This window comes from Asparagus officinalis, chromosome 4, assembly GCF_001876935.1.
Source record: "Asparagus officinalis chromosome 4, Aspof.V1, whole genome shotgun sequence".
NCBI lineage: Eukaryota > Viridiplantae > Streptophyta > Magnoliopsida > Asparagales > Asparagaceae > Asparagus > Asparagus officinalis.
The window spans coordinates 71,114,225-71,172,440 of NC_033797.1; the positions used below are offsets into that span (position 1 = coordinate 71,114,225).

A 58,216-nucleotide genomic window follows, 5' to 3' on the forward strand; every position below is an offset into this window, starting at 1 on the left:
GCCGACCCGCACGGACGTGGTGTTTTTTGGCGTTTTTGCTGAGTCTTTTGGTGTTTTTCCGATTTTTCGGGACTTGTATTCTCCACCGTTTTACATAATTGATCGCCTTGTTGACTTGTACGCTTCGTTGCGGGACTGATCATCAAACGCGTGTTGGTTGACGTGCGCGTATTGATCGATGCGCACGAACCGATTGATGCACGCGTGTTGATCGACATGCGTTGGTTGACGTGCGTGTGTTGATCGATGCGCACGATGACCGACGCGCACGAGTTGATTGACGCAAGTGAGCTACTTGGCGTTTGCCGTTGTGGTGGTTCGTTGTCGTGTCATCAACGGTTCGCCAGTTCGTTTCATGCGCTTTTCGGTGTCGGACAATCCTCTTCGACTCGGATAATAACATTCATCGCCTTCTCTTGGTCTTGAGCTGTATTCGGGGACCTATAGGTAATTTTTGTTCTAACAGGCGGGTAGTCGTTGTTGCTAGCAGTACCGTGGTCACTCTTGGTGCGATTAGATAACGTGGGCCACTTTGGTGCTTACCTAGCCGCGGTCACTTTGCTGGGCTACAGTTGCAGCGTGGTCGCTGTTGGTGCATATAGTAACCGGGGGGGGGGGGGGGGGGATTCTTGGTGCTAGCAGTAACCACGCACCATTTTTGCTACGTACCGTGGGGTCAACTTGGCTGTACAGTAATCGCGGGGCGGTAGCTTTGGCTGGCTACAGGTACGGCGAGGGTTGCTTGTTGCCACAGTAACCGCGGTCTCTTTGTGCTATAGTACGTGGGTTGGATACGCCCGACCCGCGCCGACGCGTTGTCGGGGGGTTCGTTCCCGTGAAAATGATCGAGACTACATATTCAGTATCATAGCAACAAAAATCCATGTCTTTTATGCATGGAAAATTTTATCCTGAAACTTAAGTAGGGATAAGTCAGCGCCTAACACGCGTTATCGGGTGGTTCGTTCCCGTGAAAATGACCGAGTCTACGTATTCAGTATCATAGCAACAAAAATCCATGCCTTTTATGCATGGGAAATTTTATCCCGAATCCTAAGCAGGGATAAGTCAATGCCTAATACAGGTTACCGGTTTAGTATTTCACCGATTGAAGAAGACATCAGAATCCATGTCTGGGGACTTTTATCCCTAATCCTAAGAAGGGATAAGTCAGCGCCTAACACGCGTTGTCGGGTGGTTCGTTCCCATGAAAACGATCGAGTCTACGTATTTAGTGTCGTAGCAACAAAAATCCATGCATTTTATGCATGGGGAATTTTATCCCAAAGCCTAAGTAGGGATAAGTCAGCGCCTAACACGCGTTGCCGGGTGGTTCGTTCCCGTGAAAACGATCGAGTCTACGTATTCAGTATCGTAGCAACAAAAATCCATGCCTTTTATGCATGGGCAATTTTATCCTGAATCCTGAGCAGACATAAGTCAACGCCTAATACGCGTTACCGGTTTAGTCTTTCACCGATTATAGAAGACACCAGAATCCAAGTCTGGGGATTTTTATCCCGAATTCTAAGAAGGGATAAGTCAGCGCCTAACACGCGTTGCCAGATAGTTTATTCCCATAAGAAAGATGGAGTCTATGTATTCGATATCGTAGCACTAAGAGAGTTAAATCTCCTAGCACAACGTCACATGCGGAACAGACTTAAATAATCCATATGTAAGCCCGATTCAAATGGTAATCGATAAAGACACGTCAAATCCGTTGAAGCCTGGGGATTTGCCAAAAATCCTAAGTCTACGTCTGATACACGTAGCTGTTTAGTCTTTTCACAAGAGAAAGACGAAGTCTACGTATTCAATAGCACTAAAAGAGTTAACTCTTTTAGTACAACGTTACGTGCGGAACGGACTTACACAATTCGCACGCTAGCCCGACTTAAACGGTAGTCGGTAAAGGCAGGATATCATTGGAAAACATGTGTCCTCAAGATGAATTTGGTTTATTCACACATGAAAAACAATAAAGAATTTTACCTTACTCAGTTTTAATGGGAACAACCAAATCAGAACAAGGCAGGATATCACTGACCTTCAATAGTGTGTTTCGAAGGTTCAAGATTTCTTCCTGGAAGTGCTCTGAATGAGAGGTCTAGGCACGAAAACCATACAAAACAATTGATGCTCTTAGTGAATGATAAGAAGCACATTCTAGAACAATAAAAGGTCACCAAGATATATAGCATATTTTCCTCCCCATAAGTACATTTCCATCCATTCCTCCCCAAACCCTTTTGCTTGACATCTAAAAATGAAATTCCAATCCAACACATCACATGTCTTTGCATAATCAAGTTTCCAATAAGATCCTTTCTTATTTCTTATTTTGATGATAATTAATCATTAATGATCTCTTGGGCTGTAATCGCACCATTAAAAAGCAGTCTATTCTTAATGAATCATGTTTGCACAGGGTTCATACTCATTTTATTTTACAAGTAGAAATCGGCATTGGGACTGTTTTATTTTAATAAAAATGTTCATTTGACAACATTTTCAACCTTAGTCTCAGGAAATTCAACTTTCTAACAAAGTTTCATATTGCTGAATTATACTTAGGAGCTGGATTCCACCAATTCTGCACACAGAGTTCAAAAACCTTAGATTGAAGCTAATTTTTTTTCAAACCTAAAACTCATTTTAAACTTTTAAGTCTTCTTTGACCTCCTAGCACACAGGAACATGATCTCATTAATATAAGGCTAGCATAAACCTTTTGACTAAACACATGAAATTTTTGTGCCCAATTCCAAATTATTTATAAAGGATCCTATCTAATCTAGCATGGAGGGGCATTCTGCTATCTCTTGATTTAAACTGCAGCTTAGATGTTCAAATTCTCAAAATCATAGCTACCAAATTCGAGCTTTCATTCGCAACCCAAAAAATTCACCAAAGAAAAGAAACATTACCTAGCTGATCCAGTTCAATAACTGCAACATAATCAAAGTCGGTTCTCATTATCCCATTCCCATCGACAACCCCGTACCTCACAGGTGGAGGAGGAGGAGGGCTCAGATCGGAGATGTTAAGAGGGTGTTTGTTTGCATGCAAGTGAAAGATGAAAGTGAGAAAGTTACTTTTATTTAACAATTAAGGTGTTTGTTTTCATGTAAGTGGTTATGAAAGTGAGATGTAAGAAAGTTGCCACATAAGATTTAATGCAATTTTGACTTCCCCTAAAAAAGTGGTGAAGTCACATAAAAGTGACAAAAAGGTAAGTAATTTAATTAAATGATTTTAATTATATTTTCTAATTAATCTTATTTTGCCACGTCATCTTCACATTGCACTTTCGATAATAATTTAATTTTTCAAACAAACATTGTATTTCACTTGCGTGCTGACATGGATGTAAAAGTCATTTGTAAAAAAAAAGTAACTTACATATTTTAAATTCACTTTCAGATTGCCAAACACCCCCTAAATGTGAGGTTAGCGTCGGAGGAGACGGCGATGGCCGCGGAGGAGGTAGTGGCAGGAGCAGAGGAGTTGAAGAAGACGAACTGATGGTATTCGCCGTCAGAAAAGTGCTTTCCGAGGTAGAAGGCGACAGCGGCGACCAAGAAGAGGACGGAGATGCAGAGGATCTGAGGAGTTCTGAGCAGATCGCCGTAATCGGCGATGAGCTTCATCGATGATCGATTGCTCGACCTGCTTCCAGTCGGCGAGGATGAGGGAGGAGAGGCGGTCGAGGCGGTTGAGGCCGGAGCGGCCAGAGCAAGCAAGGATAGGGGGTTTTGGGGAATTTTCTTCTCTTTTTCGCGAAAATAAATGGGGGAAATTTCCCTCCTATGTGCATTGGGAAAAGTACAATTTGTTGTAGTGATTAATTGCTGGGGATACATCTTACCCAATCAGTGCATCTTTAAATTGCGCTGGGGATACGTGTGGCAAGCAGGATCACCAATCCCTGTCCCGCTTTGGGTCTTTTACAATCAAACCCCCCTCCTCGATCTTGCGTCAACCGAATAGAATCCTCAGTATCTCATCTTCGAACTTCATTGCCCAGTATGATGATCAATTCACGTTTGATCCAAGAACCCAAGACTACCTTTTCTTTCAATGACTCGTTGCCATTACTAACGAAGATGATGATGAAGAAGAAGAAGAAGGATACGATATCCTTCCTCTATCGTAACGACGGCACCTTGAGAAGCAAAGGAAGGTCGGCAACAAAAGTAGATGGTAGTGGAAGAACGCGTTTGGCTCCTTCCAAAGTAACAAATCCTAGTTGTACCTCAACGGATCTTGACGAAGGAATTGGTATCATTAGATTCCTGAAAGGAAAGCATCTTTTTATCACTGGCGCAACTGGATTCTTCGCCAAAGGTGATTGGTTTCTTTTCATTATTAGCTAGTTTCATTTTGTGGTCTCATTTGGTTTCCTTTAACTGTTATTGTCTCCAGTTCTCATAGAGAAGATATTGAGGACAGTGCCCGAAGTTGGTAAGATACATCTCCTCATCAAAGCTAAGGACACGGATGCTGCAACGAATAGGCTAAAGACTGAGGTATGAAATAATCTTCAACAATAATTATTGGAGCTTGATACACTTGAATATTGGTTCTTTTATTATTCCTCTTTTTCCATGATTTTATCTAACTCTTCCATTTCAGATACTAGATGCCGAACTCTTCCGCTCCTTGCAAGAAATCCACGGAAAGAATTACGAGGACTTCATGTTAAGGAAGCTTATACCAGTTGTAGGGAATATCAAGGAAGCTCAAATGGGGATACAGGGAACACTAGCAAATGAGATTTCTGAAGGAGTGGATGTAATTGTGAACTCAGCAGCAAACACCACATTTGATGAGAGGTAAATACTCTTCCCATAACGATTGTTACCCGCCGAAATTAATTTACATTATGTTCCATGTTCCATCTGGGTGTGGAAAATATACGTATAGGTACGACGCAGCACTGGACATAAACACCATGGGGCCTTTTAGGGTGATGAGTTTTTCTAAGACGTGTAAAAGACTGAAGCTCTTTTTACATGTGTCTACAGGTGAGTACTGCACATGCATATAAATACATGTAAAAGTAACACCAAATGATTGTCATACTTCGTTGAGCGCTCGATCATACGCTTTATCTTATGACGACAGCATACGTGAACGGACGAAGGCGGGGCAGGGCACTGGAAAAGCCTTTCTGCATCGGAGACACCATCGCCCGAGAAGCTGTTTCTACGGATGTATCCATGCCGTATTTGGATATTGAAACGGAAATGAAGTTAGCTTTCGCTTCAGCCGGCCGTGTTACTTCTGATGCGTCTTTGATTAAGGAGATGAAAGATCTTGGTCTAGCAAGGTGCGTATAACTTATTTTAGGGCTAATTGCGCACGTGTGGATCCCCCGTAACATGGTGTTCTCAAACTTCATTACTATTGTAGTTTTATTTTGAAGGATAGACTTCCTGCATGAATTTTGTTTGATTCTTTTACCCTCAAATTTTTTTTTACCTATGCGCTTTTAGCCCGAGCTTTTTTTGGTTTTGTGTAACAGAGTCAAAAACTTTTATTCGTTGGGTCCATCTGCCAAAATGAAACTTGATGGATATAATTTCATGCATGAACATGATGCTACAGGGGCTCTCCGATAATAATTAACCCTTTATTATTTTATTTTATTAATTGTTATGTCGTCCTATTGAGAATAATCAATTTACGTCTCCATAATAAATTTCCCAATATGTACATGAAAATATTTAATTTAATAGGGCAAAATTGCATGGATGGCAAGATACATACGCGTTCACAAAAGCCATGGGGGAGATGATATTAAATAGCATGAGGGGAGATACCCCCGTCGTTATCGTCAGGCCCGGTGTCATTGAAAGCACCTTTAAAGAGCCTTTCTCTGGATGGATAGAAGGAAGTAGGTAAATCCATTATTAAAAAAAAAAAAAAAACTCTTATGATTTGGTTTTTGAAATTCACCGCTATCACTTATTTTCTTCCATGCGCACATGAGATACATGCACATATCGATGTTTGACATTTTTATTTCCTACTCTATTAAAGGATGATGGATCCACTCGTTCTCTACTATGGTAAAGGGAAGCTAGCCGGCTTTGTTGCTGATCCTAATGGTGTTCTTGATGTCGTAAGTTTAACTAACACTGATTCTTCGTAATTTCCCATTGTAGTTTCATCGGGTTAGAGATCTCTTTGGGTCAAAAGTTGATGTTTTCATTGCCTTGAATCTATTACAACTTTAATCGTTACAATAAACTCAAATGACTAAAAAAATTGATCTTTTTATAAGATCTCTTTTACAATGAAAATAAAAGATTACAACTCTTGTCAAACTACACACAGATCCTATTTATTAGTCTCTGTTTTGCGTGGGATCCTTGCCTGTGCCGGGGACATTGATATCCGTGGATCGTCGCGGATCAGATCTAGTTGACAGATTGAAAATCAAAGCTCTTACTTCACGAAGGAAGTATTCGCTGAAGTGGTAATCCTGACCAAGCGAGATTACGACTTTTCTCGGGATTTAAGACCAAGCTTAAATCCAGAGGAATATGGGGGAAAGGAGTTTCAGATCTCTCGAACTCACTTTTTGTTTATGGAGAAATTTCGCCAAGATCTGCTAAACCTCTAAAATTCGTTGGTTCGCTCTCAATTTTGACAGCACCTCGCCCTCTTGATCCCCCGATCCGAAGAAATGAGCACCCGAGCTCGTATTTATAGGCTTCGGTTGGGGGGTTTTTTGGATAAAAACGAGCGATTCCTCCTTATCTTCAGTTAATAACTGATTAACCATAGTATCAGATCAGTTGGAATGCCCAGGAACGAACAAATCTCGAGAGAATCCATGAAAATCAAAAAGAGTGTTTTTGGATCGAACCTGCGTCACCTGGTGGCTCGGAGCTGCCCAAGTCACCATTTGGTGGCTCAGCCCTAGGCCGAGCCATTGGCCCTGGTCGAGTTTATTTTGGTACGACTCGACCGCCAGCGGCTATTCTGGTTTTCCGGTTTTCTTGTTTTGTTGCGTTGTTTACGCATATTTTATCGTTTCGCTGACTAGTATGCTTGCTCGATTCGCTTCGTGTGTTTAGTGAACGCGCGAATCGCTTGACAGTGGTCGACGAGCGTGCAGGCCACTTGGTTTGTCGTTCCGGTGGTCGGTGAGCGTACAAGCTATTTGGCAGTGGTCAGTGAGTACGCGGGCCACTTAGAACTGACTGATGAGCGTGCAGGCCACTTAGAGGTGGCCGATGAACACGCGGGCCACTTGGTTTGCTATTTTGATGACTGATTAGCGTGCGGGCCACTTGGTGGTGGCCGGTGAGCACGCGGGCCACCTGGCATTGGCCGTTCTGGTACTTCGTCGCCACGTCATTAACGTTTCGCCGATTCGCTTCATGTGCTTGTCGGCGTCAGATGATCCTCTTTGACTCGGACAATCCCCTTCGACTTGGATAATGGTGTTCATCGTCTTCTGTTTGTCTCGAGCTATGTACGGACACCTACAGGTATTTTTAGATGCCTAAAGATACCCCCTCCAAAGTATTTTAGACTCATTCTTTTATAGAGGAGTCTAAAATGCTTAGGATATGATAGCCCCCACCTTCAGTCAGTGTCAAAGGACCTGTAGCTGGCTTTAATTCTTAACTTCTTCAGCCTTCAGTCTATTTAGTGTTTTGTTGAATAGATGAAGTTCTTCCGACGCTACGTTTATCGTCTAACCGTTGTTGAAATCTTGAACTGAAGTTGATGCGTAAGTTTATGAACTTAGCTCTTGTCATTGAGTTGACTTTGAACTGATTATCTTCGTCGAGAATTCATATATGAATGTGATTGAACTCCCTAGAATCATCCTCTAACCTGGAATCTTTCCTTAGCCTTATTTTGACGAAATCATCGACACGTTGACCGACATCGACCTTCACGTTGACCGGCATTAACCTTTGCTGTAATACCCTAACCGGCCTTAACATAGTTTATACTCCTACGTTTGCTGGAGTTTACACAGTTTAAGCTCTTAAGGCATTAGAGCATGGCGATCCTAAATATTAGGGCTACTGGACCAACTGTTAAAGCTGATTCATCTGTATATATGAATGTTGTCGGATCCTCAAGTCATGAGACCAACTAATAGATCTGGTACGTTATTGACTCTCATATTTATAGGATTTTTAGCAAACCCTCAGCCATCAACGGGTTCGATGAGCCTTTACCGACTACCGTTTGAGTCAGGCTAGCATGCAGATTGTTTAAGTCCGTTCCGCATGTAACGTTATGCTAAGAGAGTTAACTCCCTTAGTGCTATGATATTAAATACGTAGACTTCGTCTTTCTCACGGGAATAGACTACCCGACGACTTATGTTAGACGTACACTTAGGATTTTTGGCAAACCCTCAGCCTTCAACGGACTTGACGTGCCTTTACCGACTATCGTTCGAGTTGGACTAGTATGCAGATTGTTTAAGTCTGTTCTACATGTAACGTTATGCTAAGAGAGTTAACTCTCTTAGTGCTATGATATTGAATATGTAGACTTCATCTTTATTATGGGAATAGACTTTCCGGCAATACGTGTTAGGCGCTGACTCATCCTTACTTAGGATTCAGGATAAAAATCCCCAAACTCAGATTCTGGTGTCTTCTTCAATTGGTGAAAGATTAAACCGACAATGCGTGTTAGGCATGGGTTTATCTCTATTTAGGAGTCGAGATAAAGTTCTCCACGCGTGTAAGGCATGGATTTTGGCGTTATGAATAACAACCTGCCATAATATTGAATATGTGGGATTTTGTCCTTTTTACGGCAAAAGACTAACCGACAACGCATGTTAGGCATTGACTTATCCCTACTTATGCTTCGGGATAAAAGTCTCCAGACTTGGATTCTGGTGTCTTCTTCAATCAGTGAAAGACTAAACCGGCAATACGTGTTAGGCACTGACTTATCCATACTTAGGCTTCGGGATAAAATTCTCCGCACGTGTAAGGTACGGATTTTGGTGTTATTAATAACAACCTGCCACAACGTCAAATATGTAGGCTTTATTTCTCTTTACGATCAGGAACTAACTGGCAACGCGTGTTAGGCACTGACTTATCCCATCTTCGGCTTCGAGACAAATTCCAAAGACTTGGATTCTGGTAACTCTTTCAATCGGTGAAAGACTAAACCGGCAACCCATGTTAGGCGTTGACTTATCCTTACTTAGGATTCATGATAAAATTCCTCGCGCGTGTAAAGCAGGGATTTTAGGAGTTATACTGTTGAAATATTATGTCTTCTCTTGGGGCAAAGACGAACCTGATGCAGGAGAGGATGAATTTTATATTCTATCTTCCAAAGCTAAAGAAGAAGAATTTTATATTCTATCTCCAGTTGCCAACGGAAACTCAAAGTGGGATCTCCACTTCCAGAATCCGGGAAGGTGAAACTAAGAGTGAGATCTCCACTCCGAGAATCGAAAAGATTCGGATAATCCTAACCGTCGAAATGTTTGATTACCAAACTAAATGTGGGTTTCTCGTTTATCGAGAGTGAATTGTGGTTTTGGCTCTAACTGCAGGGGAAGACAGAGTCTGTAAGCAACTTTGTCAAGAGGTTCAGGAATCGATCGCTGCATACACGTGATCAAGTTTCTGAGGCCACTCTTATTGAGATGTGTCGGAACAATCTCTCCATCGACACCCTATCTAATATGGGCACAGTCGTAGCTCGCTCGTGGAAAGACTTAATCCGCCTGTTCGCGGGAAAAATCGTTGCTTTCTTCATTAATGATTCCATTGTACACTCTTGTAATAGTTTATCGATTACAAAGATCCGGTCTTTTTATAAGATCCGGTTACAACGAAAATCAAATTAAAAAGAAATGAAAATTACAACTTTGTTTCCTTGTTTGTCGAACGAATCACGATCTCCTGTTTTGCGGTCACTCGCTTGCGTGGGTTGTTTGCCTGCGCCGGAGTTGTTTGCCGTGGACCACCGCGAGATCTAGATCCGGTCAGATCTGAGCAGTACGACGGGTATTATTCCACGAAGGAAATAATAGCCGGGGAGGATTGATTCACCAAGGAAACAATCGTCCAAATCTCGGGATCTAAGACCAAGCTTAGATCCGGAGTATGTCTGCGTAGATCTGAGATCCGGTCCTCTCGAACACCTGCCTTTTTTGGCGTTGGCGATCGCTGAGCACCAGATCTGAAGGAGTGAGTCCCCGAAGTTCCAAAGCTCCAATCTTTTTTAAGTCTCGAGTCTCCAATCCAGCAGGGCTTCGCCTCTCTCCAAAATTTCCAACCTTTCAAAATGAAGAACCCCTTGGCCTATTTATAGGCTCTCGTCACTGTGCCCGTGCCCGTGTGCACGTGTGGCCAGAACTCAAGCCGTCGGCCACCTCAAGGTGGCTCGGCTCATGCCGAGCCACCCTGAGGTGGCTCGGCCACCCCAGGGGGTGGCTCGGCCTTGGCCGAGCCACCCTGAGGTGGCTCGGCCTCTTGATTCGATCGTGATCCATCCGAGTTCGCTCTTGTTTGGATGACTCGGTGATTCCCCGAAACCGTTGGTTGGATTCCGCATGCGAGTGGATGCATTCCGATACTTGAGTGCGATTTGTTGACTTCGTCGCCTCGTTAACCTGCTCCATCGCGTATAGCTTGGCTTCGGCGTTTGCGGGCTAAAGGTCTTGCTTGGATACGTCGCCCGATGGTCCTTTTGTTGAATCGGCGTTGTCGAGCTACTCAAGGGACCTATAGGCAATTTTATACGCCTACACCGCCAAGGAGAACAAGTCGAGAGCATGCTCGAGCGTATGGATGCTGAAGAGCCATGTGGATTTGAAGGAGATGATGACCAAAGAAATTTCACTTTGGTAGTGGAAACCACTTCCCCTCTTGATGCCTTCTAAGAATGAGAGGTCCACTTTCTGGATGATCAAACCTTCTCACAGTCCGGTGCATTCCAAATCTTCCACTTGGTCAAACCTTCCTACAGTTAGGACCAAAGCCAAACTCCCTCGTCGATCGTTTCTAATAAGACGGCGGGTCTCCTAAACTATCAAGTTAACTGTTACCTCTGATAGCCATTTCTCCATTAGTTTTGTTTAACTGGACGATGGATCTGGTAAGACTATCAAGTTAACCATTATCTCTGATAGTCTTCTTCAAATTTCCCCAGTCGATCCTCTCCAAAAGGACTATAGGACCACTCCCACTGTCATGTTAACAGTCACCTCTGACAAATCGACTTATCAGTCCTCTTCAATAGGATGGTAAGTCCACAGAGTTGCTCAAATCATAACAAACTCCCACTGTCATGTTAACACTACACCTCTGACAAAATTAACTTACCAATCATCTTCAATGGGATGGTAGATCCTCAAAGTCGTTCCGATCGCAACAATCTCTATCATGTTAACATCACACCTCTGACCAGAATCTACTTACCGACTCTCTTCAATGGAGCGGTAGGTCCAAAAAATCGCTCCAATCGCGACAATTCCTATCAGGTTAACGATCACCTCTGATAGCCGATACCGTCATTCCTACAAATGGCGTTGTCCGATCAGTCGTCACACTCATACGTCCCTGAATGACCTGATCCATTCTGAGCAATCTAATATCCTTAGAACAATCGATGGGTAGTAGCCTACCATGCGATGGCTCCTATAACAAGCAATCGTCACACTCACACGTCCCTGAACGATTTAGTTCCCCCAGCACCGTTTTTTTTCACAAAAGGCATTGTTGTTTGATAATGGCCTACCAAGCGGTGTGCCTTTATCCAAGTAGTGGTCTACCATGCGATGTGCCGCTATTTCGGGTTCGTCTTTGCCCCAAGAGAAGACAAATCAGGGTTCGTCTTTGCCCCAAGAGAAGACAAATTCGGGTTCTTCTTTGCCCCAAGAGAAGACCAATCACGGTTCGTCTTTGCCCCAAGAGAAGACAAGTTAGGGTTCGTCTTTGCTCCAAGAGAAGACAAATTAGGGTTCATCTTTGCCCTAAGAGAATACGAGCTTCTCCTCCAGACTCCAACATGTATATGAGTATAAACTGTTCCCTTCCTCCAACTGGTGCACGAGGTTAAACTGCACCCTTAAACTCCCACGAGTGCATGAGTCTAAACTAGTGCTCACAGACTCCAACGGGTATACTAGTATAAACTGTTCCCTTTCCTCCAACCACCGGTGCACGAGGTTAAACTGCCCCTTTAAACTCTCACGAGTACATGAGTCTAAACTGGTGCTCACAGACTCTAACGGGTATACGAGTATAAACTGTTTCCTTTTCTCCAACCGGTGCACGAGGTTAAACTGCCCCCCTTAAACTCCCATGAGTGCATGAGTCTAAACTGGTGCTCACAGACTCCAACGGGTATACGAGTATAAACTGTTCCCTTTCCTCCAACCGGTACACAAGGTTAAACTGCCCCCTTAAACTCCCACGAGTGCATGAGTCTAAACTGGTGCTCATAGACTCCAACGGGTATACGAGTATAAACTGTTCCCTTTTCTCCAACCGGTATACGAGGTTAAACTGCCCTTTTATACTCCCACTGGTGCAAGAGTCTAAACTGCCCTCTTAACCTCCAATTGGTACACGAGGAAAAACTGTTCCCTTTCCTCCAATCGGTGTACGAGGCTAAACTGCTTCTTTCCTCCAACTGGTGCATGAGGCTAAATTGCTCCCTTTCCTCTAACCGGTGCACGAGGTTAAACTGCCCCCTTAAACTCTCACGAGTGCATGAGTCTAAGCTGGTGCTCGTAGACTCCAATGGGTATACGAGTATAAACTATTCCCTTTCCTCCAACCGGTGCACGAGGTTAAACTGCCCCCTTATGCTCCTACTGGTGCAAGAGTCTAAACTGCCCCCTTAACCTCCAATTGGTACACAAGGCTAAATTGTTCACTTTCCTCCAATCGATGCACGAGGCTAAACTGTTCCTTTCCCCTAACTGGTGCATGAGGCTAAATTGCTCCCTAACCTCCAACCGGTGCACGAGGTGAAACTGCCCCTATCCTCCAACCGGTGTACGAGGCTAAACTGCTCCTTTCCTCCGACTGGTACACGAGGTTAAATTGCTCCCTACGTCCAAACGCCTCAAATGACTAAGGATAGAGGAGAAATCTTAGCATTGAGCCTAAGAGATGCTTCTCGACAACTTACCATGCTAAGGGCAAGAGCATGGCTAGTCCAACTCAAACGGCAGTTGGTAAAGACAAATGAAGTCCGTTGATAGCTGAGGGTTTGCTAAAATTCCTAATTCAATCTTGCCGAGTTCGATTGGAAGGTTCCTCGCTCCATCTGAGCAGTGATCACTTTACAGGTCTTCATATACAAAGTATTTCAGACTCCATCCGGCCTGATTCGGGTCTGAAAACTTTGGAAGGGGTTTTGTAGGTAATAAAAATTACCTTTATCCCTATCAGAGAAGTTCAGAACAAGACTGCTAAAACCTCATCCGAAAGAGCAAAAAAGGGAAAAACGCTGATATCTCTCAAACTATAAGGAATTTGGCGAAACGGAGGCGGCAAACCCCTTTTCGTGGTTTGGTTGGCTCCGTCTCGTTGAGATAGTCTATTTTCATATATAATTCGTTAAATTCCGACTTACGGGTTGAAAGTTATGGCCTATTCTTCAAAGCATGTTTAGTAGCTCGCCTAAAGGCTGAAGCTCGCCTGTAAAGGCTGAAGCTCGCCTGCAAAGAAGTCCGTCTGTAAGGATAGAGCTCGCCTAACAGCATTGAAGCTCGCCTGAATGAGATTCACCTGCACAGCTCGCCTGCACAGCTTCTCCTGCACAGCCTTGCCTGCACATTGAACCAAGCTCGCTTGAAGACTGCAACTCGCCTGCTTGACCCAGGCTCGCCTGAAGGCCTAGCTCGCCTGATAGCTCGAAGCTTGCCTATTTGTCCGATTCGCCGGCACGAAGGTTCGAGCTCACCTGAAGGCCAAGCTCGCCTGACAGCCTGCACCTCGCTTGCGCGGACTAAGCTCGCCTAACAACTAGAAACCCGCCAGCATTGTCAGCTGCCCACTTGGAGTATGGGAATAGTCACATCAGTGATCAAATCCCACAACCAGCTGGCCGGGTCAATGGTATGGGTATTTTTTGAAGATGCCTTGGCTGCAAGCTAACAGGAGCAATAATGATGTTGAAGCGAGCAAGGAGAGCAGCTTCGAACTTTAGGCGCTTGCGTCGATTGAAGTATTTCAGTATGAGTGCTTGTTCCCACTTAGAGTATGATAACAGTCATGTCAGTTGTCAAATCCTACGAATCAAGGGAGAAAGCATGGCGCTCCTCAGCTAGCAAGAATAGGGCAGCTGACAGGACCCCCTAAGTGGTCACATCCTACAGCTAGGGCGGCTGGCTCCCTCACCCCTACTAGTGGTCAAATCCCATAAATCAAGGGGTGACCCATGCCATCCCTTACCTATTTAAAGCCACTTTCAGCCAACATGAAAGAGGTTGATTAGCTGCTGCTTGCTTGGCTGGCTAATCTATTTAAAGCCACTTTCAGCCAACATGAAAGAGGTTGATTAGCTGCTGCTTGCTTGGCTGGCTAATCTTTCAAATGTTGAACCTTGGCTCATTTGCTAAAAGCTCCCTCATTTGAAGAGACTCGTCTGAACTCTCAGACTTGAGGCTCTTAGGCTCTTTACAAGCTCTTGCATGGTAGCTATCTCCAAGCGGTCAGTCGACAAGCCTAAGCCCCCGTTTGGCCTCGGGTATAGTCGAACTCGATCAGCACAAGCTTCTACTGCGTACTGAAGCTTGCCTGCAACTTTAATCGGATCGTCCAAGGGAAGCAGACTCGGTGCGAGAACCGAGCGAGGCGTCCTATCGCTACCAAAGTTCCCACGTTAAACAAGGAGGGTCTTCCCTCCGCTTCTGTTGTAATTTCGATTCATTAGTTTGTAATAAGCTATTCTTATCAATACAAACGAAATACCTGTTTCGGGAGATCAAAATTCATACCTACAAAGGTTTGGATGCTATTTTTAAGTGTAAAGCAAGCCTTAGTAGGATGAAGAACCCTCCTGTGGTACGCACAGTACTTTGGATCCAAAGTATTGTCAGCTTCCTCCTGATCTGCGATAGGTGGTAGCTTGATCTTATTATTTTCAAGGAGGGATTCGAAAATGGCTGGAATGTCTTCGTCCTTGAAGGAGTACTCTTTTTGGAGTCTTGGATCTTAAGTCTTTTGCTATCTTCGGGGTTGTTATTGTGACGTTTGATTAACGTCAACAACTACTGCATGTGCCTTCGCCTTACCACGGGAGATGAAGTTCGAGTTCGGAGGATTAGCCGTCGGTTGGCTCCTCTCGGCCTTCTTCCTTCTGAGGAAGCATTCGGCCCACTTTCTGTATATCTTCAACTCTTTTCATGTATTGAAGGGTGCTACTCCCATAACTTTCAACACGTCCAAAGAGAGGTTGTTATGACAAGTTTGGAGGATGAATTCCTCTATGATTGGATCTTAGCAGTTCATCATCTTATTCCAAAAGCGCTTGATGAAGTCGTTGATTGTCTCGTCGTCTTCTTGTTTCTCATCAAAGAGTGTCCTGATTGACACCTTTGCGTCATCATCAAAGAAGTGAGTGAGGAATAGGCTCTCCAGGTCTTCCTAGTTGTTGATACTTTCGGGTTTGACGGTAGTACTAATTGAAGGCAGGTCCACGAAGGATGCTAATGAATGACTACACCATCAGGGCTTCATTACCGGAGATCATGCCCAAGTAGAACTTGTAGTAGATCAGATGCTGAGTGGGTGAGCCCTTCCCGTCGAACGGCGTGAAGTTGATCAGGTTGAACTTCACCGGGTATAGGATCGAATCCCACTCGCTTGGGTAAGGACACAGAATATCGATCTTCTTCACCTCTCGAGCAGACATCAGAGCGTTTATTTTGCTCTCGAGACCCTTCATCTTCTCGTCCTCGTCTTTATCATGCTTTGGATGATTTCTAAGAGGAGCAACGTGGACACCCCCAGTATTGTCATCTTCGGTGGGACCACCTCCAGCGTCGTTACCTTTAGTAGGGCCACCTCTAATTTTTTGATCAACAGGAGGGTTATCTGCATCAAGGTGTTTGTCCATGTCTGAATCGTCACCTATCCGGTAAGCATTAGTGTGGCGACTAGATTCACCAATTGGATTAGACAATGCTCGAATCTATTGGCCATGCTGATCCCTCATCCGCAGCATAGCCATTTCTATTTCAAACTTAAAGTTCTCTTTTTTGCTTGGCTAGAGCATCCTCAACCATTTTGGCTACTTCTTTGGTGTTAATCATAAACACTTCACGGGATTATCCCGAACTGGATACCGTTTTGTCAGAAGCAACTGTAAAGTTAGCATCTGATACTTCATCATCCGAGGATAATCCCCTCTGCATTCTCTAATAATCCCTACGTCTAGTAGTCCTTGCGTGTAGCCGAGTTAGACGATGCGATATGAGAGGGTCATAACTAGAAGGTCGAGCTGACTTTCCTTTATCAGCCATGTTAATTATGACTTCTGGAAGTTTGTCACCTTGAACGGTCGATCGTTTCTTACGGAAATGCTTTGGCTTGGACTTAGTCATTCCGTTAGAGATCCTCTTAAATACCGAGACCCTCTGCGAAGTGGTCTTGGGGCAGTTACATGTTGATAATACTGCCCTGATTATCTTGGTACACAGATAATGAAAGTCCATCTTCCAGGAATCTCTCTTTCGAGATCTGTTCGTACCCCCAGCCAAATAGTATAACTCATCGGCATGATGACCGGAGAAATCTATCATGTATTGGCACGACTTTTCAGGTATAACGTCGTCATCTGACGAACACGTTTCCTTCTGAGGACTTGTTGTCTTGATGGTGTTCTCAAGAGTCACACATTTGGAGCCACGCTTTTGTGAGCACGGGACCTTAACGGGTTCTTGGATACTGACTTGCAGTCCGAGGCTATCAGTTACAGGAGTTTTTCCATTATAGAAAGGCTGTGATTTATCACGAGGGTGTGTGCGACCCCTAGCTCGAGTAGTTACTCAGGGTTCAGTCACCGGACCCAAGCGTTCTTTGATCGGAACTTTGTCTCGATCCTCATGCAAAGGACCAAGGTGATCTGCCATCCTCATCTTGAATCAGGACAAGTTCACGCCGCCGTGGGGCTCTACCGAAGGTGTGTGATTCATCGGGACAGAAACAGGGGCTGTCGGAGGCGAACCGAGTGCGAACCGAACCGAACCGGGTGCGAACCAAACCGAACCGGGTGCGAACCAGTACAAACCACCACTTGGTGGCTCAGCCTTGGCCGAGCCACCAATTGGTGGCTCGGTTTTGGCCAAGCCACCAGATGGTGGTTCATGCATTCCGGCAGTTCCGTGCGCTGTTTGACTTTTTATCTACGCCGTTTCAGACATTGGTTTTCAGACTTGATGTGGTTTAGGTGGCTTCTTGATCACCTCTTTTCGCTTCAACTTCTGCGCTTCTTGCATGAGAATCTGTGCGTGCGCAATCAAGGCGTTGTGCTTCTGAATGCGCTCCTCGAGGGTTGAGCAGGTTCATTTTACTTGGATCCATTCATTCGCTGTTGGTTTAGAGAAGAGGACATCTATTTGCTACTAGAGCACTCGGTGCCTTCTGAGTTTTAGATCCGCCTCATAGCAGATCCCGTCAAAAGGCTCCAAAGCCTTGGTGAATTGGTGCGCGAGGCGTTGGCGCTACATTTGGTAAGCTCTTTTCGATAAATTTGGCGCAGCTACAGCGGCTATCTTCTTGATTGAGGAGGAGTCCAAATCTACAGATCCGACTTCTTTGGAGGCCGGAGGGGCATTGTAAGGCGAGATGACAGCAGTAACAAGGGCCTTGATCTTCCCGCGCTTGCGAGGGACGGAGGATCTGGAGGAGGAGGGCGAAAAATACTCCTCGAACTTTAGTTGGTCGAATTCGTACTCGACTTCTTCGTAAACCGGGATCTGGATCCGTGGTTGCGGCACGACAACTTTGGCAGCGAAGCTGTTGGCTCCCACTGTGATCGTCAGCGTGTTTGGGTCAAAAGTTGATGTTTTCATTGCCTTGAATCTATTACAACTTTAATCGTTACAATAAACTCAAATGAATAAAAAAATTGATCTTTTTATAAGATCTCTTTTACAATGAAAATGAAAGATTACAACTCTTGTCAAACTACACACAGATCCTATTTATTAGTCTCTGTTTTGCATGGGATCTTTGCCTGTGCCAGGGACGTTGATATCCGTGGACCGTCGCGGATCAGATCCGGTTGACAGATTGAAAATCAAAGCTCCTACTTCACGAAGGAAGTATTCGCTGAAGTGGTAATCCCGACCCAGCGAGATTACGACTCTTGTCGGGATTTAAGACCAAGCTTAAATCCGAAGGAATATGGGGGAAGGGGTTTCAGATCTCTTGAACTCTCTTTTTGTTTATGGAGAAACTTCGCCAAGATCTGCTAACCCTCTAAAATTCATGGCTTCACTCTTAATTTTGACAACATCTCACCCTCTTGATCTCCCCGATCTGGAGAAATGAGCACTCGAGCTCGTATTTATAGGCTTCGGTTGGGGGTTTTTGAATAAAAATGAGGGATTCATCCTTATCTTAAGTTAATAACTGCTTAACCATAGTATCAGATCAGTTGGAATGCTCCGGAATGAACAAATCCCAAGAGAATCCGTGACAACCGAAAAAGAGTGTTTTTGGATGAAACCTACGCGCGAGCCACTGCCTGGTGGCTCAGCCCTGGCCGAGCCACTGGCCCTGGCCGAGTCCATTTTGGTACGAGCCGAGCCACTGGCCCTGGCCGAGTCCATTTTGGTACGACTCGGCCGCTAGAAGCTATTCTGGTTTTCCGGTTTTCTTATTTTGTTGCGTTGTTTACACGTATTTTGTCGTTTCGTTGACTGGTATGCTTGCTCGATTCACTTCATGTGTTTTGTGAACGTGCGAATCGCTTGACGGTTGCCGACGAGCGTGCAGGCTACTTGGTTTGTTGTTCCGGTGGCCGGTGAGCGTACGGGCCATTTGGCGGTGGCCACTGGCTGATGAGCGCGCGGGCCACTTAGAGGTGGCCGGTGAACACGCGGGTCACTTGGTTTACCATTTGTTGGCTGATTAGCATGCGGGCTCCTTGGTGGTTGCCGGTGAGCACGCGTGCCACCTGGCGTTGGCCGTTCTGGTCTTCTCTTTGTCTCGAGTTGTGTGCGGACACCTATAGGCATTTTTAGACGCCTACAAGTTCTATCACGCATAGGAGCTTGAGCCTATCATGTTTTCAGTTTGTCTCCTTTTTCGGACTGTGTCGAGCCGGGGAAGCTAGGCTAGGTTAGAACAGAGTTGTTTGGTTACTCTATACAAGGTTTCTATAGGTAAGGCAGATTAGAATATTAGATTTATGGAGCCTTTTAACGGGTAGGGTTGAAGGATATTGGTTATCTTGATTAATAAAGAAAGTTGGTACTTCTAGCAATATCTGTGATCTTCTCTGTTGCCTTCGGGTAACTAAAGTTCCAATAGTAGAAAACTGAGGATCCTAAACGGAAATTTCTGTCTAGAATACTTTGAAAATATTGAATTTAGAAACTTTGGTGATCCTAAAAACTCTTAGTATTGGTATAGGTTCCAGCTGACATGGTCGTGAATGCAACATTGGCAGCTATGGCTAAGCACGGGCAGAGCATTGATGCTGGGATACACACATACCATGTTGTTTCATCCTGTTCGAACCCACTTTTCTTCAAGGACCTTGCAAGGTCTATATACGAGCACTTCGATGCTTCTCCTTGTTCCGATTCCAAAGGGAGGCCTATAATAACCCAATCAATGAAGCTGTTCACAGATGTCGATAAATTTTCAACCTATATCTTGAGTGACATTGTTCAAAAGGGTGAAAAGTTACCTCAAAGAATGAAGAATATGCTCACGAAATATGCTGAGCAATTCAATTATTTAGCTACTTTATATGCGCCTTACACGCTTTATGGTGGAAGGTGAGTTTTCTGCACCTGCAAACTGATTAAGGAAATATCATTCTCTACTGTTTCAATATGCATTCAGACATTTGATAACAGGTATCTAAATCCGTTAGTAAGTTTCTTATGATTTTGTACCAGGTTTGATGACACAAATACGCAAAAGCTTATGCAAGAGATGTCCAAAGAGGAGATGCAGAGCTTTGATTTTGATGTGGGAGGCATTTCTTGGGCTGATTTCATTGCTAATGTCCATATCCCTGGATTAAGAAGATATGTTTTGAAGGAAATAGGAATAAATGTTTCTGATACTGAAAAAATAATTGTTTGAATGTTTGTCTTTCACAATTTCCAAGTCCCTTGTATTCAAACGAAGGGAAGAAGAAACTATCAGCTATGAATAAAAACATGTAATCAAGATGAATTATCTTTTTATCATATATGATAATATATGTCTTTGCCTTCTTGGATTATTCTCTATCTTACTTATATACAGCATATCCTGAATGAATGTATATGAAAAAAAGTTTATTTCCATCTTATTTCCTTGTAAAAGCATTTATACTCTTTCCTAAAAAAATTTCAACGTGGTTCCATTGAATTAGTTCTAATTTTTTCCAAGTGATTCATTTAAGTCAGGTCTCTGAAGATCTCGATGTGGATCCACTAATATGCCCCAGACATGAGCTCTCAACATGGAGAGGATCCGAAGCCTAATAAAATCTAGGGAAAATCATCTTTTAACCCAAAGTTTTACCCCCACTTATTTAAAAACCCATCCACTTTTCTAAACATTAATAAACCCATTGTACCCATATGACTTATTTTTAAACCTAATTCTATTATACCTCTCCATCTTTATACTGTATTTTACCCAAATTTGAAAAACCCAATACTACCCTTTCTCTCTTCTTCTCCCTTTCTCTCTTCTTCTGATCACCGCTAACAGCAGAGCATCAATGCGATAATGGCAGGAGAAAACGGCGGGCTGCTCTCCCACTTCACCAACTCCCAATTTGGTACTCATCTTCAATTACTCTCTCCTTCTCTCTCTCCTCCATTAATTTCCCCTCTCTTCTTGAGCAATCTCTCTCCTCCATTAATATTTATCCTCATAGATGACACTAATCCTACATCAATAGCTTGTTAACATTTTGAAAATTTTAGGTTTTCCAATACTGTATGTTTTCCAATACTATATGCTAACTTTTGAAATTTTGGGTTTTTTTGGCAATAGCTTGTTAAAGATGTATTGTTCTTATAAATTGATGGATTCTTATCAAGCTTATGCTTCATGAAATGGTATGTGCATAACAATTTTGCTCATATATATCTATGTTTTGATGACTAGGTTGATGCACAGAAGGTGTTTGATGGAATGACAAAATGGATGTAGTTATTTGGACCACAACGATTAGCGGTTATGCCATATTGCTATTGGTTGAGGAGGCAATAGAGGTGTTTGATGAAAAGTCTAAGAGAAGTTTGGTTTTGTGGGCCGCCATGATCTTAGCCCATCGGTATGCCTTCCTACGCCCTCCGGATGCACCTCACCATTTTCTATTGTCGTCAACACCTAACGTAAAGCACAGCTACCCCTCAATCAGAAACCATTCGTCAATGCACACTAACTTTCGAATCAAATACATGAGAGAATCCCCCACTATTGGCATTCGATCAGATCTTCGCATTGCTGTCACATTGCAACCCAAACGGCAAATCAACTACAGCCTGCAATATGATGTACCAAGTAGTATCCAATGTATCGTGTTGTATGAAATTTTCTATATTATGTATATATAGATGATTTGTGTGTATATTGTATCAAATGCACTATCCAATGTATCATGTTGTATCAAATTTATCAGTGTAACTAGTAGAAATGTATCTAGTAGAAATGTATACAACGTTTCGATAGTGGTGATTTTGGATTATTTCCATTCAATCTTCATGGATTATTTTCATTCAATGTTATGTGCTTGAGTTTAGTGGTTGATAGATATGAATATCTGTAATGAACTGATGCACTGATTGAACTGAAGAAATTTTGATGGTAGGTTGTGTTAACTACAGCCTATTGGGCAATATTATGTGTCGCGTGACCAATTATCCACCTCGACGAGGGGTACTCGCCCAATTTTTTAGCTTTTGATAAAGTATAGCACTTTATGGAAAAATATAGCAGCTTATTGATGAAGTATAGCACCTTATGGCAATAGTATAGCACCTTATCTATAAAATATAGCACCTTATGGTCGCTGGAAATTCAGCAACTTATTGTGATAAGCCAAATCAGTTTTTTTAGGGCAATGCAAACACTCGACAACCTACGTGACGTGTTTATTGACCAATCATCCACCGTGACGGGGGGTCCTCGTACAATTTTAAAGCTTCTGGGCAAAGTATAGCACCTTATAGGAAAGTATAGCACCTTTTGGCCAAAGTATAGCACTATATTGTAAAGTATAGCACTTTATTGGCAAAGTATAGCACCTTATTGGTAAAGTATAGCACCTTATGCTTTCTGGAAATTCTGCACCTTAAGTGTCTAAAATCAAATCAGTTTTTTCACCGCGATAAAACAATCATCCACCGCGACGGGGGGTCCTCGAGCAATTTTGAAGCTTCTGGGCAAAGTATAGCACCTTATGGGAAAGTATAACACCTTTTGGCAAAAGTATAGCACTATATGGCAAAGTATAGCACTTTATTGGCAAAGTATAACACCTTATTGACAAAGTATAGCACCTTATATTTTCTGGAAATTCTGCACCCTAAGTGTCTAAAATCAAATCAGTTTTTTTCGCCGCAACGAAACCACTCGACGACCTAGGTGACGTGTTTATTGACCAATCATCCACCGTGACGGGGGGGTCCTCGCGCAATTTTGAAGCTTCTGGGCAAAGTATAGCACCTTATGGGAAAGTATAACACCTTTTGGCCAAAGTATAGCACTATATTGTAAAGTATATCACTTTATTGGCAAAGTATAGCACCTTATTGGCAAAGTATAGCACCTTATTGGCAAAGTATAGCACCTTATGCTTTCTAGAAATTCTGCACCTTAAGTGTCTAAAATCAAATCAGTTTTTTTCGCCGCGACGAAACCTCTCGACGACCTACGTGACGTGTTTATTAACCAATCATCCACCGCGATGGGGGGTCCTCGAGCAATTTTGAAGCTTCTAGGCAAAGTATAGCACCTTATGGGAAAGTATAGCACCTTTTGGCCAAAGTATAGCACTATATGGCAAAGTATAGCACTTTATTGGTAAAGTATAGCACCTTATTGGCAAAGTATAGAACCTTATGCTTTCTGGAAATTCTGCACCTTAAGTGTCTAAAATCAAATCAGTTTTTTTCGCCGTGACGAAACCACTCGACGACCTAGATGACGTGTTTATTGACCAATCATCCACCGCGACAGGGGGTCCTCACGCAATTTTGAAGCTTCTGGGCAAAGTATAGCACCTTATGGGAAAGTATAACACCTTTTGACCAAAGTACGCAATTTTGAAGCTTCTGGGCAAAGTATAGCACCTTATGGGAAAGTATAACACCTTTTGACCAAAGTATAGCACTATATTGTAAAGTATAGCACTTTATTGGCAAAGTATAGCATCTTATTGGAAAAGTATAGCACCTTATGCTTTCTAAAAATTCTGCACCTTAAGTGTCTAAAATCAAATCAGTTTTTTTCACCGCGAAGAAACCTCTCGACGACCTACGTGACGTGTTTATTGACCAATCATCCACCGTCGCGGCAAAAAAACTGATTTGATTTTACACACTTAAGGTGCAGAATTTTCAGAAAGCATAAGGTGCTATACTTTGCCAATAAGGTGCTATACTTTGTCAATAGAGTGCTATACTTTGTCATATAGTGCTATACTTTGGCCAAAAGGTGCTATACTTTCTCATAAGGTGCTATACTTTGCCCAGAAGCTTCAAAATTGCTCGAGGATCCCCCGTCGTGGTGGATGATTGGTCAATAAACACGTCACGTAGGTCGTCGAGAGGTTTCATCACGGCGAAAAAAACTGATTTGATTTTAGACACTTAAGGTGCAGAATTTCCAGAAAAGCATAAGGTGCTATACTTTGCCAATAAGGTACTATACTTTGCCAATAAAGTGCTATACTTTATAATATAGTGCTATACTTTGGCCAAAAGGTGCTATACTTTCCCATAAGGTGCTATACTTTGCCCAGAAGCTTCAAAATTGCGCGAGGACCCCCCGTCGCGGTGGATGATTGGTCAATAAACACGTCACGTAGGTCGTCGAGAGGTTTCATCACGGCGAAAAAAACTGATTTGATTTTACACACTTAAGGTGCAGAATTTTCAGAAAGCATAAGGTGCTATACTTTGCCAATAAGGTGCTATACTTTGCCAATAAAGTGCTATACTTTGCCATATATTGCTATACTTTAGCCAAAAGGTGCTATACTTTCCCATAATGTGCTATACTTTGCCCAGAAGCTTCAAAATTACGCGAGGACCCCCGTCGCGGTGGATGATTGGTCAATAAACACGTCACGTAGGTCGTTGAGAGGTTTCGTCACGGCGAAAAAAAACTGATTTGATTTTAGACACTTAAGGTGCAGAATTTCCAGAAAGCATAAGGTGCTATACTTTACCAATAAGGTGCGATACTTTTCCAATAAAGTGCTATACTTTGCAATATAGTGCTATACTTTGGCCAAAAGGTGCTATACTTTCCCATAAGGTGCTATACTTTACCCAGAAGCTTCAAAATTGCGCGAGGACCCCCGGTCGCGGTGGATGATTGGTCAATAAACACGTCACGTAGGTCGTCGAGAGGTTTCGTCACGGCGAAAAAAACTGATTTGATTTTAGACAATTAAGGTGCAGAATTTTCAGAAAGCATAAGGTGCTATACTTTACCAATAAGGTGCTATACTTTGCCAATAAAGTGCTATACTTTGCCAATAAAGTGCTATACTTTATACTTTACCAATAAGGTGCTATACTTTGCCAATAAAGTGCTATACTTTGCCAATAAAGTGCTATACTTTCCAATATAGTGTTATACTTTGGCCAAAAGGTATTATACTTTCCCATAAGGTTCTATACTTTGCCCAGAAGCTTCAAAATTGCGCGAGGACCCCCCGTCACGGTGGATGATTGGTCAATAAACACGTCACCTAGGTCATCGAGTGGTTTCGTCGCGGCGAAAAAACTGATTTGATTTTAGACACTTAAGATGCAGAATTTCCAGAAAGCATAAGGTGTTATACTTTTCTAATAAGGTACTATACTTTGCCAATAAAGTGCTATATTTTACAATATAGTGCTATACTTTGGCTAAAAGGTGCTATACTTTCCCATAAGGTGCTATACTTTGCCCAGAAGCTTCAAAATTGCGCGAGGACCCCCCGTCGCGGTGGATGATTGGTCAATAAACACGTCACGTAGGTCGTCCAGTGTTTGCATTGCCCTAAAAAAACTGATTTGACTTATCACAATAAGTTGCTGAATTTTCAGCGACCATAAGGTGCTATATTTTATCGATAAGGTGCTATACTATTGCCATAAGGTGCTATACTTTGCCATAAGGTGCTATACTTTATCAATAAGCTGCTATACTTTCTCATAAAGTGCTATACTTTATCAAAAGCTAAAAAATTGGGCGAGTACCCCTCGTCGAGGTGGATAGTTGGTCACGCGACACATAATATTGCCCAATAGGCTGTAGTTACCACAACCTACCATCAAAATTTCTTCTGTTCAATCAGTGCATCAGTTCATTACAGATATTCATATCTATCAACCACTAAACTCAAGCACATAACATTGAATGAAAATAATCCATGAAGATTGAATGGAAATAATCCAAAATCACCACTATCGAAACGTTGTATACATTTCTACTAGATATATTTCTACTAGTTACACTGATAAATTTGATACAACATGATACATTGGATAGTGCATTTGATACAATATACACACAAATGATCTATATATACATAATATAGAAAATTCCATACAACACGATACATTGGATACTACTTGGTACATCATATTGCAGGCTATAGTTGATTTTCCGTTTGGTTTGCAATGTGACAGCAATGTGAAGATCTGATCGAATGCCAAGAGTGGGGGATTCTTTCATGTATTTGATTAGAAAGTTAGTGTGCATTGACGAATGGTTTCTGATTGAGGGGTAGCTGTGCGTTACGTTAGGTGTTGACGACAATAGAAAATGGTGAGGTGCATCCGGAGGGCGTAGGAAGGCATATCGATGGGCTAAGATCATGGCGGCCCACAAAACCAAACTTCTCTTAGACTTTTCATCAAACACCTCTATTGCCTCCTCAACCAATAGCAATATGACATAACCGCTAATCGTTATGGTCCAAATAACTACATCCATTTTGTCATTCCATCAAACACCTTCTATGCATCAACCTAGTCACCAAAACATAGATATATATGAGCAAAATTGTTATGCACATACCATTTCAAGAAGCATAAGCTTGATAAGAATCCATCAATTTATAAGAACAAGACATCTTTAACAAGCTATTGCCAAAAAAACCCAAAATTTCAAAAGTTAACATATAGTATTGGAAAACATACAGTATTGGAAAACCTAAAAATTTCAAAATGTTAACAAGCTATTGATGTAGGATTAGTGTCATCTATGAGGAGAAATATTAATGGAGGAGAGAGATTGCTCAAGAAGAGAGGGGAAATTAATGGAGGAGAGAGAGAAGGAGAGAGTAATTGAAGATGAGTACCAAATTGGGAGTTGGTGAAGTGGGAGAGTAGCCCGCCGTTTTCTCCTGCCATTATCGCATTGATGCTCTGCTGTTAGCGGTGATCAGAAGAAGAGAGAAAGGGAGAAGAAGAGAGAAAGGGTAGTATTGGGTTTTTCAAATTTGGATAAAATACAGTATAAAGATGGAGAGGTATAATAGACATTGGGTTTAAAAATAAGTCATATGGGTACAATGGGTTTATTAATGTTTAGAAAAGTGGATGGGTTTTTAAATAAGTGGGGGTAAAACTTTGGGTTAAAAGAGGATTTTCCATAAAATCTAATCCTCGAACTTAACTGGAGGCATCGAGACGACTATATGGTGGCATTATGTTCTTCGGGACACACAATAGCTACGTTATAGATTGATGGCACAAGGCCAATCATAATAGTAATGAAGAAATTTTCAAAAAAAGACTAAATCCAAACTTTTTAAAAAAAAATCGACCCACTCAATTTTTTATTATAGAAATCGACCCAGTTTCTGACCATGACAATATCGTGGCCAGAAATTAGGTCGATTTAAAAATAATCAACTTTCAAATTAGTCAGGGTTGGCAACCATGACTAATTAGAACTGTCCATCCCCACTTAGCAGATTAGGACACCTAAACAAGTCGGGGTTGGGAAACCCGACTAATCTGGTCGTGGTTCCCTACCCCAATCATTTGGATTGGCTTTCCATGCCCAACACAAATGGTCGGGGTTCCCAACCCCGACCATTTGAGAGAGCATGCGGTTGCCCAAGTCAAAATAGTCAGGGTTTCCAACCCCGATCATTTAACAGAGCCTCCCCAAATTCGAAGATGAGGAAGCGGCTAAGTGACCAAATAGTCGGGGTTGCTAACCCCGACTATTTGGTGTGGTCCCCTGACTATATATATGAACTGCACCCATTCTTGCCGCAAGCTGTTGATTTCTCTCTCTGACTCCGGTCTCTCTCGTTCTTTCGACCAAGAGGTTTTCCCAACCCCATTTTGTAGCCAAAATTCATCGTGGAAGTTTTCTTAAGATCTCTAGGGTAATTTCTCTTCATTCTCTCCTCTTTTAACATGTAAAAATCTTTGATTCTTCTCTTTTTTCAACATTCAAATGTAGGATTTTCATCAAAATATACTTTCTAGGGTTTAAAATTTAATATCAATCATTATCTTTGTGGTGGTTCGAATGCTTTGTGTGTTGATTGTTGTAATTGAAATTAAAATTTTAGGGCATAGAATGCTCATTTCTAGGGTTTAGGGTTTTTATTTTGGGGTTTAGGATTTTTGATCAAAATTATATGAGATTATTTGCGTCTAGAGTTTTCCTCTCTTATTCAATAGTCTGATAAAACTTTTTTTAATTTTTTGCATTTAAATGATATAATCTTATTTTGCATAGAATGAATAATATGATTTTTATTGCTTGCTATTATGGTGGGAAAATTAATTATGGAATGAATAATATGTCAATGTACGTCAAAGGGGTAATGACGCCGTTAATGATCTCAAAATCATATAGTTATCATGACTTGATCAAGGAATTACACCGAGTTATGAAAATTGACCCACGAGAGTACCGACTAAAAATAATATGTAATTGACCCATAACTTTTGATAGAACATCCGTAATTGAGATCTCAAACGATCATCATATGAGTATTATGTTTAATTTGAGCAAGTCACAACTAACGGTAGAATTGTTTATTAAAAAGTTTCCATGTAGCTCGTGCCAAATATTCAAACCTTCAGGAGAATTCTCATGCATATTAGATTTGGGAGTCGAGTCTAATAGTTTTCTTTCTTCTTTGAGTGAAATGGAACGGACTCAATTTCAATATCTAAGTGCACCTTCATTTGGGGGAACGTCAAATGTTATGAACAATAAAGTCTCTTATGAAAATATGAGGCCGTTAAGAGGGGCAGCGAATAAAGAGGATGAAAGAAGCAAAGACTATAAAGGTGAAGAGCAAGATAGTGCATTAATTGATAACATGTAATTTGTGACTAATGATGTTGAAGAGAATCTAGAATGGTCTGATGAGGCTTATGTTAATAATGAATATGTTGATTACGAAGAGACACCTCGCGACAAATTTGAAGATGATGAGTGGATTTGTTCTTCCACAATACAAGATATGTGCATTGGCCAAAATCCAACTTGTAGAAGAGAGGATGACTTCACTTTCAAAGTTGGAGATTTATTCCAGACTATGGATCAACCGGTTGATGCTATTTGTGATTACTCTATCAAAAAGAATAACAAATTCAAGCAAGTTAAAAGCAATCGCACAAGTTATGATACAATTTGTTTTATGAATACACAAAGAAAAGGTCAGGCCGAGGGAAATGAAGAGGATTACACATGTCCTTGGAAGTTATATGCATTTGCTAGAAAGGAACATAATTGGTATTTTAGGATCACAAAATACTACAGTGTTCACATATGTAGTAATCCGATATTAGAGCAAGATCATAGTTGTGCATCTTCCTCTTACATAGCACGGTTGATTATGCCAAAATTAAAAAAGAAGCTTGAACTAACTCCCGGAAATATAATTGATAGAGTGCTAGGTATGAAGTTCATTGAAATATCATATAGTAAATCATGGAATGCAAGGAGAATGGCGATGAAAAAAAACGGTGATTAAGAGAAGTCTTATGCGACACTTTCTCAATATCTTGATGAGATCAAAAGAAGTATTCTTAGATCTGAATACAAACTTATAATCAAATAGATCAATCCGTGAGTTCATCAATTCACCTCTGTATTTTGGGCATTTTGTCCTTCGATCGAGGGATTTAAATTTTGTCGGCCGGTTCATAGCATTGATGGCACACACTTATATGGTAAATATAATCGTGTATTGCTTATTGCTGCAGGAGTAGAGGCAAATGGTGGCTTATTTCCTTTGGCCTTCACGGTTGTGGAGGTCATGAACAATGAAAATTGGGAGTGATTTTTTTCTGTATTCAATTATATATTCTTAATGTGTTACCTTCTAGGAAAATTACTTTCATATCCGATAGGATGAAAGGTATTACTAAAGCTTTGTACATGAGATTTGGCTCTCATCACTATCACCGTTATTGCTTAAGGCACATTTGAGATAATTTTAAAAAGAGGCATGATTAGATACATTTACATAAACTTCTTTGGCAATCGAACTATATACCCGAAACATGCGTGTATGATCAGATACAAGATCAAATTAAGGCACCATGTCAAGCTACACATGACTGGATTGAGAGCAGTTTGGGAAGTGAATATGTCGACCGGTGGGCACTAAGTAAAGATGGAAGGAATCAATTTTGCATAATGAAAACTAATTGTTCTGAAAGCTTCAACGGTGTACTTAACACAGCACAGAAGTGATAACCTTAGAATCCACCAAGAGGTGTTCTATGAATCCACAAAGAATAATCTCTGAATCCATGAAGAAAATATTAAAAGAGAAATTTTATTGATAAAAAGTTATGTCTCTAGGGCTTACAATACTCTGCTTAAATATAAAATAAACAAGACTCCTACTATGACTCAAACTTTGTAAAAAAATAAAAATAAAAATAAAAATAAAAAATAGACATACCAAAACTCTTCCTAAAAGATTCCCTAGGATTAGGAAAGTAAATCAGTCAAATTTGGAATAAAACCGGATTTGCTTCTTAATCAAAATAGACTCCTAAAACATTACCTAAATTAGTAAAAAAACTAACACAAACACTGATATCTCTCAATCCAGAGGGAATTTGGCGACATAGACAAGAGCAAACTTAACAACTGTTTGAGAGATATGATGCGTTCTTGTTGCAAGTTATTTTTCTCGACAAGGTCCACGTTTGGGCTTGTGTCGGTCCCGCCTCTCCATAAATATGTTTGTAATGTGTTCTACATTAGTACTTAAGGGAGCTCGAGCAATGCCCATACAAGCATTGGTTGCAAGGATATTTTATAGACTCAATCACTATTTTGTCAAGTGGCGAGGGGATGGAGCAAAGTGGGTGACATTATTGACACCAAAAAATGAAAAGATTGTAGGGTCTTGTGTCGTGTAGACAAGATCAACAAAGATTGTTAGATTTGCTTTAGATGAATGGCATGCTACATTCAAACACGGACATAATTACACCGTCAATTTATGAGGGACACAATACGCATGCACTTGCAACATACCACAATCAATGTCGGGTGTAAAAATTGACTTCCCGTTTGAGGGATCGTTTGTATTTATGAGATTGGCTTATTACAAACTACAATCAATGTTTACGACAGAGGAGAAGGGAATGGCCCTTTTTGTTTAATATGGGTTCGTTGGCAGCGGTAGGATGCCTCCCTCGGTGCTCGCGCCGAGTTTGCTTCCCTTGGACGATCCGATCGAAGTTTCGATTGGAGCTCGAATGCCCGAGCTTGATGAGTATCAAGGCCGAATGCACCAAGATGGCTACATTGTAAGAGTTTGTAGAGCCAATGAGCCAAGAGTCTCCAAATCTAAGAGTTTAGATTGAGACTTTAAAAATGCCAAGGGCACTGTCCCAAAGAAGGTCCAGCTAGCCACTAAAAAGGTCAAGCCAAGGCCAAGCCAACAACGAGCCAGGAACAAGGTGGATCTCAAGTCCAAGATGATCTTGAGCTCTCTCAAATTTGCCCCTAAAGAGGTCCGATCCTAAGACCTCTTCTCCATGGCTGCTCATAGCCTTTTATAGAGAAGAATGAGAGTGTAATCACTCCCTTAAATCATGGGAACTGACCATTCTCATACTAGGTATGGCCATAAGGAGAATCATGACCAAATCCCTAAATCAAGGGAAGTGACTATTCCCATACCTCAAGTGGGCGGTCTTGGCAAGCTGGCACTTACAAACGAGCTAGCAAGTTCAGGGAGCTTGCAGGCGAGCTCATACATGGGTTGAATGCTCAGGCGAGCTTGACTCGTGCGGGCGAGTCAAGCATGTAGGCGAGTAGGCGAACATGTGAGCTGGCACTAGATGTGAGCCTTATAGGCGAGGCGGTACAGGCAAGCCTCATAGATGACACCATGCAGGCGAGCTTGGCCTTTAGGTGAGCCTGAATTATGCAGGGGAGCTTCAAGCTGTCGTGTGAGCTTGGCCTTCAGGCGAGCTTGGTAGGCGAGTCTGTGCAGGTGGACCAGCCTCATTCAGGCGAGCTTAAAGCTAAAAGCCTTCAAGAGAGCTTTCTCTTTAGGTGAGCTAAACTCCTTTGCAGGCGAGCTTGCTTTTCAGGCGAGCTCCAGAACATGCTACGAGGAACATGTCGTAACTTTTAAACCGTAAGTCGGAATTTAACGAATTATATATGAAAATCACCTATCTCGATGAGATGTAGCCAACCAAACCAACCCAAAGGGTTAGGTTCACCTCCGTTCATTTTGTTAAATTCCTTCCAGTTTGATAGATAATAGCGTTTTCCCTTTTTTTACTATTTCGGGTGAGGTTTTAGCAATATTGTTCTAAACTTCTCTAATAGGAATTAAATGTAATTTTTATTGCCTATAGAACCCCCTCCAAAGTTTTTAGACCTAAATCAGGCTGCATAGGGTCTGGAACACTTTGGATATGAAGACCTGTAAAGTGATCACCATGAAAACGGAGCGAGGTGCCTTCTAATCGAACTCGGCGAGATTGAATTACTCAGTCGCTGCTAACGATCGTCAATTAGGATTTTTAGCAAACCCTCAGCTATCAACGGACTTAATTTGTCTTTACTAACCACCGTTTGAGTTGGACTACCCATGCTCTTGTCCTTAGCATGGTAAGTTGTCGATGAGTTTCTCTTAGGCTTAATGCTAAGATTTCTCCTCTATCCTTAGCTATTTATAGCCTTTGGATGTAGGGAATAATTTAACCTCATATACCAGTTGGAGGAAAGGAGCAGTTTCAACTCGTGCACTGGTTAGAGGAAAGGGAGCAGTTTAGCCTCGTGTACCGGTTGGAGGAAAGGAAGTAGTTTAGCCTCGTGCACCAGTTGGAGAAAAAGAACAGTTTCACCTCGTGCACCAGTTGGAGGAAAGAGAACAATTTAGCCTCAAGCACCGGTTGGAGAAAAGGAGTAGTTTCACCTCGTGCACCGGTTAGAGGAAAAGGAGCAATTTAGCCTCTGCACCGGTTGGAGGAAAGGGAGCAGTTTAGCCTCATTCACCGATTGAAGAAAAGAAGGAGCTTTACTTTATGCACCGGTTGGAGGAGAGGGAGTAGTTTAGCCTCGTGCACCGGTTGGAGGATTTTACCCATTTTGGACATGATTAAACAGCCACAGTAGGGGGTTGTCGGGTTATCCTTAAGAATATTATATGTAGTATTCTCCACGAACTTCCCGTCAAAGGTAGAGAATAGTTTAGCCTCGTATACCAGTTAGAGGGTAGGAGCGGTTTAGCCTCATGCACCAGTGGGAGGTTGTCGGGTTATCCTTAAGAATATTCTCCATAAACTTCCCGTTAAAGGTAAGGAACAATTTAGCTTTGTATACCAATTGGAGTTTGCTGGGTTATCCTTAAGAATATTCTCTAGGAACTTCCCGTCAAAGGTAAGGAATAATTTTAGCCTCGTATACCAGTTGGAGGTTGTCGGGTTATACTTAAGAATATTCTCCAGGAACTTCTCGTCAAAGGTAAGGAAAAGTTTAGCCTCGTATACCAGTTGGAAGTTGCTAGGTTATCCTTAAGAATATTCTCCAGGAACTTTCCGTTAAAGGTAAGGAACAGTTTAGCCTCGTATACCAGTTAGAGGTTGTCACGTCCAGGAACTTTCCGTCAAAGGTAAGGAACAATTTAGCCTCGTATACCTATTGAAGGTTGTTAGGTTATCCTTAAGAATATTTTTTAGGAACTTCCCGTCAAAGGTAAGGAACAGTTTAGCCTAGTATACTAATTGGAGGTTGCCGGGTTATCCTTAAGAATATTCTCTAGGAACTTCCCGTCAAATGTAGAGAACAATTTAGCCTCATACACCAGTTGGAGATTTGGGAAATAGTTTATACTCATATACCCGTTGGAGTAAGGGAGCAGTTTAGCCTCGTGCACCAGTTGAAGGATACCGGGTTATCCTTAAAAATATTCTCTAGGAACTTCCCGTTAAAGGTAATGAATAATTTATACTCGTATACCCGTTGGAGTCTTGAGAAGAAGCTTGTCTTTTCTTAGGGTGAAGATGAACCCTGATTTGTCTTCTCTTGGGGTAAAGACTGTAAGCATCAAAAATTACTTATAGATCATCATACGTAGCTCAAGATGAAAAGAAGACGATAAACATCATCATCTGAGTTGTAGGGGATCATCCAAAGATAAAGATCAACTAAAGAATGTACAAGAAATGCATCACACGAGTTTCAAGCCACCAAACACGTCTCAGAAGTATAAGAGGAACTCATAGTTTTCGAGACAGTTACAACTGTCTAGGAAACTACAAGGAAGCTTACAGCTTCCGAGACACATACAACTGTCTTAGAAGCATGAAGAGCACATACAGTTTCCGAGACAGTTACAACTGTCTTGGAAGCTAAGATGAACTGAACGACGGTTTTCTCAAGATTTGTGCACTCTACGTGGTTGCATAAATGTCAGAGATCATGTGTGAATGTGGGGAGGACGTTACAAGAGAAAGTCACGCTCATAACTGCAGAAATCATGGCATTTAAAGGCGAGAAAAGTTGTTACAAAACGACTGAAGGAAGCATGCTTCCGAGACAGTTATAACTGTCTCGAAAATGGAAAGCCAACCATGTTTTCAAGATAGTTATAACTATCTCGGAAATAGAAATTCCCTGACTTGACTTCTTTTCAACTTTTATCTTCAGTTACGATTCCTAGGGGCTATAAATACTCCCCTATGACCATTACTGACGAGGACTGAGCATTTTGGAATAGAGTAAACAGAGAGTCTTGAGCAATTTGGGAAATTTAAAGTAAGAAATAGAGAGAGTCTTCATCATGTGCAAGCCTTTATCAGAGTTCTTATGATTCCTTGAGATCTAAGCTTTAACTTGATCTTAAGAAGAGTGTTTATCTTACATCGATAAGATATTCATTTCCTTTTCTTATTGTTAAATGAAGAAAGAATTCCCAAATAGCCTTCACAATTCAATCTGAATCTGTTATTTGGTGGTCCATGGGCTAACACACCCCCGACACAGGCAAAGATCCCATGCAAGCAGTGATCCAAAACGATCCTGCGTGTGTTTCTAAGGAGCATTATAATTTGATTTTTGTTGTAAAGAGTAGTTTACAAAGCACGAAGCTCACTCTTTTGTATTCATTATAATCGATAAACAGTTATAATGAATTCTGCAATAAAACTTGTTCCTGACGCAAACACACTAGCGACCACAGTAGGAGACAACGGTCTCGCTGCTTAGACCATCATGTCGCAGCCGATCAAGATACTGATTGAATCCACGATTGAATGCAAGTTCGACCAAGCAAAGTTTGAGGAATATCTATCGTCGTCATCCTCAAAGTCTTCCTCACCTCGCAAATACAGGAAGATTTCGTCTTCTAAGAAGGTTTTTAAGTTTTTGACTCCGTCGAATGCTACGGGTGAAGACTCTCGCCCGATTGTTGTTGAGAATTCTACTCCCAACACCTCTGCTCACAATAACTCTTCTCTAGTTAAAGAGTCATTGAATCAAAGCCCACCGGCATTGTCAAAAAGGGATCGTCAGAGATAACGTCAGCGCCATACTCGTCAAATAGCTAAGACCTTGGAACAAACCGACGGGGTTCGCTACTACGTGGATCTAGAGTCGAGGAAACATCAAGTGGTTTAGTCTCCTCAACAACAAACTACTCACATCTCTGCTAAACTTACGATGGAGGAATGTACTCTTGTCAAAAGGGCTCGTTCAAGCCTCAAAGAACGCATGCAAAAGCATCGTACAAATGTCACTCGTGCCCGTGCTCTCTTGCAACAAAGACAAGATGAAAACAAGGAAATGGTGTTTAAAGAATCACCATGAACCAGTCAAGTTTGGATTCCGAAATCTGAACTTGTGTAAAAATCAAATTGACGGGATGCATCCTTTAACCGAGACACTTGTAAGTGTCTCAGCCAAAAGAACTTCACCCGAGACACACATAAGTGTCTCAGCCAAAGGGATTGTGTTCGAGACACTTGTAAATGTCTCGAACAAAGGAGATGTATTCGAGACACACACAAGTATCTCGGCCAAAGGGAAGCTTCCAATGCCTCTCCTTCGACTCCATCGACATCCGTTCCTGGTCCATCTATTGTAACCACATCTGCTACGTCACTAGTGAAGCCATGGGTTAGCCCTGGCCTATCAAAATTCAAGATCACAATGGTGGATCGCCTCGGTCCTTTACCTGATGATCGAGGCAAAGCTCCAGTCAAAGAACGCTTGGGTCCGGCGAATGAACTCCGAGTAAATTCTTACGCTGAGGGTTGTAACTATCCTCCTATCAGGATGAAACAATCTCAGGAGGGAAAAACTAAGTTTTCCTCTCGTTTGGGGCCTATAAAGACTCCATGCCTGCAAGGGGTTGGATCTAAACATATAACCGTAGATCACTCAGAGGCGACGACAAGTCGTCCTGGGTATGTCAATAAGGTTCAAACACAAAAATAAAAGATAGGTTGCTCTAGTCATCATACTGACGAGCTGCACTATCAAACTAAGGGTGGAAACAAATCACGAAAAATGACTGTTCGAGAAACAAGTCCTCATTGTGTATGTGAGAGGCTTATTAAAGCAGTGTCATCTGAATGTAGTTGCTCTAAAGCTGTTCCGCCAAGAGTTTTTGTATTTCAGAGACTTTCCACTGAAACGTCAAAGTCCAAGCCGAGATGTTTTCGTAAAAAGCCTACTGTTCAAGAGGATGAATTTTCTAAAGTCACCATCAATATGACAGACAGAAGAAGATAACGTGCCACCGATTCTGATCCTGATTTCTCTCCAAGAGGAAGGGTTGGCCGAGATCTTTCTCAAAAGATGACACAACTACAATTAAGAGCCAACCGTCGCAGAATTTATAAGAGGATGCATGAAGGAACATATTCAGAAGATGAACTTTTATATACTAATTTTGCACTTGCTTCCGATGATACGATGTCTAGTGTAGGACAAGCTAGAGAATCATTCATAATTACGCCTGATCAGTTAGCCCAAATGCTGCAAGAAGCTTTGGCTAAGCAAAGAGAAGAGATCAAAGCTGAAATAAACACAGATATGTAGTTGACGATGTAATAGATGAGGGATTTGCAGGCTCAACAACATCTCTAACAGTCGGAATCAAGTCAAAAGGCTGAGTCTAGCAGGCATAATACTATACCTGTTTAGATAACTGAAGTTAATAGTGACCAAGAGGTGGATAAAACTATCTTTGCCGATCCTCCTCCTAATAAAGATAATTCTAAGGGTGGTCCAGCCAAGTCACGTATCCAACCTTCTCAAACTCACCCAAAGAAGAATACAAATGAAGACAAGAAAATGAAGGAGCTTGAAAACAAAGTTAATGCTTTGATGACGACTCAAGAAGTGAAGAAAATAGGTATTTCATACCCGTATCCAAAGGAGTGGGATTCAATTCCCAACCCCCTAAAATTTAGTCTGATTAACTTTACTCCTTTTGATGGTAAGGGTTTACCCACTCAACACTTGATTTATTTCAAGTGTCATTTGGGTGCAATCTCTGGAATCGAGGCTTTGATGGTCTGGTCATTTGTTAGGACCCTTCGTGGGGCCATCTTCGATTGGTACCATCATCTTAAGCCTGGAAGTATCAATAGTTGCGATGATTTGAAAGGTTTATTCCTTACTAATTTCTTCGACAACGACACCGATGTATCGATTGGTACTTTGTTGGATAAGAAACAGAAAGATGGGGAATCAGTTGATGTCTTCATCAAACGGTTCCGAAACAAAGCGGTGAATTGCCGAGATCCACTCACCGAAGAGTTTATCCCTCAGACATACCATAATAATCTTTCTTTGGATGTCCTAGAAGTCATGGGTGTTGTGCCTTCTAAGACTTGGAAAGAATTAAAAGTGTGGAGTGAACAGGCCGAACGCTTTCTCAAGAGAAAGAAGCATGAGAGGGGTCAGCCGCCAGCTGATCCTCAAAAGTAGAATTTTAATCCTTGAGGTAGAGGAAAAGCACCAGCGGCTGCTATTGATGCTCACCAGACATCACAACAACAACAACAACCACAACAATCACCTTTCCAGCTGCCGTACCAAACACAACAATCTCCAAGGTAGCCTAAGACTTCGGAACCTAGATTTTTGAAAGAATACTCTTTCAAGGACGATGAAGTACCGATTATCTTAAAGTATCTTTTGGACAACAACAAGATCAAACTTCCATCGGTCATGAATCAGGAAGAAGCAAAGAAGACTACATACCCTAAATATTATGCATATCACAGAAGGGTCCATCATCCTACCAAGGCATGTTATGTCTTAAAAGACAAAATACAAACCTTAATTGACGTTGGTATTGTGACCGTGAAGCCGAAAGAGAAGAAAGTAGGTGCGAATGCACTATCTATTAGATTCGGTTCAGTTCCTTTGTCATGGTTTCAACCCGAACCTGTGTCAAAGGTTCAAATGCAAATTGTCAACGATGACCCTCACGGACAACGTTAAAAGGGACTTGTGTCACATACAGCTCCAAATGGCAAAATCCTTTGGGTCCATCCCGATTTGTTTGAAGATGAACAATGGACAACGTCCTCATCCAAGAAGAAGTTGAAAAGCAAAGGAAAAGAAAAGTCCTGTTACGGAGCCTCTGCAATTCCTAAAGAAAATAATGAAGAAATTCCAACCTTACCGCTTTCTGAAGAGGAACATGAAGCCTTTGCTACCAGAAGTAGAAATGAATACCATTTCAACTATCTAAGTGCCTCTATACAACTAGCTGAGCATGGGGTGGTCTACCCCTAACAGTAACAAAAGTTACTATCTAGGGTAAAATACCCCCAACAGTAACAAAAGTTACTATCAGGGGTAAAATACCCCCAACAGTAACTTTTGTTACTGTTGGTGAGGATCTTAGGGATCAATGTAATAGATATAGCATTTAGAGATCCAAGAAGTTTACCAGATTTAAAAAACTCTTCAATGGCAAGATAAAGATCTTTATTTGTCAGATTCCTGGTTGCTTTGAAGAATGCAACAGTGTAGCCATTTAAACCTGGTGATTTCTCATTATCCATTAAAAATAATGCTTGTTTGATTTCATCTCTAGTGACTAGAACACTAAGATTATTAGCCTGAGCAGAAGATAGAATGAGACCATTTGATAAAACTTCAGCTTTGACCTCTGCAGTAGAACCATGATAGCCCAGTAGCCTCTTGAAATAAGCAGTGAATTCATCTATGATATCAGAAATATCAGTAATCCTTTCTCCATTATCAGAGTATATGGATAAGATCTTGTTTTGATTCCTTTTAGCCTTCATAACAGAGTGAAAAAATTGTGAGCATTTATCACCATGTATACCCCATCTGATACTTGCCTTTTGTCTGTAGAAAGAAGTTTCAAAATCAACCATTCTTGTGTAAGTATTCAGACATTTCTTCTCTTTTGCAATCAAACTAGAGTTGAAGGGGTCATTCATCAGCTGTCGTTGAATTTCAGTCAGTTCCCCCTTAGCTCTTATCACTTGTTCACTTATGTTTATAAAGTGACTTTTATTCAAATATTTTAAAACTGGCTTGAGATTTTTCAGCTTTGTAACCAGTTTATACATATAGAAACCACTGATGTCTATCTCCCACAAAGACTTAACAACTGTATTAAATTCGGGATGTTTGATCCACATATTGAAAATTTTGAATGGATTTTTTCCTTCACAAATTTCATCACCAATTGTTAACAAAGCTAGAGAATGATCAGATAAGCTTGGTACCAAGAAATCAACTTGACAGGAAGTATATTTAAGAATCCATTCCTCATTTATTAGGATCCTGTCTAATCTGCTCCAAATTCTAGCATTTGCCTCTTATTTATTACACCAGGAGAAAAACATCCAGTAGATTTAAGATGAAGCAACTGGCAAGAATTAATACACTTATGAAAATCTTCAGTATCTGATTCAGTAACCTGTGAACCACCCAGTTTTTCCTCATTGCTAATAATAGCATTAAAATGCCCACCTATAACCTAAGGACAATTTATATTTTTCTTAAACAATGAAAGCTCACGCCAGAGATCTTTTTTGCCTATTTGATCATTCAAAGCATAGACATTAGTAGGCAATACAGGAGAACTTGCCATCTTTAGAAGATATGGTGCATGTTATAAACTATTCAGAAGAAGATATGCATTGAACAATAAGGATATCACCATTCCAAAGAATCCATATTCTACCTTTGCTAGTTAGTTGAGCATTAGAGATCCTATCCCAGTCTTTTGTCATTTTCTTTGCTAGAACTTGCATCTTATTGATAGCTACTTTTGGTTCCAAAAGAGCTAAAAAGAAAAGCTTATAGTCATGGATTAACTGCTTTACTATCATTTGCTTAGAGGATTTATTCAATCCTCTAATATTCTAGATGGCTAAATGCATAATTATTGAATGGCCTTACCCCTGTCCACATTTGAGGGATCAAACAGAACAGGATGATTCAGCAAAGTAGCAAAACCATCAATATCCATGTTTGATCTTCTAGCTACATTATTCTTGGAAACACTCATAAATCCACTGGTATTAATAGAGGGAGATAGATTTGAATTTTGAAAATGAAAACCAGGACTTTGTTTTACATATCTAGCTTGACCAGAATTTCCCTGAGTATGTCTGTCATTCAGAATCACTGTTGGTGCATGTTTTCCTAATACATTCTTATCAGTCAGTGAGAAAGTCCCCCCTGGTTGGAAAATAGGCAAATGTGTATGATTTTTAGCTATATGCTTATCATTCAATGAATTAGCATCCTCTGAAATAGGTGTAGTATTTCTCAACTTCTCTTATGCATGTATTTCTGATTGAGAATTTCCAGGTATGACATTTGTTTCCTCCTGTGAAGAATTTCCTCCTCTAAGTTGCTGCTTAGGAACCCAGATTTTTTTAGCAGTAAGTCTTCTACATTGTTCAGTTTTATGCCCCCACTATATTGCAATTCACACACCATTTAGGCTTTAGCTCATAAAACACTTTTTGAGTGTAATTTTTGCCATCAGGCCCTTTTATAACTATTTGTCTGGGAGAGGTTCCTTCAAAGGCAAATCAACTTCAAGAACTCTAGCATAAGATAGCCTTTGTCTCATAGCAGTAAGTTTATTAGTAGTAATAGGTGTTAGATATAGGTGCCCTGCAAGCAATAATTATATATTGTAACTGGACCTATATGAATATAACATCCTTATTCAAAATGATAGTATGCTATTTTGGTCAGATATATCTGGTATTTTAATACAGATAAAGTCCTTAGAATGATACCAGACTATCAGATATTTCGGATATGATCGTAATGAAGAGATCTGATTTGTCGCTAACGTATATTCTAAAATGTTTCTAGTCGATGAAGTATTAAAATGGGACATCATCACTTTGGGAAGACTAGTGTATACTCTATTTCTCCTTTGGTAGGATGATGATTAATCTCTTGGATCATTGATGTGAGACATCAAGATATGGTATATAGGTGACTCATTAGTAAATGAGTTGACTTAACGACTCACTAAGAACATCTAGTTGGTAATTATACTTAACGATCAAATAGAAGTTCTCAAGTGATATAGTACATAGTAGTCTCTTGACCTGAGGCATAAGTGCAATATTTTATATGTCAGTATAGGTATACTAAAACTTTTACCTAACCACAGTTCTCATTGAGTTGTGCATAACGGTTCTTGTTGGGTGAATCCCGAGACATAAGTAGATATTAAGATGCCAAGATGAGATTCGTCTCTCCCAGTATAAGGGGTTGATGTCATAAGATTATTTGATATAACTATAATGAAGAAATCCTTGGCCGAGGTAAATAAGATAAACTGAGTGTCAATTTGATCTTATAGGTTATGAGTTTAATATCAACAAACACTAATCGAGCTATTAGGGTTTGACAGTTTTTCATACCCTAGGCTCAATAATTTGACATGGTTTGACAAAGAGACCGAACTGTACAATATTATTACTAAGTGGTCCTGATAAAATTGTGTTAGCATCTTGCAGATATTTATCATAACTTATACCCGGGTAGTCTTCATGTATAGCTAGCACCTCTATTGTACTTGTGGATATCATCCACTACTGAGTTCTTAAGTTGGGCCCTAGAGTGACACCAAGCGTGTACTTGAATCCTATGAAACACAATTTATAGAGTGATGCGTATGATTGATACACATATATGATTTTACCGGATACACATAAATGGTTATGTATATCGGTAAAATCAGAATGCTATGTGCTTAGGAAATGAATTCCAATATTTTTTCCATAATGTTAATTTTTAGTCAACTAGTTGAATTTTTAGTCAATAGTTAACTTTTGGTCAACTCATTGACTTTTTGGTCATATGATGACTTATTAATCAATGATTGGAAAATTACAAAATACCATATTTATGAAATATCGTATTGATGTGGTATTTTCATTTATGAAATACACACTTTATTATACCTTGATTAATAAGTCATGAGATGAGTCATTAATATGGTATAGTTTGGGAACATGGTTTTAACACATAGATTTGATTCTTCATGACTCTTTGCATGACTCATGAGATGAGTCATTGCATGACTCATGAAAGGAATCATTACATTTAGATGACTCATGACATGACTCATGAGATGAGTCATGACATATCTCACTCTATATATATGAGCTCTCTCTCTCTCTCTCTCTCTCTCTTATGAAAAGGTTAACGAAAAATTGGCTAAGTGGTTTTTTTTCATAAGAGAATAAAGAAGAGATATCTACCTCTTAATAAACTCTAGCAATCTTTGAGTAAGAGAAAGTAGTAGGACTTTAAAATACCCCGGGGTGGATATCTTGCATTGTGTCTCAAGAAGACTCTGATTTTATCAAGCTCACTTGAAGGCTTGGAGATCCACTACGAGGAGATTTACTACTACAAGGAGCAAGAGCTAGGGGTTGGTCGATCTTCCATCGAATCACGCTTTGAAAGTATGACTTTCTAACTCTTGTATGCTCTCTTTAATATAAGGATCATGTTATATTTAATTAGGATGGTCCTATTATGTATTTCATACTCTCTACATGCTTAGTATAATTATACATATAGTATTTCGCTGCATATTTTGCATGTAATAAGCACGAGATTTCCTTCAATAGGATTGCCAATGAGACTAGCAATTTTGCTAATACCTGAGGAGCTCCATAGATTCAGTTTTAAATTGGGAAATTGAACCCACATTGGGTAACTACAATCCTAAATTCTCTCTAGATCAGTATCAACCTTCCAGGGCTTCAAAATCAAAGGCCTAGAGCCAAAAAATGTGGCCATGCCTCTAAAACTTCTTTCATTTGCTTTTTGGCATGAAATTCAAAGAGGAACACTCCGGGTTTAATCAAGAAAACTTACGGAAAAGAGAATTTTCCCCAGATCTTATTAACATATGACTCCATGGATTTAAATTTAATGTTTTATCCAATAACATGTCCTATGAGAGCAAACTTCCAGAAATCCTCCCCGTCTTTCCATTCTTCTTCAGTAAATGACACATCATTAGCTTGAGAAAGAGGAACAAATTTGAGAGATAAGCCATTTCCATGCTTCATATTATCTAAAAATAGGCTAGCAAAGGATTTAACTCCTTCAAATCTATTCCCTTCCAAATTTCTCTTTTCACCTTGATTTATTTCAATAGAATCTTTATTTACTACTTCCTCAGGGTTAATATTGCAATCAACAACATTAACATTCTCCATTTGCTGAAGAGTTACTTCAACATTTTCCTCATCAAGAACAATCCTATTTGAATTATTCACATCCTCAACCTCATCCGACCATAGATTAGAGCTAGGAGATTTACCTAGATGTCGAGAATCCATCATACCAGCCTTCATCAGCGGCGAATCAGTTAAATGATTGGATCTAGCAAGGATCTCCTCCATAAGCATCTTCTTCTTTGCCCCCTTTGGACCAGTGCTCTCCATTTCCTGGCAGATCTGAGAAGTTATTGCTCCATTCAAATCAGCTCCATCCTCGGATAACGAAGTTGAAGCTTAAGGTGAATAGACAAAGATAGCGTCTCTTAGTTCATTGCTTTGAACTATGTTGTTGCCGATCTTCTTCTTCTTTGCCATTGAAATCTAGGCGGAGGAGCACATTAGCAGGGAGAGAATTGCCTGCTAAAATGCACCATTTAGACAGCCCCTATACGTTTGATTCTTTGCTTTTCTGACGTGAATGCTGTTAAGGGTAGTGGTAACAATTTAGATTCGTATTCTTCAGGTTACTCATTATCTGCACTACCGTCAGTTTATGTTGCCGACTCTATAAAGTGGATGTTAGATTCGGGTGCTTCATACCACATTTGCCCTAGGAGGGATTGGTTCTTCAGCTTTCAGGAGTTAGAAAGAGGGGATATCGTGCTCATGGGTAATGATCATGAATGCCCTATTAGTAGTATTGGTACCATTCAGATTAGGATGTGTGACGGGGTGATTCGAAAGTTGGATGAAGTGAGATTCGTTCCTCAGTTGAAGAACATCCTTTCTCTTAGAGTTTTGGAAGCAACAGGCTATAGGGTGACCTTAGAGGATGCATGTTTGAAGGTCACATTTGAGTTCATTATTGTGATGAAGGGCGTCAGGAGGAAGAATTTGTATTATTTGATTGAAAGTACGGTGATTGGTAAAGAGCTGACGAGTTCTTTAGATTTGGCTAGACTATGGCATTTGTTGAGGCTGGGGTATTTGATTGGTTGTGTCGTGTATGGTTTATTGAGGAGTGCTTTAACCTACAGATTAAAGTCCAGTGAGCACATTGGTATGAGCAAGAACACTGAGGTAGAGTTTGGTACTTCTATCCATCGATCGAGGGGTCTTTTAGGTAGTGTTCATTTAGGCATTTGGGGGCCGTCCAAGGAGGCATCATTGGGAGGTAATCAGTATTTGGTTTCCTTAGTTGGTGATTGTTCTAAGTATTGGTGGATTACAATCAAGTTCTGTTGGTTTGAAGTCTTAGAAGTCAACAACAGATGGAGGAAGTGATTGGCAGAAATGTAATCCGTCGTTCTAGTTTTAGTAGGGGTCCTTTATTGTGTTTGTGCCGAGCTCATGGTAGTTTGAGATCCCACATTGGAGAGGAAACATTAGGGCAACGAGATGAAATGATATTTTTGATTGGTCGTTCCTTTCTGGAGGAGGTTCAGCATTTGAAGTCGAGCATTGGTTTTGGTGTTTTGGCTTCGACATATTTGGGTCATCTTAGTCATAGGTTGTCAAATGCTGCATATGGAGATTTAGGATCTGGTGGAGCTGCTTCAGATTTTGGGTTGCGTCAGATGTTTGGTTACTTAGCATTTGGTTACATAGAGGATGTAAGATTTGATCCGATTGCACATTTAGAATTCAAAGGAGTGTTTGGTTATCAGTTATTGGCTTTTGATTTTATTCTGAGCATGTATGTCATACTTGACTCTCGGTAGGTGGAGAGTATTGATTAGATCATTGGGATATCGTAGCAGGTGGAGAGTGATGCTACTCCACGTTGGGTAGAGATTTCTCTACATACTCCAGATCATACTGCATCATTTAGGATTTCAACTGAGGTGACACAGTTTAGGGATCATTTAGATTTGGATGCAGATGATGAGTTGGTTTTGGATTCGAATGCAGCTGGTGGACATAGTTCGCATTTGGTTATGACCGTTAGTTCACCTCAGGTGGAGGTGTTTAGATTGTTTCACTTTGGGGCCATTTGGAGAGCTATCAGCCACATATTTGTTGATGATGTTGGAGAAGAGTTACAAAGTCTTCTAGTTGATTGAGGGCCTTTGGAGGCCATTGGGTGAACTACGTGAAGGCTCGATTTCCTGGGCAAGAGGATACGTAGGCAGTCATTTATGATGTAGCAGGTTTGGTGAGTTGATACCGATATTTAGAGTTTGTTCGCATTCTCATTTGGGTTCTCGACTTGTTATGGATTAAGTTCGTTGTCGGGGTTTTGTTCCACTTCATACTGGACGCAACAAATAAAATGTTTTATTCGATTGGTGTCGGCTTAGTTTTGGGAAAAATTCACCGAGGTGGAGAATTATGAAAACGGCGAAGGAATTTGAGAAAAACTTAGAAAATAAGCAAGACATGCTCTACCATACCCAGGTGTGGTGTCTGCTATACCCAAGTGGTAGAATCTGTCCCTGTTGATATGAGTGTGGTGTCTGCCATACCCAGGTATGACAGAATCAGCCTTGTTTTTAAGGGGTGTAGTGTCTGCCACCCCCGAGTGTGACAAACTCGTTTTTTAGAATCCCAATATGTTTGAGATTGTATTTTGTTATAAATAGAGACACGTTTTTAAAGTTACTTTGGTTTTGATTGGACTTTTATTAAGCATTAATTGGGGGATATTTTGAGCACAAAAAGAGATATTTTCTGAGCTATTAGTTAGGGTTTTATTTGGAGAGAAATAGAGATTTGTTGGTGAGATTAGTTGGTTATTTTGAGTAATTTATAATTTCAGTTTGTACTCTTCTTCTCTATTAGTGAAAACCCCATTCCCTTCTTGCCCCGTGGAGATAGGCAACTTGCTGAACCACATAAATTTTGTTTGTTTGTGTTTGTGTCATTATCTTGGATTATTTAGCCTTCTATCTCGATGTTTGGTTTGGTTCCTCGAAGCGAAACAATTTGGCCGCCATGTACAACAAAATATGGTGCGAAACCCATTTTCACACTTTTCATTTGTTTGGTTGATATATAAAAAATAAAAAAAATTGGTTGATTACATTTTTTGTTTGGTTGTTACTGAAGTTTGTAGGAAAAATGTATATGGTCACAATGACAACTTTACCTCTGACCAAAGATTAATTTATTTTTGATTGTTGTGGGTGCTAGTCTTTTCGAGGGGCGGCCGTTCGGTCGCCTATGATAGACGGACCAATTGGTCAAAAATGGGTTTGTGCCAACCAAAAGAGAAGTATTAAAATGACATGTTAAACCTGTAAATAACTTGATTCATCATAACTACCTGTTTGACATGGAAATTTATATGAAAACTGAAATAATGTGATTTCTCACAACCCACATGAACTACACACCTGAATTAGTAGAAAATTCATACAAAACTGTAAAAAACCTAACTCAGCATAACAACCCATATGATATGAGAAATCTAAAATTTAAACCTATAAATAATATGATTGCGTAGAAATTTCATGTTGTTCCCTTAAAACCTTAAAGCGTTCATAGCTCACTTTCTTAAAACAAACAATAACAACAACTTACTCAAATTGAATCCATGATTTTTAACAATCTTCATAGCCCACTTCTAAATATATGATTATTCAACTTTTTAAAAATAAATAACAAGAACAACTAAAGGAAGCTTCTTTGATTTCAGTGTTTGAGTCATAACAAGTCATATTTCTACATTGTTTCCATGATTTAGGTTCATAGACAACTATAGTAAACTTTTTTGATATCAGACCACAAGCAAGAAGAGCAAGAACCAAGAACTTTCTTGCCGCAATCAAAAGTAATAGTGAGAGCCAAGAATTTTTTACATCAAAATCCCCAAAATTTCATACCACAATCAAGAAAAACAATAAGAACAAAAAAATTACCTTAAAATTGCCAAAATTTGAGATAGCAAATAAGAAGAACAATAAGAAGAGGGACATGTGGGAATAAGAGGGAAGAGTAGGAAATTGCGCTAATGCTAGCTAACAATCTGATTTCCCCTAAAGTTTTATAGATCTGACAAAAGTACAAAAGGGATGGGGTTTACATCATTTCCACTCGATTTGAAAGGAAATCAGGAGAAGAAAATTGTTATAGGTCTTTTCCGCCTCTTCAAACCCTAGTTCCAACTACGAACCAAATGCAAACAAAGAAACGATGGGAAACAAAAAGTCCTATGTGGACACTGCAGCAGGATAGGGAAACTGTTTTCGGGGGTCTTTTAAGTGAACCAAACAACCCACTTAAGTTCATGGATAGGGAGGTAATCGAAAGCCTTCTGACCTACACTACTTGTTTCATAGTTAAAAATAGAATGCCCCATCGGACCATGGACAGTGTAGTATCTGGGCAAACATTCATCCTTTACATGGACCGAACGCTCCTCTCCATCGAGGAGGATTAGGAGGACAATTGGCCTTAACGGAAAGTCGATTTTGATATCTAGAAACCTCCTCTATGAGACTAGTGAACTGGGGTTTTCCATCATCTAGGACCTTCCTAATGTTGGGGGTTCGAAGCAATCAAATCGAACCCTTGCCCTTCAGGACCTTGTGTTTGAGAGTAGGAAAGTAGGAAAAATCATAGCAAATAAAATATAAAAACTTGTAGGAAAGTAAACAAGAAAGAACACACCAAATTTAACGAGGTTCGGCAATCATGCCTACGTCCTTGGGAGCCACACCATACAATTCTTTGATTAATATTGAATAAGATTACAATGCCCACAAATAGGATCTAATCTCTCTAAGATCTCTCTAAAGAATACTCTCAAAACCCTCTTTTTCTGATGTCTAATATCTTCTAAGACATTCCAAATATATAGAAAATCTAAAACCAAAAAATACTAGGAATTCTAAAAAAATAGATTAGGAATCCTAATAACCTATTACCAAAATAGAATAAGAATCATGTTACCAAAACAGATTAAAAATCTTGTTACCAAAACAGATTAGAAAACCTGCTATCCCATAATTTGTTTGATTCCATCTTTGAGTCTACATCCCCACTTGGAGACCAAAGTACAATAAACAAGCTCACCCGAATTCTCCCTTCTTCGTAAGCATCCTCCTACACAGAAATAATCCATTCTTCAATCATCATCAACCCGATGATCCCGCTGATCCTCCTGGTATGGCTCCTCCATCATCTCCTACACGTGAAGGCCAACTAAAGTTGCGCACAACTCCAGTTTATCAATGGTCACTGCTTTCGTCAACATATCCGTAGGATTTTGACTCCCCAAAATCTTCTCAAGATGTAACTTCTTGTCCTCAATTAGAAAGTGTATAAAATAGTATCGTACATTGATGTGCTTCGTTCTAGCATGATATACTGGATTATTAGCAAGATGTATAGCGTTCTTGAAAGCATCCTAATGCCACTAGAAAAGAACCCTAGAGAGGGTGAATAGGGTTTATGCTAATCTAATCCGATTTATGCCAAATTAAAAATTTATTAACAAATATCCTAGCAAATGAGATATGAACAATATATGTGTAAGGATATAAAAATTAACACAAGGGTAAAATAAATAATAAACAAACAAGAGTGATAGTGCGCAATAAACAATGCAAACACACAATATGATCACGGAGTTCGGACCTTCCGTTCTACGTCTCCGCTCCCCACTCCCAAGGAGAAATCTACTATCACACCGGGTTTTCAATGATCACCCAAAAACGTTTACACCATACAATATCAGTTTTCAACGCTCACCGATCAACGTTCACAATCTCAAAATGTAATTACACTAACTACCACCACAAGTGTTAGTCTCTAGCCCGTGTCTCCCTCAAGTGTTAGGAATTATAACCTCTCTCTAAGCATTACCACCTACCCCACTCCTCTTGGGACGACCCCGTCTCTTACCACACACTCTTCTTGGTGTACTAGTGCAATACAAAGTGAACCTCACAATTAAGCACTCAAATCAACAAATGCTTTGTTCTCTAAACAAGGTGAGAACACAATATAAGCACGACTCAAAGTTACAATCTCTCACAACCCCAATTATACTATGTATGAAATACTATAAGCTCAAGTGTGTAGGTGTAACAATGAGATTTGATAAAACAAACTAAACTCAAATAAAATTCTAGCTTATGTAAGATGATAATCAAACAATTATATATAAATACAAATCTAGATTGAGTTTAGAAAACTTCTTTATAGATAACAAGAGGGAGAGAGAGAAGAGTGAATGCCCAAACACCAAACGATGATCTCCTCTTTGCTCTTGTGAAAATTGCTTCACAAACTAAACTCTTGAAACAAACTAAAACAAACTTAAAACCCTTGTAAACTTGTTTAAAAACTTTCTTCTTAGTCATTTTTGGTCTGAGGTATGAGGGGTATTTATAGAGACTTGTAAACTTGTTTAAAAACTTTCTTCTTAGTCATTTTTGGTCTGAGGTATGAGGGGTATTTATAGAGACCCCAAAACATAAGAAAAACAAAGCAAAAAGGGTCTGAGGTATGAGGGGTATTTATAGAGACCCCAAAACATAAGAAAAACAAAGCAAAAAGACCAAAAACCCAGAACATGACAAAGGCTAAAAAAACTAGCCGTTATGCCATCAGTCGACTGACGGCTTTTATCAGTCAACTGATGAGCTGACCGTTAGAGGCGTTTTCCAGCTCATCAGTCGACTGACTGACCTTATCAGTCGACTGATGATCTCATAGTCAACTGGTCAGTCGACCAAAACAAAACAGAAACTTTTTGGTTTTCCAGGCGATTTCATCAGTCGACTGAACACAATCATCAGTCGATAGATAACACTGTATCAGCCTGATTGAAACAAAAATCTGATTTTTGAAGTGCTTTTAAAAATAACAAATAAATTCTAAAAATTATAAAACTTTGGGAAATATTTATAAATATGTAAATGAACATGTTACAAAAATAATTTTTGGAATTGCACTTCCCAATAGTAAAAACTTATCATTTTACAAAAATATTCAAAACATGCAAACTTAATATACTTGAAATGTAATGTTGACATAAACCAACTTTGTAAAATAATTTTAAAATGTAATGTTGACATAAACCAACTTTGTAAAATAATTTTATAGACTTAATAAACTATGTATAAAGTGATATTGAAGTCTATAAACTAATATGTAAAATAATTTTATAGACTTAATAAACTATGTATAAAGTGATATTGAAGTCTATAAACTAATAAAACGATATTTTATCAAAAACACCTATATTTTGATAAAATCAATAAATACGTATGTGTGAATAATATGAGCTTAAAGTATTAACACACAAGTATAAACCTATACTACAAACACTATAAACTATATACCCAAGCTTGTGATCTTCAACGAAGCTCTATCTTGGTACACTTGCAAATGAAGCTTGAACCTGGATCTTTAATTTGAATTTGAAAGGCTTCAACCACTATTTCGCTAACCTCCATTGGATTTGATCGTTGAAGCGCAATCCATCCAACCTCCATCTTATTGTTTGCCTAGAATAGATACAAAACACAAACACTAGACAAACAACATTAGATGTAAATTGTTTATAAATTATCATCAAAACATAAGGACCCAACAATCTCACCTTTTTTGATGATGACAAATAATTTATAAAAAGATATATATGCATGAAAGGAAAATAATATGCAAATTATAATTATCATGCATATAAACGAAAAGAATATACTCACAATATTTCTCCTCCTTTGACAACATCAAAAAGGGGAAAACAAAAGAATGGAGAGAGCGAAAGATCCCCCTACAAATAAGCACAGTGAGTATAAAACAAACGTAGGGATTGCTCCCTCTATCAAAATGCTGTATGGAATATATGCAATAAAGTACAAGGCAAACATGTGAGCAAGCATAAACATGCTAAATATCACTCACATTCAAAATGGCAATGAGAACACAATTAGATATGTCATTATGAAATAGTATCTCATGGAAAAAACCTATAAACCATGTATAAAATAGATTTATGAAAACAAAAGAATAGAAAACATGAGAATCATAAAAAAAGTTTTCGAATGAAAACAAATCACTCAAATAAAATCATAAATCAAGATTTAAATCATAAAACAAAAGTTTTTTAAAACAAAGAAAAAATAAAAACATTAAAAGTCTTAGTTTTTAAAAAAAATCAAATTTGTTTTGGTACCCAAGTACTTGTGGTACCAAAAGATTTAGAGACATGACCCCTATCTTTTAAGCTCAAAGCCCTTGGGTTATGAACTCATTTGGGAACATGTGGTGCACTAATACGGTCATAACAATAATCACTGAAATGACCCTTCTGATTGCACTATGTGCAATAAAAAGGAAGCATTTGCTTATGTTGACCAAACGGTTGTGCACGGGAAATATTTAAAACATTTACAAACATGGATGGTCTTTTAAAATTATTTTTCAAATATGAAACTCTCTTTAAATCAAAACAAAATTTGGTCAAATGACCAAAACGATCACAATAATCACACTTAAACACATTAGCATGCTTATGATGAACTTTGTGAGGTTGAGCATGTGAATGTGTATGTGTATATGATGATGAAGCTACATGAGATGCACAAGAAGAATTAATATTAACCTTAGTGGGTTTATGTGTATCAAAGCAAAATTTAGACAAATGGCCTTTACGATCACAAATAGAGCACTTGTAAATTTTGTTATACATGTGTGCACGATGAATAGGTTATTTAGATGTTTTAGAATGAGACTTAGCACATATGTTCATAAGCTTATCATGATTGTTAATGCATGTATTAAGAGTTGAATCTAAGGATGAAATATGGTTTTTAATAACATTCAACTCATTATTAGACATATTATCATTAACATTATAAGTAAAGCAAACATGATTATTCTTAAAAGAATTAAATTCATTTCTAATAGCTACTACTTCTAGCATGGCATCATCTCTTTCATGAGTAAACCTAGCAATGTTTGAAATTAAAGAATCATGATCCAATATTAATTTATCATTCTTTTCTTTAAGGATCACATTCTCATTTAAAATAGTATCAAACTTAGAAGCTAACAGCTCATGACCGGATTTCAAACAAATATGCTTGCTTTTTAAATCAACAAAATTATGGTATAATTTCTTATAGGCATGCATTAATTTTTCATATGCACATGCGAGTTCGCTAATGGATAATTTACTATCGGAATCCGAATCGCATACCTCACTAGGGCTATCTCCTAGTGGCTATGTGCATGATGAGGCTCCACATGAACTTGAAGAGGAAGCCACCAAAGCTTATCGGATTGCCTCCAAGTTTCCTTGATATGATTCTATGAATTTTCATAATTTATAAGCACTATCAAATGAATCAAGCTTGTTAGAAAAAGATGAATCAAAAGCTTTACGTAAAAATTCTAACAAAAGCTTGTTCATAGTAAACATCTTATGATCATTTTTACTCCACTTGGATTTCTCCGAAGTGGGTACAATATAATCATTTTCAATAACTTCCCACAAATTAAAATGTTTAGATCTAACAAATATATTAAATCTAGAACACCATTGGTCATAGGGGAAGGCATTGAATTTAGGAGCAATACTAGGATCATAGTCTAAACAAGGTACACCATGCATATCCATAATTAAAATTATATGCAAGCAAGACAAATTCAATCAAAACTAGATTAGCATAATAAGATAACTTGGATCTTTAACTTAAGATGATTAGACCTTAAATCAAAGAGCACCAAGCTCTAATACCAATTAAAAGCACCCTAATGACACTAGAAAAGAACCCTAGAGGGGGGTGAATAGGGTTTATGCTAATCTAATCCGATTTATGCCAAATTAAAAACTTATTAATAAATATCCTAGCAAATGAGATTTGAACAATATATGTGTAAGGATATACAAATTAATACAAGGGTAAAATAAACAATAAACAAACAAGAGTGATAGTGCGCAATAAACAATGCAAACACACAATATGATCACGGAGTTCGGACCTTCCGTCCTAGTCTCCACTCCCCACTCCCGCGGAGAAATCCACTATCACACTGGGTTTTAAATGATCACCCTAAAACATTTACACCATACAATATCGGTTTTTAACGCTCACCGATCAATGTTCACAATCTCACAATGTAACTATACTAACTACCACCACAAGTGTTGGTCTCTAGCCCGTGTCTCCCTCAAGTATTAGGAATTATAACCTCTCTCTAGGCCTTACCACCTACCCCACTCCTCTTGGGATGACCCCGTATCTCACCACACACTTCTCTTGGTGTACTAGTGCAATACAAAGTGAACCTCACAATTAAGCACTCAAATCAACAAATGCTTTGTTCTCTAAACAAGGTGAGAACACAATATAAACACGACTCAAAGTTACAATCTCTCACAACCCTAATTATACTATGTATGAAATACTATAAGCTCAAGTGGGTAGGTGTAACAATGAGATTTGATAAAACAAACTAAACTCAAATACAATTCTAGCTTATGTAAGATGATAATTAAATAATTATATATAAATGCAAAGCTAGATTGAGTTTATAAAATTTCTCTATAGATAACAAGAAGGAGAGAGAGAAGAGTGAATGCCCAAACACCAAACGATGATCTCCTATTTGCTCTTGTGAAAATTGCTTCACAAACTAAACTCTTGAAACAAACTAAAACAAACTTAAAACCATTGTAAACTTGTTTAAAAACTTTCTTCTTAGTCATTTTTGGTCTGAGGTATGAGGGGTATTTATAGAGACCCCAAAACATAAGAAAAACAAAGCAAAAATACCAAAACCCAAAACATGACAAAGGCTGAAAAAACTAGTCGTTATGCTGTCAGTCGACTGACGGCTTTCATCAGTCGACTGATGAGCTGACCGTTAGAGGCATTTTCCATCTCATCAGTCGACTGACGGACCTTATCAGTCGACTTATGATTTCATCAGTCGAGTGGTCAGTCGATCAAAACAAAATAGAAACTTTTTGTTGTTTCAATCGATTTCATCAATCGACTGAATACAATCATCAGTTGACTGATAACACTATATCAGCCTGATTGAAACAAAAAATCTAATTTTTAAAGTACCTTTAAAAATAGAAAATAAATTCTAAAAATTATGAAACTTTGGGAAATATTTATAAACATGTAAATGAACATGTTACAAGAAGAATTTTTGGAATTGCACTTCACAATAGTGAAAACTTATCATTTTACAAAAATGTTCAAAACATGCAAACTTAATATACTTGAAATGTAATGTTGACATAAACCAACTTTGTAAAATAATTTTATAGACTTAATAAACTATGTATAAAGTGCTATTGAAGTCTATAAACTAATAAAACAATATTTTATCAAAAACACCTATGTTTTGATAAAATAAACAAATACGTGTGTGTGAATAATATGAGCTTAAAGTATTAACACACAAGTATAAACCTATACTACTGTGATGCCCCTGGGTTCATACAAGGCTGCAGTCTAAGATAAAACCAGAGATGTCAAACCTACCATGCACCTACACTGTGCATAAACATGTTTTACCAATCACAGTAATATCCTCTTGTAGAACCAAATAGAAGTGCAGGTACAAACAGGCAAAATAAAGGGAATAAATATAATAGACATGATATAGAAGAGATATCTCATAAATGAAAAGAATCATGTCTCAACTATAATACATCTGATATCTGAATAATGAAAATGTCTCAACATGAATCAACTAAGAATCGTACTAAGGCACACTGCCTTTACAATATGAATATGAAACTCTAATGTCTGGATAAAACTCAAAACTACAGTGGAGTCTCTACAAGTAAAAATACGCGACGGTGACTATGCCAGAACTCCGTCACCCTACGGCTCTCCGGAACTCTGAACTACCTGAAAAGGATTTTTAAAAGAAAAAGAAACAACAACAAGAGCGTCAAAGCGCTACAGCAAGATTACCACCATCCGCCCCCAGGGAAAGGGCTACTAGATGGAGTGAAGGCTCTATCTATTAAGCATAGTCTACCTAGATTCATTTTCCCCGTATCTAAGTAGGATTAACATTTAGAAAACGAGGCTGGTATGTCGAGCGAAATAATTCAAACAAGGAAACCCTCATGTATATACCATAAGTCTCAAGTTGTAGATATCTAAACATTAATACCGAACAAAGAAAAGACAATCTAATGAAACCAATAATTAGAAATCCATAACACGAGACTAGTACGTCGAGCGAAATAATCCAAATAAGGAAACCCTCATGTATATACCATAAGTCTCAAATTGTGAATATCTAATCATTGATCCCAACTAAAAAGTAAAAAAGACAGTAAAAGATATAAGATATTAACACATCGTATTTATAATATCTTCCACAATCACTGGAGAGATAGAATAAAATACCAACACATAATTTTGTATACTTTCAAAAGTAACGTATCTCAGTTATATAGTTTAATGATAGGTCGTATTCATAATCAGCATCTGTCATACTTAGGCTATCAAGTAATTGTCTCAGTGCAACGGACTACCCTGTAGGTATCCTGAACTGTGTACACGGCTCATTAGTCTCATCGTGATCTTAGTACATAACATGAGTGCGGGACGGACTACCAAATAGGCATCCTAGAAATACGGCTCACGAGCCTCATCGCACCCTAGAGCGGGACGGACGGCTAGATCAAGCCTCCTAAAATCCGACTCAATGGCCTGTACATATGGAATATCGACGTACTACCTCATGTAGTACTGAACTGAGCTCATCAATGATATTTACCTCATGTATAAACTGTGTATATCTGGTGTGTCAACGCACTATCCCATATAATACTGAGCTGTGCTCATCAACGACATCCAACATGTATATGAACTATATCTAATTTAAATATGATCAAATAAAAATTCATCATAATCCCCTTAGGATTCTTAAATGTATAACATAACATATTCATGACTATACGTATAACATCAAACTGCTCAAAACTCCGCGAACGCACCTCAAAACGGCGCAACACAGCTCCACAAAATGAGCAGGAAAAACATACGTGATATCTGTTAGAAAAACAAGCATATATTTGTCTAGGAAAAATATTTTTACAAATGGTTTTCTGTTTTGAAAACTAGATTCACACATCTTTCAAAGGACATAAGTTTGGTTCAGTTTAGAGTTCATTTGTTATCCCAAATCTCTAGTTAAATATTATATATGTGCAGCCGTTTTTCTGCACGACATGTTGTTAGTAAATATAACATATCTTTTTCTATACAAACTCTTTTTAAGAATGGTTTCTGTTTTAGAAACTATATACATATATATTTCATATAAAACTAGTTTGGTTAAGTTTGGACTTTGTTTGCTATCTTAAACTCTCAATTAAAGCTTATATAAGTGCTGCAGTTTTCTGCAGAAAAACATATATATAGTACATTACTTAAATTTCTCATATATGAATAAAATTATGAAAAACCCTAATGATCATGATCATGATACTATCATAAACAGTAAGAAAAAATTATTAATCTAGCAATTTTTTAAAGTTTACTATAAAAATTCTGACTTTTAACACCTCAGGTTAGGATTAAAGCATGAAAACACATATTCAACATCATATTAATCATCTACACTATTTATTTAACTATAGGAATAGGTTTAGATGTAGATAATCTTGCCTTAATCTCATGTTCAAGCCTCTAAAATAAACGGCAAGAAATCCATGAGCACAAACGACCCGTTCTCCCTCGTCACACGTCGATGATCTCGCCCTTTTGTCGATATTTGCTTCACAAAGCTCTCAAAACTCATAAGAATAAGATCTAGGATTTTTGAGGGGGAGAGGGTGGCTGCTAGGGTTCATAGATATGATAAAAGAAGAGAATTTTTGTGAAAAACATAGGTATTTATAGAGGCAAACCCGAAACAAACATGTTTGACCCAAACCAGGAAACCTAGTCTAACTAGGAAAACAACCTTCGGTATTTTGGTAATAACTTTCGTGTCCGATCTCAGAATAAGGTGATATACAATTTGTTGGAAAGCTATTGAAAAGACATATAACTTTGGTATTTTTAGTTTTCCCAGATTCTAAGTGCATTATTATGTAAAATCTATAAAGTCTTAACAGGTCATTTTTCCCAGATTTTTTTCTCGTGCATGTTTTGTGCATTTGCACTCATATATTCAGATATATGTATCGGATTTATCTCAAATCAATTCCTATCATACTCAAATATCAATAAACATTATTTATCATAATATAACTGTAGGGTGAATATTTGATTTCCCGAAAATAGGGAGTGTTTGTTTGTATTAATAAGAAGGCTTATTACAAACTAACAAATCAAATGTTTACAACAGAAGCAGAGGGAAAGCCCTCTTTGTTTTGTGTGGGGACTTTAGGTGGCTACAGGATGCTTCGCTCGATGCTCGTGTCGAGTCTGCTTCCCTTGGACCGTTCGAATGAGGTTGCTGGGGAGCTTCAGTACGCAGTAGAAGCTCGGGCCAATAGAGTTCGGGTCTGCTTAGTTCGTCGGCGATCGGAGCTCGGAACTAGGCGGTGGTGCTGTAATGCAAGGATCTGCTAACAGCTTGGTCTCAACTCTTTTTCTCCAAGTTTTGCGACCTCTTCCTCCAGTGTGCTGGAAGGGGCTTTTAAATGGAAGAAGGACAGCTTGACTC

The 58,216-nt window shown here is 39.5% G+C and overlaps 1 protein-coding gene across 1 annotated transcript; it reads left to right on the forward strand.

Annotated features, from left to right (window-relative positions):
* Positions 3,943-20,409, forward strand: LOC109837696 (fatty acyl-CoA reductase 2-like). Its single transcript, XM_020406028.1, has 9 exons — positions 3,943-4,350; positions 4,429-4,532; positions 4,639-4,838; positions 4,930-5,030; positions 5,131-5,335; positions 5,745-5,906; positions 6,049-6,130; positions 19,617-19,987; positions 20,111-20,409. The coding sequence occupies exons 1-9, from the start codon at positions 4,032-4,034 to the stop codon at positions 20,298-20,300; spliced, it is 1,734 nt and encodes a 577-aa protein (XP_020261617.1). The 5' UTR covers positions 3,943-4,031; the 3' UTR covers positions 20,301-20,409.

Bases quoted from the DNA above. Each gene is read 5' to 3' on its own strand.
- LOC109837696 (XM_020406028.1), top strand. From the start codon at position 4,032: ATGATGATCAATTCACGTTTGATCCAAGAACCCAAGACTACCTTTTCT. The intron at 5,031-5,130 runs GTGAGTACTGCA...TTATGACGACAG, and splicing joins CTTTTTACATGTGTCTACAG to CATACGTGAACGGACGAAGG. The intron at 6,131-19,616 runs GTAAGTTTAACT...GTATTGGTATAG, and splicing joins CTAATGGTGTTCTTGATGTC to GTTCCAGCTGACATGGTCGT.